The sequence below is a fragment of the Trichechus manatus genome, unplaced genomic scaffold, assembly GCF_000243295.1.
Source record: "Trichechus manatus latirostris isolate Lorelei unplaced genomic scaffold, TriManLat1.0 scaffold00091, whole genome shotgun sequence".
Classification (NCBI taxonomy): Eukaryota; Metazoa; Chordata; class Mammalia; order Sirenia; family Trichechidae; genus Trichechus; species Trichechus manatus.
In genome coordinates this window covers 4,328,834-4,400,922 of record NW_004444027.1, presented here as the reverse complement: position 1 = coordinate 4,400,922, position 72,089 = coordinate 4,328,834, and the positions used below count along the sequence as shown (strand labels likewise).

Genomic DNA, 72,089 nt, shown 5'->3' with positions numbered 1-72,089 from the left:
ATTCCTGTCATATTACCTTCCATCTCCCAGTCTGCATCTATGGCCTCATGGGGAGTTCCTTATGATCGGTTGACTGAGGAAGAGAAAACTTGTGCCTGATTTACAGATGGTTCTGCACGATATGCAGGCATCACTCAAAAGTGGTCAGTGACAGCACTACATTCCCCTTCTGGGACCTCCCTGAACAACAGTGGTGAAGGGAAATTCTCTCAATGGGCAGAACTTTGAGCAGTGTGCCTGGTTGTTCACTTTGCTTAGAAGGAGAATTGGCCAGATGTGTGATTGTATACAGATTCATGGGCTATGGCCAATGGTTTGACTGGATGGTCAGTGACTTGGAAGGAACATGATTGGAAAATTGGAGACAAGGAGGTATGGGGAGGAGGTATGTGGATAGACCTCTCTGAATGGGCCAAAGAAGTGAAGATATTTTTGTCTCATGTGAATGCACACCAAAGGTTGACCTCAGGAGAGGAGAATTTTAACAATCAAGTGGATAGGATGATGCATTTTGTGGAAATCAGTCATTCTCCTTCCCTAGTCACTCCTGTCTTTGCCCAATGGGCTCATGAACAAAGTGGCCATGGTGGCACGGATGGAGGTTATGCATGGGCTCAGCAATATGGACTTCCACTCACCAAGGCCGACTTGGCTACAGCCACTGCTGAGTGCCCAATCTGCCAGCAGCAGAGACCAACACTGAGTCCCTGATATGGAACATCCTTCGAGGTGATCAGCCAGCAACCTGGTGGTAAGTTGATTACATTGGACCACTTCTGTCATGGAAAGTGCAGCATTTTCTTCTTACTGGAATAGACACTTATTCTGGATATGGATTTGTCTTCCCTGCACATAACGCTTTTGCCAAAACTACCATCCATGGACTTACAGAATGCCTTATCCACCATCATGGTATCCCATACACCATTGCCTCAGATCTAGGGACTCACTTCACAGCAAATGAAGTGCCTCAATAGGCCCATGCTCATGGAACTCACTGGTCTTACCATGTTCCCCATTATTCTGAAGCACCTGACTTGATCAAACGATGGAATGGCCTTCTAAAGACACAATTATTAGCCTGCTAGTTGGCAATACCTTGCAGGGTTGGGGCCATGTTCTCCAGGAGATTGTATATGCTCTAAACCAGTGTCTAATATATGGTGCTGTTTCTCCCATAGCCAGGATTCATGGGTGCAGGAATTAAGTGGTGTAAATGGACGTGGCTACTCACTACTGACCCAGTCATAAAATTTTTGCTTCCTGTCTCCACGACCTTATGCTCTGCAGGTCTAGCAGTCTTAATTTCAAAGGAAGGAACACTCTCCTCTGGAGACACATCACTAATTCCATTGAACTAGAAGAATGTCATCTGGCCACTTTGGGCTCTTTATGTCTCTGGATCAACAGGCGAAGAAGGCAGTTACCATATTGGCTGGTGTGATTGATTCTGATTACCAAGAGGAAATCGGAATGATTTTACATAATGGAGGTAAAGAAGAGTATGTCTGGAATGCAAGCGATCCCTTAGGGCATCTCTTACTACTACCATGCACTGTGATTAAAGTCAACAGAAAACTACAGCAACTCAATTCCGACATGACTACTAATGGCCCAGACCCTTCAGGAATGAAGTTTTGGGTCACCCCACCAGGCAAAGAACCACGATCAGCTAAGGTGCTTGATGAGGGCAAAGGGAATATGGAATAGGTGGTGGAAGAAGGTAGTTCTAAATACCACATGACCAGTTGCAGAAATGAGGACTGTAACTATTGTGAGTATTTCTGCCTTGTATGTGTGCCTCAAATATTTTTGTTTTCTTCACTTATAAAATATAGGATGTAAACAAGGCTAGTACATATTCTGTTGTATGTGTGTTAGCTGTATCATGTTAGGCACAAGTATGAGTTTATAATTGTCTTTATTCAGAGATTATGTATGGTTTAAGGAGATGTGTACAGGTGCCAAGTTGACAAGGGACGGACTGTGATCGTTAGGGTTGTGTGTCAACTTGGCTGGGCCATGATTCTCAGTGGTTTGGCAGTTATAATGTAGTTTGGCAGTCGTATGATGATGTGATCACTTTCGTGATGAGGTATAATATAATGTCATTACCTCCATGATGTGATCAGTTGAAAGGGAGTTTCCTTGCGGGTGTGGCCTGCATCCAACATAGGTGAACTTTCTGGCAAGGCTCTTGGGCCTTTGCTTGCTCTGGATTGGGCAGCTGGCTCCTCTTCATCTGACCTCCACTTCTTGGGACTTGAGCTAGCAGCTTACCTGCTGTCTTGCCTGTAATTCTTGGCATTTGTTGATCTTTACAGCCCGTTAGCAAGAGCCCTGATGTCTGACATACCTATCTTGGGTTCACCAGCCTCTGTGGCTACGTGAATCAGGAGAAGCCTCTATCCTGACCCATGAACTTGGGACGTTCCAGCCTCTACAATTGCACGAGCCATTTCCTTGATATAAATTTCTCTCTATATATATTTATACACTTTACTGGTTTTGCTTTTCTAGAGAACCCACCCTAAGACATCCACCTTTCAGCTAAATATTAGACATGCCTTTAAAACAAATGATAACGTATATGAGCAATGTGCTTCTTAGTTCAGTCAAGTATACGAAACCAAATGGGCAACACCTGCCCAAAAGCAAAGTCAAGAAGGCAGGAAGGGACAGGAAAACTGATGAATGGACATGGAGAACCCAGAGTGTAAACAGAAAGGGAAGGAGTGCTGACACATTGCACGGATTGCATCCAATGTTACAAAACAATTTGTATATAAATTTTTGAATGAGAAACTAACTTATGCTATAAACTTTCACCTAAAACACAATAAAATTAAAAAAATAAAATATATTATAAAAGTAAAACAAAAATAATTTAACTGAATCAAAAATGAAAGAAAAGCCCATGATCTGGCCTCTACCTAATTTTCTAGTCTTGTTTTCTGCTGTGTCAAGTAACTTGCATTCTTTCTCATGCCTCCACACATTCTTTCCTCTACCTGGTGAACTCTGCACCTACCCTTTTGCCTACCAATCAGGATCTCCATGAAAATCTCTTTTCATCTTTTAAAGTCAAATGTCAGCTGTTCTATGAAATCTTTCCCAATGTCCGAAGCACAGTCAGGCTCTGTATCTTCCATTATCTGCTTAACACATTGTATTGTAACTTCTTATTAACTAGTCTGTATGCTTCGTGAAGGCAGGGATGTTTGATCTTTTCATTTTTTATCTCCAGCACCTGACTCAGAACCATTTGTTCAATGAATGAATATAAGAATAAGAGAGGGAGGGAGGGAGAGAGTAAACGAATTCACTCACTTCTGGAATGTTGATGAACACTTCTTAAAGTGCAATCCTTCTTCCAATACACAGGGAAGAGCCTCATTAAAGTCAAACTAGTTCAGAGATAGAGATAGAGAAATAGAGAGATAAATAGTTACTCCCAGACACTATACCAGTTGTTGTTAAGTCGATTCCGACTCATGGCAACCTATGTGTGTCAGAGTAGAACTGTGCTCCAAAGACTTTTCAATGGCTAGTTTTTTGGAAGTAGATTGCAAGACTTTCTTCCAAGTCACCTCTGGGTAGACTCACACCTTCAACTTTTCAGTTAGTAGCTGTGCATGTTAACAGATTGCATCACCCTGGGACTCCCCAGTCACTATAAACCAAAACCAAAACCAAACCCATTGACATCGAGTTGATTCTGACTTATAGAGACTCTACAGGACAGAGTAGAACTGCTCCATAGGGTTCCCAAGGAGGAGCTGGTGGATTCGAACTGCTGATCTTTTGTTTAGGAGCTGAACTCTTAACCACTGTGCCACCAGAGCAGTCACTACAGCAGCCCTCTAATTAACCATATATCTAGCTTAGGACTGTTCTCTGATTCAGGTTTACCGAATTTATGCTGAGAATATTAATAGGTATATGAAAGGGCACGGGTATTGGGGCCTTAGGGAAGCCCTTCCTCCCCAATGTCCAGCTGCCCTGCATTGTGCCTGAGGAGCAATTATTAAAAAACGAAACAAAAACTGGAGTATCATGTCGCTGGGAAAGTAATCTCTGGTTAAGTAAGGTCTGACAGTAACAAGCTCTGGGCTTGTGATTATGGCTCTCCTTCATGGATTCTGATGTGTGGTACATTGTATACAGCACCACCAGCTTCTCTATTTAACTATCTTCCTTAAGGAAAGTGTCTCAACCTATGATTTTCATGTCTTGAGAACATCCAGTATGTTTCTCTGTACACAATATGTTCAGTAGGTGTTATTGCCTTAGTGACAGAATAATTTCAAACAACATGCAGTAAGGAGAAGGACTTCCATTCCTTTCAAGTCCCCTGGCCACCCTATACATTCCAGGTCGGTATTGTGTACTTAAATTGTAAACCAACAAACTCTCCTGTTAATCACTGTATTGATTCTACCTAAGAAATTGAGAATCAAGAAAATATTTCCGGCTGAGTTAGAAAGGAGAGAACATTATGGAGGAAAAATGTCAGGGTGCCAAGATTGTGGCCAGATACCAGGTATTACACAATCACAGAGGAGAAAATACTCATCTTGGTTAGGCATTAAGTAGGCGTCTTCCCTTAGGGAGGGTTTGAATTCCCTGTCACGTCTGCTCAGTTCGCTGGATCACAATGGAGGAGGAACTCATGAGTTATAGGCAACTCAGATCCCACCACATTTTCCAACGCACTTCTTGTTTTTCAAGCCTCGTATTCCCAGAACCAGCAAATTTCACTTCTTAATGGGAAGGAGAAAAAGTGACAAAGCAGTAACTGGAAACCTTTAGCCATTAAGGATGAGCAAAGCCTGGTGGATCAAGAAAATATTTCTAGCTGAGTTTGAAAGCAAAGAACGCAGGAGGCTGTGTAGAGGGCTTCCCAGCCACTGCCTCTCTCCAAGGCTGCAGCTGTACCTCTTTCTCCCAGATCCCCAGCATGTAGAAAGCACTTGTTACCAGCAGATTACCTTCTTAGAGTTCACAAATATTCCCATTACTGTTTTTCCTTTCTGTCCTTAAACATTTTCATCTCACGATCACCACTCCCTCTAAACTGATTCAACTCCTTATTATCCAGATTTGGGGGTGGGGGTGGCGGAGGAGGAGGGACGAGGGCAGAGGATGCAGGGCTTCCTTGAAGCCAAAATAAATTAAACTACAATAAGATGTTATATTTGTCCAGTGTTGTATAATTTCCTTACTTCACGTAGGTGCATCTATGAAGCAGATGACAAATGTGAGGTTAAAGGTGATTTCCATTTGACATTAAGTGGAAAGGGCAAGTATGATGGTCAGAAACATTACCTAAAAGGCAGCAGCTGACTGTGGCAGTTGTTTGGATCTATATGGAATGAAGAGTGTGAGTAAGGTGACTATTCAATTATTTCTTGCCTGAGACATCATCATAATCTTGCCGCCACCAACCCTCATAGGGGAGTTGAAGGAAAAACAAACCAGAGTCCCTTTAAAGAACCTGCTTGCCTCTCTCCATCTCCACTTCTCATACCCTAGTCTAAGTCACCATTATCTATCTGTTCATGGGAACGTGGCCCCTGGGGCCAGTCTTCTTGGGTTCAAATTCTAACTGCTGCTTGTTAGCTGTGTGACTTTGGACAAGTGTTCAACCTCCAAGTGCCTCGATTTCCTCTCTGTAAAATAGGAATGATAATAATAATTTACCTACCCCATATCACTGTTGTGTTATCCACATAAAGAACACAGAACACCTGATTATTGTTACAGCCATTGCTTCCTAACTTTGCACTTCAACTCTTGGTCCCAGATGGTTTATTTATTTATTTTTTAAAATTACCTTCTTATTTTGAGATAACTATAGACTCACATAGGAGCCCTGGTGGTGCAGTGGTTAAAGTGATTGACTGCTAACCGAAAGGTCAGTGGTTCGAAACCACCAGGGGCTCTGCAGGAGAAAGATGTGGCAGTCTGCTTCTGTAGAGATTTACAGCCCTGGAAACTCTATGGGGTCCCTGTGAGTTGGAATTGGCTCGACAGCAGTGGGTTGGGTTTGGTAGATTCACATACAATTGTAAGAAATAATACATAAGAAATTTCATATGCTCTTCACTTCATTTCCCCAATGATAACATCTTGTATAACTATAGTACACTATCACAACCAGGAAATTGACAATGATACAATAAACCAACTTATTCTGATTTTACCAGTTTTACATGCACTCGTTTGTGTGTATGTGTGTTTAATTCTATGCAATTTATCACGTGTAGACTTGTGTGACCTCTACCACAGTCACAGAACAGTTCCATCCCAAGGATCTTTCACGCTACCTACCCTTTTATAGCCACAGCCACCTCCCTTCTACCTCTCCTGCCTAACTCTTGGCAACCACTAATCTGTTCTCCATCTCTATAATTTTGTCATTTCAAGAACGTTATATAAAAATCATATAGTAGGTAATTTTTTGGCATTGGCTTTTTTTTCACTCAGCATAATTCCCTTGAGATCCATCCAAGTTATTGTTTTATCAATAGTTCATTCCTTTTTATTGCTGAATAGTATTCCACGGTGTAGATGTGCCATAGTTTGTTTGATGGACATTTGGGTTGTTTCCAGTTTGGGCCGATTACAAATAAAGCTTCAGTGAACATTTGTGTAAACATAGATTTTCATTTCTCTGTGATAAATTCCCAGAGTACAGTTGCTGAGTTCTATGGTAAGTGCATGCTTAGTTTTATAAGAAATTGTCATACTCTTTTCCAGAGTGGCTGTACCATTTCATATTTCCATCAGCAATGTATGAGTGATCCAATTTCTCTTCATCCTTGTCAGCATTTGATGTTGACACTTTTTTTTCATTTTATCCATTCTGATAGGTATGTAATGATATCTCATTGTGGTTTTAATTTGCATTTCCCTATGGCTAATGATGAGAAACATCTTTTCACGCGCTTATTTTCCATCCATATGTCCCTGTCTTAGCTATCTAGTGCTGCTATAACAGAAATACCACAAGTGGATGGCTTTAACAAACAGAAGTTTATTCTCTCACACTCTAGTCGGCTAGAAGTCCTAATTCAGGATGCCAGCTCCAGGGGAAGGCTTTCTCTGTCTATGGGCTCTGGAGGAAGGTCCTTGTCATCAATCTTCCCTTGGTCTAGGAGCTACTCTGTGCAGGAACCCCAGGTGGTATGAGCTCCCAGCACTACTTTCTTGGTGGTATGAGGTCCCCATGTCTCTCTGCTCTCGTCTCTCTTTTATATCTCAAAAGAGATTGACTTAAGACACAACCTAATCCTGTAGATTGAGTCCTGCCTCAGTAACATAACTGCCACTAATACCACTTCATTAAGATCATATAGATAGGATTTACAACACGCAGGAAAATCACATCAGATAACAAAATGGTGGACAATCAAGCAATACTGGGAATCATGGCCTAACCAAGTTGACACACATTTTGGGGGGACACAATTCGATCTGTAATAATACCCTTTGGTGAAATGTCTGTTCTTGACCATTTTCTAATTGGATTGTTTATATTTTTACTGTTAAGTCTTGAGAGTTCTATATACATTCTAAATACAAACCCTTTGTCAGATATGTGGTTTGCCAATATTTTCTCTCAGTCTGCAGTTTGTCTTTTCATTCCCTTCTGTTATGGTTAATGTTATGCATCACCTTGACTAGGCCTTGATTCTCAGTGCTTTTTTGATGTAATCATCCTCCATTTTGTGATCTGATGTGAGCAGCCAATCAGTTGAAAGAGGAGTTTCCTTGGGGGTGTGACCTGCAGCCAATATATATGGATGTTCTGGCAAAGCTTGCTGTCTCTCAATCCTGCATCTGACTCATCATCCTCTGACCTCCAGTTCTTGGGACAAAAGCCAGCAGCCTTTTGCCTGACCTGCTATTTTTGGGTTCGTCAGCCCCTGCAACCGTGTGAGTCAGGACAAGCCTTCAGCCTGACCCATGGATTTGGGACTTGCCAGCCTCCACAACTGTGTAAGCCATTCCCTTGAAATAGATTTCTCTCTATATATTCATACATAAGCTTGGCTAGTTTTGTTCCTCTACAGAACCTAGCCTAAGACACCTTCCCAGGATCTTTCACAGAACAAAAGTTTTACATTTTGATGAAGTCCAATTTATTGATTTTTCTTTTTATGGATCATGCTTTTAGTGTCAAGTCCAAGAATTCCTCACCTAGCCCTAGTTCCTGAATATTTTTTCCTTTTTTTACCCTAAAGTTTTATAGTTTTACGTTTTACATTTGAGTCTATGACACATTTTGTTTCTTATTTTTGCCATGAAGAATTTTATTATATACATATGAGGGATTTCTAGGACACTTTGGTAGAATAGTTGCTCACAATTATTCATTTTCTCCTTCTCTCTAAGAGGATTAAACAACTCTGCCCATTGCCCAGGCAGGAGAATGAAAGAGGAACTCTCAGGTTCAGAGACATTCCACCACAGCTATGACCCAGGGATCAGGAAACCACAGGTGTCTTTCAACACCCATGAAGGTAGTGACTAGATACTGGAATGTTGCTCCTGAAACCCCCATACCAAACACATTTCTACCTTCTACCACAAATTTCCTCTCCTTCCCTTATTATTATTATTATTTTGTCAGAAGCTTATTGTTTATATAGTATAAAGATAATATTTTCAAACTGGAAGCCAACAGATTTCAGAGTAGGAAAAGAGTTTTCCAAAAACAAATCTACAAGGTCAAGCACCAGTACCACAGAAGGGGTAATTTGGGTAAACTTAGCCAACCACAATAGAAGATGGCATATTCCCCCCCCCCTTTTTTTTTAAACTTCTTTTATTGTGAAACATGAAGTTCCTGGGTGGTACAAATGGTTAAGCACTTAGCTACTAACCAAAAGGTTAGCAGTTCAAATCCACCCAGAAGCACCTCAGAAGGAAGGTCTGGAGATCTACTTCCCAAGATCACAGCCATGAAAACACTATAGAGTGCAGTTCTACTCTGAAACACATGGGGTCACTGTGAGTTGGAATTGACCCAGCAGTGACTGGTTTGGTTTTGGTACTTTGAAATACAACAAAAATACACAGAAGTACACAAAACAAAATGTACACTCAATGATTTATCAAAGCAAACCTTCATGTAGCATCACTCAGACCAAGAACTAGAATGTCAGCACTTCAGAAGCCTCTCTCATTCTCCTCCAGTCACTTTCCTCTTTATTCCACCAAGATAATGATGAAACTAATTTCTATGGTAGTCATTTTGGTGGGTTTTTTAAAGAAATAGTCAGTGGGTCAGGATGGAGGCTTCTCCTGATTTGCTTACCCACAGGGGCTGGCAAACCCAAGATCAGCAAGTCAGACAGTAGGGCTCTGGCTTACGGGCTGCAAGGACCGACGAATCCCAAGATTGGCAAGTAAGACAGCAGGTAAGCTGCTAGCTCAAGTCCCAAGAATCAGAGGTCAGACAAACAGGAGCCAGCTGCAGGATCCAGGGCCAGCAAAAGCCCATGAGCCTTGCCAGAAAGTCCACCTATGTTGAATGCAGGCCACACCCCCAAGGAAACTCCTTTTCAACTGATTGGCTACTCACAGCAGATCCCATCACGGAGGTGATCACCTTCTATGAAATCTCATCATGTAGGCGATCACATCATTATAGAACTCCTTGCCGGAGAGTTAATTCCAACTCATAGCGACCCTATGACTGCCAAACTACAATATAACTGCCAAACCACTGAGAATCCTGGCCCAAGCAAGTTGACACACAACCTTAACAATCAAGCCCCCCCCCACCCGCCATATTAACTGCTTCTCAGCCCCCTAAACACTCCAATGCCTTTGCACTTTACTTACTGTGCTTGGAAGGCTCCTCACATAACTGGTTCCTTCTCATCCTTGAAGTCTCAGTTTTAACGACATCTACTCAGATAGACCTTCTCTGACCATCCTGGGAAAGTAGGACACTGCACACAAACCAAACCAAACCAAACTCATTGCCACTGAGTTGATCCCGACTCACAGCAACCCTATAGAACTGCCCCATAGTGTTTCCAAGGAGCAACTGGTGGATTCGATTGCCGACCTTTTGGTTAGCAGCCGAGATTCTTAACCGCTGTGCCACCAAGGCTCCCCCTGCACTCATCCACCCATTATTCTTTATCCTAAAAACCCGTTGCCGTCGAGTCAATTCAGACTAATAGCAACCCTATAGGACAGAGTAGAATTGCCCCACAGAGTTCCAAGGAGTGGCTGGTGGATTCAAACTGCTGACCTTTTGGTTAGCAGCCCAGCTCTTAATCACTGTGCCATAGCAGCCTGCGTATGTCTTTCACAGGTTTTATTACCATTTGTAATTATCTTAATTACTTATTTATTGTCTCCTTCTGAGTTGAAATCAACTTAATGGTAACACATTTTCTTCCAGTAGATGATAAACGCTGTGAAATGGGGCCTGTTTGGTCTTGTTCTGGAGTCCCTGGGTGGTGCAAATGGCTAAGCACTCAGCTACTACCTGAAAGGTTGGAGATTTGATTCCACCCAGAAGTGCCTCAGAAGAAAGTCCTGGCAATCTACTTTCAAAAGACCATAGCCAATAGCCATTGAAAATCCTATGGAGTGCAGTTTTATTCCATAACACAGGAGGTCACCATGAGTTGGAATTGGCTCGATGGCAACTTTTTTTGTTTGTTTTGCTTTTGTTCACTGGTAATTCTCCAGGGTTTAGCGCAGTGTCTGGCATACAGTAGAAGTGTCAAAAACTTTAGTTAAATGTTGTTGGTAGGGTAGAGTTAGTGATGATATATGTTATGGATTGAATTATGTCCCCCAAAATATATGTTTTAAATCCTAACCCCTATACTTGTGGGTGAATAGGGTTTTTTGTTATGTCATGGAGGCCATATCATATCAGTGTAGGGTGTGTCTTAGCCAACCACTCTTGAGATATAGAAAGAGCAGATTAGGCACAGAAGCAAGGAAGCACGAATGGAAGAAAAACAGATGCCATGTGGAGAACTCCAAGGAACACCAAGAAGAAGCTGAGACTAGGATTTTCCCCAGAACAGATAGAGAGAAACTTCTCCTAGAGCTGGTGCCCTGAATTTGGACTTCTAGCCTCCTAAACTGTGAGAAAATAAACTTCTGTTTGTTAAAGCCACTTGTGGTACTTCTGTTATAGCAGCACTAGGTAACTAAGCCAATATGTTAAATTTTTCTCAATGTTAGGAATAATTTCCTGAAAACTGTTGGTGTTAGGTGCCAACAAGTTGATTCCAACTCATAGCGACCCCATGTGACAGAGCAGAATTGCCCCATAGGGTTTTCTAGGCTGTAATCTTTATGCGAGCAGATCGCCAGGTCTTTCTCCCAAGGAGCTGCTAGGTGGGTTCGAACCACCAACCTTTCAGTTAGCAGCTGAGTGCTTAACCATTGCACCACCAGCACTCCTTTCCTGAAAATTAGAGCTGTGCAAAAAGAAATGGGCTGTTTGGAATGTCTGAAGTCCTTATCCCTGGAGTATGATGATGTAGAGCATTTCAACATCTCAGCAAGCTTGACAAAGTGATGTCTAAGGTTCTTCTCAACTCTGAGATTGTGGTGCTTGAAGTGAGGAGAGAAAAGAAGTGGATGGTTCCATTACAGACAAGTTTGGATTATAGATGAGTCCACTCAATGATGAATGGTTTGAACTCTGTCCTGCCCTCTGATCAACCCCAGCCCGGAACTCTTAAGATGAGGAGCAGAGGAAAGATAAGAATGATATTTTAAGAACTGGAGGATCATATATTTTTAGTAATCAAAAAAGAAGCTATTGGGAAAACAGGTAAATACAAAAATGAGAGGGTGTAAGGGGTAAAAACTCCTCAATTTCCTCCTTCTTCTTTTCCTCCTCCTCTCCTGCGCTGGAGTAAACCACCTCCAGAGTTGGTCAGATTGTTCTCAGACCAACTGCCATATTCTGAGTCCCTGACAGATAAAATTTTATATTCACAATATTTGTCCACCTTGTCATTTGCCATTTATTCACCAAACATTACTGACCACTCATCTAGGCATGTGTGGGAGGGATATAGGGTAGACACTTTAGTAGGGGAAGAAAGAGAAGGAAAGAGGAAATTCCAATGCACTGAGATATGTGCTGGGATAGGAAGAATCAGAATGCACTCTAGGAGGCTAGAGGAAGAGTAACCTGGACTGAGGAACTCTAGAAGGCATCAGGAGCAAGTTGCACCTGAACTGATTTCTGAAGGATGAGGAGATGCTGCTTCTGTGAACAAGGGGGTGAAGAAAGTATGTGCAAAGGTTAGAGATATGAGACAGCATGGTATGCTCTGGAATCACCATTAACTCAGTATAACTGGAAACCAGAGCAGAACTGAAAGGACCCTACTCAGGGTCAGATGGTTGGAGGCCTTTCATACCAGGCTAAGAAGGTTTGTATTTAACCCTGAAGTTAATGAGGAACCCTGAAGGATTTCAAACAGGGGAGTTTCATGATCATGTTTATACTTCCAAAAGATTAAACAGGCAGTAATATGGAAATGGATTGGAAGGGAGGAGTGACTCAAGGCAGGGAGGCAAGTTAGGAGGCTGTTGGAGTAGAATGAGATGTAAATTTATAGGGCAAGGCAGAGGAAGTTGCGACAGAGAGGAGGGAAGGGATTTTAGAAATACAAGTGGAAGAGTTGTCAGAACTTGGAGGGGTAAAGGAAAGGGAAACTCAAGGGACTCGGGCTCTGGGGAAGGATGGAAGTGCCATTCACTAAGACTGGGACCCAGAGGAACAGCACTTTGGGGAGGCTCAGGTGGCCTCTGCTTTGGATCTAATGGCTTTGAAATGCCTGGGCAGCACTCTAGGGACATATCAAGGTGACTAATTAGATATACAGCTGTAACAAGATAAAATCTTAAATTTTAATTTTTTTCTTGTTTCTTGAATGTTCTCACTCTTCTCCTAGTCAATCAGTGGCATCCACATGGCCTCAAAGAGAATTAGAATGTAATAGCAATAAATAAAAAAAATTGTTAATATTCTTTCTCTCTTTTTTAACTTACAAACTAGGCTCTTCAACGTCTAAAGGAGAAGGCCTTAATGGAGCAGAATTTAGAGTTTACGTCCATAAAAAGCAGACGATGCAGATGTTCCTTAGGGCCCAATCAATCACAAGTCCAATATAGAGTTCTGGGCTCTTTTGCTAAGTCAAGGAATTGAGGCTACTTATACATTTAAAGAAATAACAGATCCAGGTTGGAAGTTGTTTCCCATGACAACTGACCAGTATGTAAAATTTTCAGACTGATGGTTACACTTCACAGGCAATAACATTAAACTTGTGAAGTTTGGATGTTTCTACAGATAATCTCTGGAGGTTCTTTTATGATTACAAGACAGAGAACAGGATGGTTACAAGTGTTTACCCAAGGGTCTTTATTCTTGTGAATATTTTCGGCCTCTTACACACCTGTGTCAATAACCTCTTCTCCCTAGGTTTCTTTTTATAAGCAATGGTTAATTAAGAAGATTTCAGGCTCTGGTTTTAGGCAGGGTTTCACAAGCCAGTAAGAATAGAAAATAGAGGGCTTGTAAAAATGTAGGACTTAATAAAAAGCATAGAAAATTATAGAACTTTAAAGAGAAGATGGTGAGGTCTATAGTAGTAGTAAGACTCCACAAAAAAATTAGAATGAGAATAGAAACTGAGATGAAACACTGTGTCGCTATGGTTGGAAGAGGGTGATCAAGCCTAGAAAGGCCCCAGAGGTGTGGGAGTTGTGTGTGTGTGAAAGATGGAAGAGATTTCGAGCACATTTGTTAAAGAGGGAGCCTAAGCTCAACAGGGGTTCAAATCCTGGCTCTGCCATTTATTAGCTCTTTGACTTCAGGCAAGTTACTTTACCTCTCTGTGCTTCAGTTTCCTCATCTGAAAAATGGGATTGACAATAATAGTAACCTACATTATACAGTTGTTGTGAGAATTAAATGAGTTAATACATGTAAAGCACGTGAAACCATACCTAGTACATAATAAATACTAAATGAATGTTAGCAATTATTATTATTGATATTGTTTGATGTTCAAGAAAAGGGACCCTTAGACGGAGATAAAGGTAAAGACTTAGGAGACAAGAAGACTGATTTTGATGGGAGTGTTTGGGAGGAAGGGGTGAGTTCTAGAACATAGTAGACTGATTAAGTTAGGCAGGAGGAAAGACATTTCCCCCTGAGGCAGGGGATGGTTTAAGGATGGTTATTGATACATATGATTCGACTTAGGAGAGGGGAAGTTGAGCAAGACTTTGTCTGATAACCCCTATTTTATTGTGAATAGCTGAGGTGGGTGACAAGAGAGCATGTGCCACCTCTTACTATCTAGGTTAATACTTTAGCCTCCCTGCTGCCTCTTTCTTCCCAGTCCAGAATACAGAACATAGAGCAATCAATAAATTCTCATTGATTGATCTGGTAGAATATAGCTATAAAACCAGAAAAACTTCTTGTTCCGTTTTTTAAAAAATTGCACTTCATCATTGTACTATATGTGCCAGAGTACCCATTTCTGCTAAAGACCTGGAGGCAAAGTGGTGAATATACATATAAACCATGCCCCAAAATGAGCTAGGAAACTTTTTGAAACTTAGAAGTAAAATAGGCAGTAGTGTCAGTAAAGTTAATTTCATCAGAACCAGGTGGCAAGTACATTCACACACACACATTAATAAATATATGTGCCATGTCGCTATATGATAAAAATTCCTAGTAAACAAATTTTCTACCTGTCTTTGTAGGCCCAGATTGAGTGCTGAATTCCCACAAACTGAAGAGGTCACCTCTTCTGAATGTTTGAGCACACTGTTCGTGCTCCCCTTAGGGAAGAACCCCAGTCTACTTTGTATTATGTTGTGTGTGTGCTTTTTTTAGGGGCTTCTCCATCTCCATCCCTGATCCCCCAAAGACTCTAAGAGCCTCCTGTGGAGGCAGAGTTCTGTGTCTAAATCAATTTTGTGTCTGTTGTAGTGACTACTATAGTGTATCATATGCAGTGGGCATTCAATACAGGCCTGACACATAGCAGGTGCTCTGAATATTTGTTGAGTAAATGAATGAATGTTGAACTGATCGTGGTAATTACAAGAGTTAGCGAAATTCCTAAATATCTATTTTTCTTCTCAGCCAAAAAGAATAGTTACTCAAGGCTAATGCATTTGTAGTTAAAGTGTTTCAAAGCCAAATAAATAAGTAATAAAATTTATTTAATAATAATTACACATTTGAGCACAGATCTCGGTGCTTCTAACTGCGGAGGAGTTTCAGCCTTAAATTCAGGCATATATATTCATTTTTTTTTTTTAAAACCAGGATTAGTTGCTCTAAAGTGGCTGACGATAGTTATAAAAATCAGTTTCTCCTTTCCTGCTCTCCTCTTTCTTTCATTTGCCTTCAACGCGTTCTTATTTGGCAGGCAGCAATGAGTCGGAACGGACTCCAAGGCAACGGGGTAATTAGGCGGTAAATAAGAAAACTGGAAGAGCCAAAATAAGCAGGTCCTGCGATTCCACTTTTTCTGTCCTTCGCGCCACCCCGTAGTGTGGGGCCCGCGAAGGGGTGGCGCGCGCTTTTGAATGCGGGGGTTGTTCAAATTCCAACGGCTGTTGCTGAAGTCTTGTGTTGGCCCTTGGTGCGTTGAGGTAACCGTGGGGATCTTATTGGGGACCACTCGGGACCCTGTTTTCAAGGCGGTCTTGGCCTCGTCCTCTCGTTTTCTCTTTTTCTACCCCGGAGTCGACTCCGCCACGACGCGCGGCTCTGGTAAGGGGAGTTTTTCTGGCTCCTGAGACTACTGGCTGCTTTGAGCCGGAACAAGCCGAGAGCACGGTTTTCCGGGGGTAGGAGGGGTCCGAGCGCCCCAAGCTGAGGCCTCTGCGTTTGCTTTCGCGATAGCTCCGAGCCTAGACGAAAGTTTAAGACACTGGGAATATGACGTTAAACTGGAAATTATCTTAGGAATCATCTTTGTTCATTGCGATCTAAACCCGAGTGCACATCTTTTTGAACACTTGATTGTGCTTTATGTGAAAGTTTATATAGCAGATTAGTTTTCCCGTCAATATTTCATACGCAAATTGTTCCGTGACATTGGTTGCAATCCCCGCAGTGTGTCAGCACTCTTCCCATTTCCTCCCAGATTCCCGGTTTCCATTTGTCCGGTTTCCCTGCCCCTCCGTGCTTCTCATCTTTGCTTTTGGGCAAACGCTGCCCTTTTTGGTCTCGTACAGTTGATTATTCTAAGGAGAACATTCCTCACCTCACGGGTGTTATTGTTTATTTTATAGGCCAGACTATTATTTGGCTGAGAGGTGGCCTCCGGGAGTGTCTTCAGTTTCCAGTTAGAAGGCTGTTTTAGGGCAATAGTCTCGGGGATTCCTTCAGTTTCTATCAGACCAGTTAGTCTGGCCTTTTTTTTTTTTTTTTTCATGAATTTAAGTTTTGTTCTACCTTTTTTACCCATTCTAACCAGGACCTTCTATTGTGATCCAGATCAGAGTGATACGTAGTGGTAGCTGGACACCATCTAGTTCTTCTACTCTCAGATTAGAGGAGGTTCAGGTGGGCCATTAGTCCCTTGGACTAATTCTTCCTTAAGTCTTCGGTTTTCTTCATTTTCCTTTGCTTCAGGCAGGAAGAGACTAGTAGTTGCCTCACAGATGGCCACTGGAGAACTTTTAAGACCCCCCAGACGCTACTCACCAGACTAGGAAGCAGAACATTATCTTTATGAACTGTGTTATGTCTGTTGACCTAGATGACCTCCGAGACTATGGTCCTTATCCTTCAAGCTCAACAGCTCGCCTTGTGAGGTGTTTGGTTATGTCTAAGAAGTTTCCATAACTATACCCCCATGTGCTGTATTATGTATATGAATATACATGCTGTACTTACAAATATGTCTGTAGAAATATCCACAACTATACCTATGTAAGCACGCAGGTGTATCCTTGTATGACTTCCCATATCCTATTTAACATACATAGCTCACTGTGTATCTTCTCCTAAGTTATTGTTTGCCATTACTGTTGTTCAGGCTTATATATGTTATAGTATTTTATTTACCGTGGTTGCTCTTTATTCCTGCATACCTCTCAGTGTCTTCCTTTGTTTTTGTCCCGCTGTGCTGGCTTCCCCCATATTGTGTATCCGCTTTCCCTTCGCCAATATTGACATATCTATAGTCGGCTCTCCATATCTGTGAGTTCTGCATCCACGGATTCAACCAACTGTGGATCAAAAATATCTGGAAAAAAAAAGTTCCAAAAAGCAAAACGAATTTGTCAAGCACCGAGCACTATGCTGAATCCACAGGAATGAAATGATGTGTAGGCACATCCAACTGTAGCCTCTTCCATTTCTCGGATCCTTGGTCTCTCTCCAGCACTCTTTGTTTGAGCACTCGTTTCGTTAATTGACGCCTGTGTAGTATGCACCCTTTGTTTCTGTGAAAAAAATGCTCCTAAAAGCAATTAAGTGATCAAAGCAATCCCTCAAAGGCTAAGAGGGAGAGTAAAGTCCTATCTCTGGACAATACAGTATAGCAACTATTTACATATCATTTACATTGTTTTAGGTATTACAAGTAATCTAGAGATAATTTAAAGTAGAGAGGATGTGCGTAGGCTATATGCAAATACTACACCATTTTATGTGGTAGGAACTTGAACATCTTCGGATTTTGGTATCAGAAAGGGTTCTGGGAACAATCCCCCACCAGATAACTAGGGAGGACTGTACTATCTAAGTAGTGATTCTCCCTCCCTCCCCCTCTCATCCCTGGTAGCCATCAAAGAATGTTTCTGTGTGTAAACCTTTTCTTGAGTTTTTATAATAGTGATCTCATACAATATTCGTCCTTTTGTGATTGGCTTATTTCATTCAGCATAATGTCCTCCAGATTCATCCATGTTGTGAGATGTTTTGCCGATTCATCACTGTACTTTATTCTGTTGTATTCCATTGTGTGTATGTACCATAATTTGTTTATCCATTCATCTGTTGATAGGCACTTAAGTTGTTTCCATCTTTTTGCTATTGTGAATAATGCTGCAATGAATATGCATGTGCATATATCTATTCGTGTGACTGCTCTTATTTCTCTAGGATACATACCTAGGAGTGGGATTGCTGGATCATATGGTATTTCTATTTCTAGCACTTTAAGGAAGTGCCATATTGTTTTCCATAGTGGTTGTACCATTTTACATTCCCACCAGCAGTGTATAAGAGTTCCAGTCTCCTCACAGCCTCTCCAGCATTTGTTGTTTTTTATTTTTTTGATCAGTGCCATTGTTGCCAGGGTGAGATGGTATCTCATTATAGTTTTGATTTGTGTCTCTAATGGCTAATGACAGGAGCCCTGGTGGTGCAGTGGTTAAGAGCTTGGATGCTAACCAAAAGGTCAGCAGTTCAAATCCACCAATTGCTCCTTGGAAACCATATGGGGCAGTTCTACTCTGTCCTATAGGGTTGCTATGAGTTGGAATCGACTCGATGTCAATGGGTTAGGTTTTTTTTTTTAAATCAATGCTTATTTGGCTTACAAATGTATTTATTTATTATTATTTTTTACATCAAAATAGAACAATGTTTATTCTGGGTGGTAACGTAAGTGATTTTTTTTCTTTGATTTTTATTCTTTTTTTTAATTGTACTTAAGATGAAGGTTTATAGAACAAATTAGTTTCTTATTAAACAGTACACATATTGTTTTTTGACATTGGTTGCCAACCCATTTCAACCTTGGGTTCCTTGTTACCTGCTTTCCTGTCCCCTCTTGCCTTCTCATCCTTGCCCCTGTACTGTTGTGCCCATTTAGTCGTGTTTTATGGGCCTATCTAATCTTTGGCTAAAGGGTGGATTTTTTTTTTTTTTTAAATGGCTAATGATTGTGAGCATCTGTTCGTGTGTTTGTTAACCACTTGAATGTCCTCTTTGGTGACATGTCCGTGTCCTTTGCCCAGTTTTGTCATGAGGGATATTGGTCTGTAGTTTTCTTTTTTTGTGGCGTCTTTACCTGGCTTTGGTGTCAGGGTTATGCTGGCTTCATAGAATGAATTTGGGAGTATTCCTTCCTTTTCTATGCTCTGAAATAGTTTGAGTACTATTGATGTGAGCTCTTCTCTGAAAGTTTGGTAGAATTCTCTAGTGAAGCCATCTGGGACAGGGTTTTTTTGTTGTTGTTGAGAATTTTTTTATTATCTTGTCAATTTCTTCTTTTGCTATGGGCCTGTTTAGTTTTTCTACTGCAGTTTGTGTTAGTTTAGGTAGGTAGTGTGTTTCTAGAAATTTGTCTATTTCTTCTAGGTTCGAATTTGTTGGAGTACAACTTTTCATAGTATTCTGTTAACTCATTGCTGTCGAGTCAATTCCGACTCACAGCAACCCTAGAGAAGAGAGTAGAACTACCCCATAGGGTTTCCTAGGAGCAGCTGGGGGATTCAAACTGCTGACCTTTCTGTTTAGCAGCCATAGTTAGTGCTTAACTACTGCGCAATCAGGGCTCCAGTATTCTGTTGTGATCCTTTTTATTTCAGTTGGGTCTGCTGGGATATCACCTGTCTCATTTCTTACTCGAGTTATTTGCTTCGTCTTCTGTTTTTCTTTTGTCAGTTCGGCCAGTGGTTTGTAGATTTTGTCGATCTTTTCAAAGAACCAGCTTTTGGTCTTGTTGATTCCTGTGGTTGTTTTCTAGTCTCTATTTCATTTATTTCTGCTCTGACCTTTATTATTTCCTTTCTTCTTGTGGCTTCTTGTGCTGTTTGCTTTCTATTTCTTCAAGTTGTAGGGTTAATGTTTTGATTTTGTCCCTTTCTTTTTTGATGTGTGTGTTTATTGCTATAAATTGACCTCTAAACACTGCTGTTGCTGTGTCCCACACGTTTTGGCAAGATGTGTTTTCATTCTCATTTGATTCTATCAATTTTTTTATTCCATCCTTGATTTTTTCTATTGCCCAGTAGTTTTTAACCAAGATGTTGTTTATTTTTCATGCATTTGATTTCTTTTCTTGCTGTTTCTGTTATTGATTTCTATTTTTATGGCATTATTGTCAGAGAAAATAGTTTGTATTTTGATGTTTTGGATTTTGTTAAGGCTTGCTTTGTGGCCTAAAATGTGGTCTAGTCTGTAGAATGTTCCATGTGCTTTGGAAAAGAATGTATGCTTTGCTGCTGTTGAGTGAAGCATTCTGTATATGTCTGTGAGATTGAGTTGGTTGATTGTGGGGTTGGCAGTTTTTTTCTTTCAGGGTTTTACATATGTCATCCTAATGCCTTCTTGCCTACATGGTTTCTGCCAAGAAATCAGAGCTTAGTCTTACTGGTTTTGCTTTGTAGGTGATATTTCATTTTTCCTGAGCTACTTTCAGGATTCTTTCTTTGTCTTTGGTTTTGGAGAGTTTGATTATGATGTCTTGGTGACTTTCTTTTCAGGTCTATCCTGTATAGGGTTCACTGAGCTTCTCGAATGGATATCTTCTCAACTTTCATGATATTATGGAAATTTTATGCCAGCAAATCTTGCGTTACCCCTTGTATGTCTACACAGTTTCTCTGTCTCCTGTTGGAAATTCTGTGTCATTGTCTTTCTGTACTCCTCACTCAGGATCTCTGCTGGCTTTGTCTCAAGATGGCCATGCTATGACAGGCCGGCTAGGAGCGCATCTTTGCTCTTTATTTCTCCTCGTTCACTGTTTTTGATCAGTTTCTTCTTCCAGTCGGTATTTGATCTATTTCTTTATCCTTTCGTTTGATGCTCAGGGTTCCAGGATTGTCATTTGTGTCTGTTTCACTTGTTTTTTTGGGGCGGTCTTTTCTGTAGAAGGATGGCATGGTATGTCTGACTAAGCTGCCATCTCGGCTCGCTCTCTGAAGGCAATGTCCTTGAGTGCATATCTTAATCTCAGGACAGAGTGTGGATTTCAGGAAAGAAATTCCCTTTTTCTTGAATGAAGCCTGAGAATCTGTACTTTTTATAGAAGTTCCATAGGAGAATAGGATATTTAGACAGACTTGGGAACCACTGATCTTTCAAGCTGCCTTTTTTTTTTTTTTTAAACAGATGGATACAGTTAAGGCCCTGAAAGTGCTCTGCTTGAGGCAAAACCCATTCTTATGCTTTAGGGACATCTTTGTTATGTACCAGATCCCAAAACAGGGCCTTGTGCTTGGTGGAAACTGTTCATTACCTCAGCTGAGTGAATCTCATTTCCAACTCTTAGGACTGAGCTGTTGAAGAATTTGTGAAAGAGGAGTAGGAAGCACATTTCAGCTGTTGCAGTCCCCTCCTTTGACCCCTTCAACTAATGATGCTTCTGATTTTCAGGCAAGATGACTGGTCATTAGTTACAGCTGGGAGGAGTTTAACCAACTCTCTGTAAGCTCTTGGCTCAGGGGATAGACACTTTGTAGCTCTACCCTCCAGAATCCTAATAGGCTACTCAGGGAATAAAGTCTTAAAGACCTTAGAAATAATCAGATCCAATCTTTCCCTTTCTTTCTTGTTCTACTTTCTACCTCTGTGTTGCTTCTCCTTTCCCATTACCTTTACTTTGTCTCTTGTCATTTTTCCATTTTCTGCTGTCCATTTACACCTTAGGTTTACCAGTGGTATCCAGATATTTGTTTAGTCCCAGGGTGGCTTAGGGTCTAAAAAGTTACTGACAGTGGATCCAGTAGGTCTGTTGATTAGCTTGCTGAGCCCTGTTAACTTTTTAGTACTACTCTTTAAAGAGTACTATGTGATTTTTTAAAATATACTAAGGTCCGAAAGGTTAGCAGTTCAAACCCACCTAATGGCTCATGGGAAGAAAAACCTGATAAACTGCTTTCGTAAACATTACAGCCAAGAAAACCCTGTGGAGCTTGGTACTGCTCTGTACCACACAAGTCAGAATCAATGGCAACGAGTTTGGGTTTTATTTTGTTTTGTTTTAAGTACTCTACAAAGTATTTATGAAATTCAGCCCATAGTCATATTAGTGTAAATTTTTAAGATAACTTCATCTAAAATATTCACAATTTTATGCTGTTATATTCATTAAGAGGATCCCTGGTGGTGCAGTAGTTAAGTGCTCGGCTGCTAACCACAAGGTTGGTGATTTGAACCCACCAGCTGCTCCATGGGAGAAAGGTGTGGCAGTCTGCTTCTGTAAAGAGTTACAGCCTTGGAAACTCTATGGGGTAACTCTGTCCTGTAGGGTCACTGTGAGTCAGAATCGACTTGATGGCAATGGGTTTGGTTTGGTTTTATCTTCAGTAACCAAACTAGAATTAGTATGGTTATCTAGCAGTTAATGTGTATAGAATGTATATACAATGTATACATTAAACTCTTAGGCTGTTTCTGAGTATCAAATCTTTATGCTAAAAGGGAAAAGACAATGAGACTTACATGGCAATAAGATTTCTAAGACTCCATACTTGCCGTAATTTTTTTTGTGTGTGTCCTTCACTGGCCCTTCCTGAGATCGCTTTGTTTGTTCTTCATTTCTCATACTGGAATGCCTTATGGCTACCTTGTTGTTGTTAGGTGATATTGAGTCAGTTCTGACTTATAGAGACCCTGTGCACCACAGAACGAAACACTGCCCAGTCCTGCACCATGCTCACAATCATTGTTATGCTTGAGCCCATTGTTGCAGCCACTGTGTCATTCCATCTCGTTGAGAGTCTTCCTCTTTTTCGCTGACCCTGTAATTTACCAAGCATGATGTCCTTCTCCAGGGACTGATCCCTCCTGACAACATGTCCAAAGTATGTAAGGCGTAGTCTTGCCATCCTTACTTCTAAGGAGCATTCTGGTTGTACTTCTTCCAAGACAGATTTGTTTGTTCTTCTGGCAGTCCATGGGTATATTCAATACTCTTTGGCAACACCAGAATTCAAAGGTGTCAATAATTCTTCGGTCTTCCTTATTCATTGTCCAGCTTTCTCACGCATATGATGCGATTGGAAATACTGTGGCTTGGGTTGGGCGCATCTTAGTCTTCAAGGTGACGTCTTTGCTCTTCAGCACTTTAAAGAGGTCTTTTGCAGCAGATTTGCCCAATGCAGTGTGTCTTTTGATTTCTTAACTGCTGCTTCCATGGGTGATGATTGTGGATCCAAGTAAAATGAAATCCTTGACAACTTCAATCTTTTCTCCACTTATGATGTTGCTTATTGGTCCAGTTGTGATAATTTTTGTTTTCTTTATGTTGAGATGTAATCTATACTGAAGGCTGTGGTCTTTGATCTTCACCAGTAAGTGCTTCAAGTCCTCTTCACTTTCAGCAAGCAAGGTTGTGTCATCTGCATATTGCAGGTTGTTAATGAGTCTTCTCCAATCCTGATGCCCTGTTCTTCATATAGTCCAGCTTCTCAGATTATTTGCTTCGCATACAGATTGAATAGATATGGTGAAAGGATGCAACCCTGATACCCACCTTTCCTGACTTTAAACCGCAGTATCCCCTTGTTCTGTTTGAACAACTGCCTCTTGATCTGTGTACAGGTTCCTCATGAGCACAATTGAGCGTTCTGGAATTCCAGTTCTTCGCAATGTTATCCATAATTTCTTATGATCCACACAGTAGAATACCTTTGCATAGTCAATAAAACACAGGTAAACATCTTTCTGATATTCTGTGCTTTCAACCAGGATCCATCTGACATCAGCAGTGATATCCCTGGTTCCACGTCCTCTTCTGAATCCAGCCTGAATTTCTGGCAGTTCCCTGTTTACATACTGCTACAGCCACTTTTGAATGATCTTCAGCAATATTTTACTTGTGTGTAATATTAATGATACTGTTCGATAATTTCCACATTCGGTTGGATCACCTTTCTTGGGAATAGGCATAAATATGGATCTCTTCCAGTTGGTTGGCCAGGTAGCTGTTTTCTAAATTTCTTGGCATAGACGAGTGAGCACTTCCAGCACTGCATCCATTTGTTGAAACATCTCAATTGATATTCCGTCAGTTCCTGGAGTCTTGTTTTTCGTTAATGCCTTCATTGCAGCTTGGACTTCTTCCTTCAGTACAGTCGGTCCCTGATCATATGCTACCTCTTGAAATGGCTGAACGTTGACCAATTCTTTTTGGTAAAATGACTCTGTGTCTATAAGATCACCTAGAGAGTAAGTATAAATTTTCTATAGAAAAAAAAATAATAAATGATCTGGATCAGGCAGCACTTCCTGAGGATTCACAAAAACTCTGGCAAAAGGAATTTTTCACAGTATTTAAGGTACAGAAATTTTCTATAGAAAATTTATGCTTACTCCCTAGGTGATCTTGTCCAGTCTCTTGGCTTTAAATACCATGCATATACTGATATCCCACAAATTTGTATCTTTACTTTGGATTCCAAACCTATATTCAGCTGCTTATTTGACATTTCCCCTTGAATATCTAATAAGGCATAAAAAATTTAGCTCCTAATCTCAATTAATAACACCCCTATTTTTCTTGTTACTCAATTCAAGAAACTTGGCTTTTCTTGACTTATCTCTCATTCCTAGTCAAAATCCAAACATCAGGAAATCCTGTTAGCTCCACATTGAAAATATATCCAGAAGCCAACCATTTCTCACCATCTCCACTGTTACTACCAAGATCCAAGCCACTATCATCTCTCCTGGATTATTGCAATAGCCACCTATTGATATGATTGCTTCCAGCCTTATTTCCCTTCATTTAACAAGCACAAAAGCCAGAGTAATATTGTTAAAATTGTCAAAGAGTGAACTCTGGAGTCTCTGTTAAAATTAGAGCAAAGAAGGTGTGGAGTAGAGGAGACAGAACTGGAATGTTTAAAAAGGGTTATGTGTTTATTTGAATGTACTCTTTTCCTGATGGGCCTGGGATAGAGAGGGTGGGGAAAGATGCTAATAGGATTATATGATTCAGTTGTGAGAGTTGATTATTAACAGGGTTAATTATGATTGTAAAAACTATAATTGTAGAAGCTGTAAGTGTGAAAGAATGGACTAAGGGGGAGGCATTGCTGGACTGGAGTACTGTGGCTGAACCTAAAGTCCCTTAAAGGTTTTGCTGTGCTGGTACCTTAGGCTTGGAACAAGGGACTAATCTTCTCTCAGTTAAATTTTATCTGACACCATGAAGGGTGAAGCCAAGATGATTTTTGGAGAACCTGACCAGAGCAGATGGATGCCTGCAGTGACCTGAATAGCTGGTACCTGAGTAATCTCACCTTTACGACTCTGCTCTATAGAAGGACTAATTGTTAATGACTGTTTTGAACTGGTAGCATGATTGGGAGGGGGAAGTTATCCTCCAAGTATGAAAAAATCATGGCTAGAAAAGCCAGAGGTGGCCTGCAGTGCAATGGATCACTTTTGTGTGGCCTTTCTTGCCATGGTCCTGTAACTCTCATCCAGGTGATTGGGTGGGACTGTGCATATAAGGTAATTGTGGCCAATTAAGGGGATTGGTCAGTTTTGCCATCCTGCTAGGCTTAAAATGAGCCATCCCAGAGGTGGGAAGAGAGGATCTCACCACCACCAAGGAAGAAGAGCCAAGAGTGGAATGTGTCCTTTGGACCCAGGATCCCTATGCTAAGAAGCTCCTGGAACTAGGAGATAGAGAGAGCTGTAACACTGAAGATGACAAGAAGCGGTGACAGAAAAACAGTGGCAGGTGAGACCAGCAGGAGACGGCGCAGTGGGCTTCATGGCCCATAGAGTGAGAAAGCTGAATGCCTTTGGGCAGGAGGCTTGCTGGCAGAGTAGGGTGCCTCTGGGCATTTGGTGGAGCTAGGTTTGCCAACCCATGGAGCTAAAGCTGAGTGCCTTTGGGCTGAGGCTTACTGGCAGAGTGGGGTGCCTCTGGGCACTTATCAGCAGAGCTAAAAGAGCTTTGTAACGCTTGCCTAAGCAAGGATGAGGCTGAGGGGCCAGGCAGGTGTGCCTGTGGGCACAGCTGAAAAGAGACTGTCTGATGGAAGAACTGTATCCTGAGCATTCCTGAACCTGAATTGTAACCTTTTACTTCCCTAATTAGCCCCATAATTGTGAAAAGAAAAAAAAATTAAATGATCTGGATCAGGCAGCACTTCGTGAGGATTCACGAAAACACTCTGGCAAAAGGAGTTTTTCACAGTATTTAAGGTACAGAAAATACAGGGACTTTCAAGGAAAAAATTCTGATTGGTTGACATTTACAAAATCATGCTTTGATAGAAAAAAGACAATTACAGGATCCTTAAACATTGTTTTGCTCATCTTAAAATTTGAGTTAGTTAACATCTTGTTAATCTATGGATATTTTTGGGACCAGCCTGAGTAAATGTTCTTCCTGAGAGCATACTGTGAGACAGAGGGAGAGGAGGGGAGCCCACAGGCTTCCTGAAATGTTCTGGCCAGCTGACTTTTTATTTTTTTGGCAGTAAACTATTGAATAACTTTAATCAGAGAATTGACATGATTAGATTTATATTTTAAAAACATGCTCAATGCAGTGTGGATAGTATATTCAAGGTGGGCAGGAAATAAGGCCATCAGGCCAATAGTATAGTTGTAATTAATCTAAGATAACTAAAACAAAAAAAACCGGAATCTGTTGCCGTCGAGTTGATTCCGACTCATAGTGACCCCATGGGATAAAGTAGAACCGCCCCACAGGATTTCCAAGGAGCGGCTGCTGGACTCGAACTGCTGACTGCCGACCTTTTGTTTAGTGGCCGAGTTCTTAACCATTGCACCACCAGAGCTCTGAAAGATGCCTATAAGACTCATTTTTGGGCATCATGATGGATGACTAGCCAGCTGACTTTTGAGAGTCAGCTTAGACTGAGCAATAAACAGCAAAAATGGAGTTCGACCTACATTTTGGGTAGAAGCATCTCCTTATGGCAGGTACATAGATTTTTGGGGCTCCTTAATAAACTACTCCACCTTTGATCAAGAATTTCTATAGAAATTCACAGATCACCACTGTAAGAGTCTCTTCTACATGGACTTACTTTCCTTGTATTTATTAGATGGCTGCCTATTTAAAATAGGTTTTTAAGACCCTAGATGCTGTCCATAAAGCTGTCTAGGCACCATCTGTTCCATCTTAGCCATGCCACAGCTTGGACCTCTGCTTCTGTGATCTTTTAAGAAGGGGTATGTAAGAGCAGGGCCGAATTAATAGGAATACTTGTCAGAGAGGGGCCTTGGCCAAGGTGAGGAGTCTTCTCTGAGGAATTACTGTTTCTTCAAAATACATGATCTTTTGCACAGTAGGTCAGGTTGCATTGTGAGTACAGGCATTTGAAAAACATTTCATAAGACATTTGATTAATCCTATAATAATTATTATAATGATTCAGAGAATTAGTCCAATTTGTACAATTGAGTATAGCCAAGAACCAATTTCAGTAGGTAGCCAACTAAAAATATCAAGAAAAGAGGAGTTGGGCATAGGGAGAAGTTGAAGCCATGTAGCTTTCTGGCAGACTTGTTTTAACATCTTGTTCTACTTCTCCTGATGTATTTATCTAAGTACAACAAATGGTATTAGCAATCGCACAAACTCCTTGTCGTGCTAGAGTAAAATCAAGGGCAATTTCTATCATCCAACACAACTTTGGTAAAAGAGTTTAAAGATTCTTGTTGAACTTTTATGCTATCGGCTAGTTTGTTTGTTATTTAGAGCATAGTGGCAGACAGATTGTGAATAGATTTTTCAAGTTCGGGTATACCCACAAGTGGAAAAAGTCCCCAGAGAAATGCCCATCTGTTCCCAGATCTGTCCATTATAGAGTTTTCATAATTTCTTTTGTGTTGAGAAAATAGTTTCGTATCATTGGTCCAGTGTACACTTTCATTATGAAGAGTGGAAATTCCACCCCTAAAAAGCCAAACGTACATTAACTTTGTCATTTTTAAACTATCTAGGCATGCTAATGCCCAAGCATAGGGTTAGTTATTTGGATTTGGGTTTTTCCTAGTGGAGTATTTTGATCCCCCACATAAAAATATATATCCATGAGGAGCACAGGTCATATTATTTCCAGTGTTATTTTGTGGAGAAAGAATGTTTTGGTTGACTTTTTCAAGCCATTCTTCAGTCAGGGAGTTATTACAAATAGACAACAGCCCCCAGTATGTAGGGTGGTTAATGCTATGACAAAAGGGTGGCTTTCCTTTGGTACTGCTGCAAGGTCCTTGTATAAAATTTGAAGATACCTGGGATTCCTTGGGCGTATGAGTGAGCAATCAGTATATGGTAAAGCTTCTCTGTATTTTTGGTACAGTTTTTCAAACTTTCTTCTGTACCACTGACTTGAGGGTTTTGAGTTAAATTGAAACCTGGGCACCTGGGGATTGTTAGCAATTCTAGAGGCTGCCACAACCTGACACGTATAGCCCATTTAAAGGAAATACTAGGATTTACAACAGAGTCAAATATAGAGCTATAGTTAAACACAGGCATAGCTAAAGTGTCTGAATAAGCATGTCCAGATTTTGGGATCTGATGACATATCCAACAACAGCCAGTCAGATTACCAGCACTAGCTACTGATTGAGCTAATCTAACAAAGGCATTATCATGCCAGACATCAGTGAATCATGATCTACAAGTAAGAGAATACCTAAGAAAGGCTTCAAAGTGTAAGAATACTAACTGAAAGGTAATACAATAAGGGAAACATCATAGAAATAATAGCTATGATAAAGTTACTTGTATGGAAAAAAGAGGATATTAAAACAAAGGATATAATACCAACAAAGCGTAGTACAGCAATCAATAGAAGGATAGCTATAAGTATGAAGCAAATTGCAGAAATGTCAATAGTCTGCATAAAAAGTTCTTACCAGTCAATAAACTCAAGCATATAAAATAAGGCAATCTCAAAAACAAAGTCCAATAATTTCAAGGACTTGTGTGAGGTCTTGTTCCATGATCTTGGGAGGAGTTGTCTACTTCAGTGTTGTCTGCTTCTGGCCACAAGGGTGTTTGAACTCCAGTTTAAATACTTCTGTAGGTTTAGCAGTCCCGTTAGGGGCGTAGGGGCTTTAGCCTTCTTTAACTGAGACAGATGGATCCAAGTTTTAACTCCCTGTAATTTCAGTGGCACAAGAGTTAGTGAGAAGGATCAAATATGGTCCTTTCCAACCAGGATCCAGGGAACTTTTTAATTGGTGCTTCTTCCAATATACGTAGTCAGCTGGTTCAATAATAGTAATTTTTGTATTTCTAAATTTGATCTGTTAAAAGCTTCTTTGACTCGTGAAATGTGCTCTTTGGAGTATTGACTCAAAGACTTAAAATATTTCAATAATTCAGGTTTAACTAAAAAATTAAGAATCAGTATAGGTTGAGAAATAAGGAAGGACCATAGGTCTTCCAGTAATAATTTCATGTGGGGTTAATTTAAGTGGCCCAAACAAAGTAGACCTCAAATTTTGGACTCAGGGGGAGACCTTAATCCAAATAAGCTCAGAGATTCAGAAAGTTTGGTCAGTTAGGTTTTTATTATGCCGTTAGTTCTTTCTACTAGACTGGAAGATTATGATGGTGAGGGCAATGAAGTCTTTACAAATAGGAAAAATCTTATGTATTTCTTTAATTACTTGTCTAGTAAAATGGGCCCCCCATCACTGCAAAGACTTGTTGGTGCTCCCCAAGAGAGGGTTATATTTTCAAGAAGTTTCTTAGCTACAAATGTTCCAGTGGCATAGCGACTAGGAAAGGCCTCTACCAGTGTTAAAATCTGCAAATCATCACTAATATATATTTATAACCATATGAAAGTGGGAGCTGGATAAAAATCTAACTGCCATTCAAGCATAGGTGCTGAAGGAAATGGGTATTTCCCAGGTGAAACTTTAAAAGGTTTGCCTGGGTTATAGCAGGAACAAATAGAGCGATGAGAGGCAACATGCTTGGCAACCTCAAAACATTGTCCCCACCAGTATTTCTTCGAAATTTCAATCACTTTATCTCATCCTAAATGGGATCTTTCATGGAGAGCTTTCACTGTAGGGACGTGAAATGATTTAGGTAAGACTTAAGATTCTGATCAGGCCCTAACCATAATTTGGTTATGGGATCCTGATAACGATCTGCTTTTTTCCGTTTCCTCAGTTTTAACTAATTGCTGGGTTTTTATTAATCTTTCTAAGGTTATGATTATTTATGAACAAACCAGGGCAATCTCCTTTTTCTCTTTTGATTAGGGCTAAGATAACTTGAGAGGTGGCTTGTTTGGCTGCTTTATCAGCAAGGTTGTTCCCTTTTATCTCTGTAGTCTGAGGGATTCCTTTAGGTTGGTGAGCCTGTATTTTTATTACGGCAATCTCAGAGGGCAGTAATAAAGTGTCTAAAAGGTCTGCTACTAAAGCTCTATTTTTTATGGCAGTTCCAGAAGAGGTTAGAAATCCTCTCTGTTTCCATAAGATGCCAAAATCATGATTCCCTCTGAAGTCATAATTAGCATCCGTGCAAACATTCAAGGACCTTTTAGCAAGTTTGCAGGCTCTAATAAGACCCTGTAGAGTCACTATGATTCAGAATCGACTCGACAGCGAATTTTGTGTGTGTGTGTTTGTGTGTATGGGTTTTTTTTTTTGGTTAATAAGAGCAGTTAATTCAGCTTGTTGGGCTGAAGTAGCTTTGGGACGGGCTTGACTTTCAAGAAGCTCAGTAGAGGTTGTGATGGCATATCCAGCCTGATAGCGAGAGCTAGTAGGATCAGGTTTCAAATAGGAGCCATCAACAAATAGAACTAAATCAGGATTAGCTAAAGGAGTTTCTCTTAAATCTTTTCGGGGAGTTAAAAGCTGTTCAGTTAAATTTAAGCAATCATATCTTGGGTATTTCTTATTGTCAGTTTCTGGAAGGAAGAGTGGTGGGATTTAAAAAAGCCACAGAATGTAGTTTAATATTAGGTGCACTTCATAGGAGGTGAGTCGACTGGCTGAGACATGTTGGGCCAAAGTAGCAGATACTGCATGGGGAACGTAAACATTTAGAAAATTTCCCCACATTGTGTCTACTGTGATCGTTAAGGTTGTGTGTAAACTTGGCAGGGCCAAGATTCTCAGTGATTTGGTAGTTATGATGTAGTTTGGCTGTTGTATAATGATGTGATCACCTCCATAATTAGATTTGATATAGTGTGATCGCCTCCATGATGGGATCTGCTGTGAGTAGCCGATCAGTTGATAGGGAGTTTCCTTGGGGGTATGACCTGAATCCAAGATAGTTGGACTTCCTGGCAAGACTCTTGGACTTTTGCTCACTCTGGATCATGCAGCTGGCTCCTGTTCGATTGACCTCCGGTTCTTGACACTTGAGCTGGCAGCTTACATGCTGATCTTGGGATTTGTCACTCTTTACAGCCCATGAGCCAGAGCACTGCTGTCTGACTTGCAGATCTTGGGTTCGCCAGCCTCTGCAGGTATGTGAATCAGGAGAAGCCTCCAGCCTAACTGTGACTTGGGATGTTCCAGCCTCTACAACCGCGTGAACCATTTCCTTAATATAAATCTCCGCATGCATTTATACACTTTACTGGTTTTGCTTCTCTAGAGAACCCAGCCTAAGATGTCTGCAGTCTAGTTTCAACTAGTTTAGCTGTGGCAGCAACAGCCCTGAGGCAGGAGGGGTACCCTTTAGCTACAGGGTCAAGCTGCAGACTGTAATAGCTTATTGGCCTCTGATGTTCTCCATGTTTCTAGGTTAAAACGCCTAAAGCATTTTCAGAGGCTACATGTAAAAACGGAAAAACCTAGGTGATAGTTAGCAAAGCCTCGTGCAGGTGCATTTGTTAGAGTTTCCTTCAGTTTAGTTGTGACTTCCTGATCCTCTGGTGCAATTTGGAAATAATCTGGATCAGAGGCTTTAAAATATTTATTATTTTAAAGGGTTGAGCTAACAAGGAATCCAAGTTCTACAGTAGCTACAAAGCCCCAGAAACCTATGTAATTGTTTCTTAATTACAGGAATAGGAAAAGCAAAAATAGCTTCTTTCCTCTTAGGATCGATAGAAATTCCTTCTGCAGTAATCACATGACCTAATACCTAACAGAAGACTGGGCTAATTGTAATTTTTCTTTCTTTTTTTATTGTGCTTTAGGTGAAAGTTTGCAGCTCAAGTTAATTGCTCATACAAAAATTTATACATATATTGTTATTTATGTGACATTAGTTGCAATCCCTTTAATGTGATAGCACACTCCCCCTTTCCACCCAGGGTTTCTTGTGTCCATTCAACCAGTTCCCATCCCTTCCTGCCTTCTCATCCTGCCTGTGGACAGGAGGCGCCCATTTGGTCTCATGTATCTGCTTGAACTAAGAAGCACAGTCTTCACGAGTATTATTTTATGTTTTATAGTCCAGTCTAATCTTTGTCCGAAGAGTGGGCTTCAGGAATGGTTTTAGTTCTGGGTTGACAGAGTGTCCAAGAACTGTGGCATTGGGGGTTCCTCTAGTCTCAGACCATTAAGTCTCGTCTTTTTAGTGCTCCACACTTTTCCCCCTCTCTGTCAGGGACTCTCTGTTGTGTTCCCTGTCAGGGTGATCATTGATGGTAGCTGGGCACCATGTAGTTTTTCTGGTCACAGGCTGATTGGAGTCTCCGGTCTGTGTGGCCCTTTTGTATCTTGGGCTAATATTTTCCATATGTCTTTGGTGGTCTTCATTTTGTTTTGCTCCAAGTGGGTTGGGACCAATTGATGCATCTTAGATGGCCGCTTGCAAGCTTTTAAGACCCCAGATGCCACTCACCAAAGTGGGATGCAGAACATTTTCTTAATAAACTTTGTTATGCCAATTGACCTAGATGTCCCCCGAAAACATGCTCCCAAGACTCCAGCCTCAGCTACTTTGTCCCTCAGAGTTTGGTTGTCTTCTGGAAACTTAGAATTTGGTTTAGTCCAGTTTTGCCAGCTTACCCTGTATTGTGTGCTGTCCTTCCCTTCATCTAAGATGATACTTGTTTTCTATCTAGTTAGTGAATTCCCCTTTCACTCCCTCCCCACCCTCGTAACCACCAAAGGATGTTTTCTTCTGTGTTTAAACCTTTTCTTGAGTTCTTATAATAGTGGTCTTGTACAATATTTGTCCTTTTGCAGCTGACTAATTTCACTCAGCATAATGTCCTCCAGATTCATCCATGTTGTGAGGTGTTTCGTGGATTCATCATTGTTCTCTATCGTTGTGTAGTATTCCATTGTGTGTATGTACCATAATTTGTTTATCCATTCATCTATTGATGCACACCTAGGTTGTTTCCATCGTTTTGCTATCGTGAGCAGTGCTGCAATGAACATGGGTATGTATATATCTATTCGTGTGATAGCTCTTATTTCTCTAGGATATATTCCAAGGAGTGAGATTGCTGGATTATATGGAGCTTCCATTTCTAGCTTTTTAACGAAATGCCAGATTGATTTCCAAAGTGGTTGTACCAATTGTCGTTCCAACCAGCAGTGCGTAAGTGTTCCAGTCTCTGAACAACCTCTCCAACCTTTATTATTTTGTGTTTTTTGGATTAGTGCCAGCCTTGTTGCGATGAGATGGTATCTCATTGTAGTTTTGATTTGCATTTTTCTAATGGCTAATGATTACGAGCATTTCTTCATGTATCTATTAGCCGCCCGAATGTCTTCCTCGCACATTTTTTAATTGTTTTATTTGTCTTTTTGTTGTTGTTGTGTTGCAGTCTCTTGTAGATGTTAGAGATTAGACCCTTATCGGATATGTCACAGCCAAAATTTTTTTCCCAGTCTGTAGGTTCTCTTTTTTTTAAATGTTCTGATTTTTTTTTAATTGTATGTCAGGTGAAGGTTTACAGAACAAATAGTTTCTCATTAAACAGTAGTACACATACTGTTTTATGACATGGGTTAACAACCCCATGACATGTCAACCCTCTCCCTTCTTGACTTTTTTTTTCGTTTTTTTTGTTTTTGTTTTTTGGTGAAAATATACATAGCCCAAGATACACCATTTCAAAAGTTTCTGCATGCATAGTTCAGTGACATCGACTACGCTCTTCCAATTGTGCTACTATTCTCACTTTAGATGAAGGTTTACAGATAAATAGTTTCTCATTAAACAGTACACATGTTGCCCTATGACAATGGTTAACAACCTCACAACACATCAACACTGTCCTTACTCAACCTTGGGTTCCCTATCACCAGCTTTCCTGTCCGCTTATACCTTTTAGCCCTTGTCCCTGGACTGCTGTGCCTCATTAGTCCCATTTGGTTTTATGGGGCTGTCCACTCCCTGGCTGAACGGTGAACCTTGGAAGTGACTTCACCACTGAGCTAAAAGGGTGTCTGGGGGCCATACTCTTGGGGTTTCTCCAGTCTCCTTTAGGCCAGTAATTCTGGTCTTTTTTTGTGTGTGTTAGAATTTTGTTCTACATTCTTCTCCAGCTCTGTCCAGAACCCTCTGTTGTGATCCCGGTCAGAGCAGTCAGTGATGGTAGCCAGGCACCATCTAGCTGTATTGGACTGAGTCTGGTGGAGGCCTTGGAAGCTGTGGTCCATTAGTTCTTTGGACTAATCTTTTCCTTGTATCTTGTTCTCTTCATTCTCCCTTGCTCCCGAAGGGATGAGTGTAGGTTCTCTTTTTATTCTTTTGGTGAAGTCTTTTGATGAACATAAGTTTTTAATTTTTAGAAGACCCAGTTATCTAGCTTATCTTCTAGCGTTTGTGCATTGTTAGTTATAGTTTGTATTCTGTTTATGCCATGTGTTAGGGCTCCTAGGATTGTCTCTATTTTTTTCTTCCATGATCTTTATTGTTTTCTATTTTATATTTAGATTTTTGGTCCATTTTGAGTTAGTTTTTGTACATGATGTGAGATATGGGTCTTGTTTCATTTTTTTGCTGATGGATATCCCGTTATGCCAGCACTATTTGTTAAAGAGACTGTCTTTCCCCCATTTAATGGGCTTTGGGCCTTTGTCAGATATCAGCTGCTTATAGGTGGATGAATTTACATTTGGATTCTCAATTCTGTTCCATTGATCTATGTATCTGTTGTTGTACCAGTACCAGGCTGTTTTGACTACTGTAGCAGTATAATAGTAAAATCAGGTAGTGTGAGGCCTCCCACCTTGTTCTTCTTCTTCAGTAATGCTTTACTTATCCAGAGCCTCTTTCATTTCCATATGAAGTTGGTGATTTGTTTCTCCATCTCATTCAAAAATGTCATTGGAATATGGATCAGGACTGCATTTTATCTGTAGATTTCTTTAGGTAAAATTGTATTTTTCACAATGTTCAGTCTTACTATCCATGAGCATGGTATGTTTTTCAACTTATTTAGGCCTCTTTTGGTTTCTTGCAGTAGTGTCTTGTAATGTTCTTTGTATAGGACTTTTATGTCTCTGGTTAGGTTTATTCCTAAGTATTTTATCTTCTTGGGAGCTATTGTAAATGGTACTGATTTTGAAGTTCTCTTTGTTAGTGTAGAGGAATCCAACTGATTTTTGTATGTTTATCTTGTATCCTGAAACTTTGCTGAAATCTTCTGTTAGTTCTGGTAGTTTCTTGTGGATCCTTTTGGGATTTTCTGTGTTTAAGATCATATTATCTGCGAATAGGGATTGTTTTATTTCTTCCTTACCAATTTGGATGCCCTTGATTTCTTTTTCTAGGCTAATTGCTCTGGCTAGGACCTCCAGCACAATGTTGAATAAGAGTGGTGATAAAGGGTTCTCATTCTCACAGGGAATGCTTTCAGACTCTCCATTTAGGATGATGTTGGCTGTTGGCTTTGTATACATGCCCTTTATTATGTTGAGGAATTTCCCTTCTATTCCTATTTTGCTGAGAGTTTTTATCATGAATGGTGTTGGACTTTGCCAAATGCCTTTTCTGCATCGGTTAGTAGGATCATGTTGTTCTTATCTTTTCTTTGTTTATGTGATAGATTACATTGAGTGTTTTTCTAGTGTTGAACTATCCCTGCATACCTAGTATGAATTCACTTGGTTATGATGAATTTTTTTTTGATATGTTGTTGAATTCTATTGGCTAGAATGTTGTTGAGGATTTTTGTGTCTATGTTCATGAGGGATACTGGTCTGTAATTTTCTTTTTTGTGGTGTCTTTACCTGGCTTTGGTATCACAGTTATGCTTTCTTCGTAGAATGAGTTTGGGAATATCCCATATTTTTCTGTGTTCTGAAATATCTTTAGTAGTAGTGCTGTTAACTCATCTCTGAATGTTTGGTAGAATTCTCTGGTGAAGCCATCCGGTCCAGGGCTTTTTTTTTTTGTTGGGAGTTTTTTTATTCCCTCTACAATCTCTTCTTTTGTTATAGGTTTATTTAGTTTTTCTACCTCGGTTTGTGTTAGTTTAGGTAGGTAATGTGTTTCGAGAAATTTGTCCATTTCCTCTAGGTTTTCACATTTTTTAGAGTACAGTTTTTCTCATATTCTTTTATGATCTTTTTAAATTTCAGTTGGGTCTGTTGTGATATTGCCCATTTCATTTCTTATTCAAGTTATTTGCTTCCTCTCCTATTTTTCTTTTGTCAGTTTTGCTAGTGGTTTATCGATTTTGTTGATTTTTTCAAAGGACTAACTTTTGGTGTTTTGACTCTTCTGATTGTTTTTCTATTCTCTATTTCATTTATTTCTGCTCTAATTCTTATTATTTCCTTTCTTCTGGTGCCTGAGGGCTTTTGCCGCTCTCTTTCTATTTGTTCAAGTTGTAGGGTTAATGTTTTGATTTTGTTGCTTTCTTTTTGGATGTGTGCATTTATTGCTATAAATTGACCTCTGAGCATTGGTTTTGCTGTGTATCAAAGGTTCTAATAAGATATGTTTTCATTCTTGTTTGATTCTGTGATTTTCTTTTTCCGTCCTTGATTTCTTCTATAACCCAGTAGTTTTTGAGCAAGGTGTTGTTCAGTTTCCATGTATTTGATTTTTGCTTCCTTGCTTTTTCTAGTATTGATTTCTACTTTTATGGCTTTATCATCAGAAAAGATACTTTGTAATATATCAATGTTTTGGATTCTCTTAAGGGTTGCTTTGTGTCTCAATATGTGGTCTATTCTGGAGAACATTGCCTGTGTGTTGGAAAAGAAAGTATACTTGGCTGCTGTTGAGTGGAGTGTTCTGTATATGTCTATGAGGTCAAGTTGGTTGATTGTGGCATTTAGATCTGCTGTGTCTTTACTGAGCTTCTTTCTAGATGTTCTGTTCTTCGCCGAAAGTAGTGTGTTGAAGTCTCCTACTATTATTGTGGAGCTGTCTATTTCTGTTTTCAATGCTGTTAGAGTTTGCTTTATGTATTTTGGAGCCCTATCATTGGTGCGTATGTATTTATTATGGTTATGACCTCCTGGTGTATTTATCCTTTACTCATTATATAGTGTCCTTTCTTATCCTTTGTGGTGGATTTCGCCTTAAAGTCTGTTTTGTCAGAGATTAATATTGCCATTCCTGCTCTTTTTTGATGGTGGTTTGCTTGATATATTTTTTCCATCCTTTGAGTTTAAGTTTGTGTCTCTGAGTCTAAGGTGTGTCTCTCGTAGGCAGCATATAGACAGATCATGTTTTTTTTATCCATTCTACCACTCTCTGTCTTTTTATTGGTGCATTTAGTCCATTTACATACTGTGTAATTATTGATAAGGTATGAGTTTAATGCTGTGATTTTGATTTTGTGTGTGTGCTGTTGACAGTTTCTTTGTGGCATGTAATTTTCTTTGCTGAGTCATTTTTGTTTAGGTATTTTCTTTTCATCTTTTTCATTTTTGTAGGTTTTATATTTGCTGAGTTTTTATGTTTTTCTTCTTTTTTATTTTGATGGGTAGATTTGTAAGTTTTCTTGTGGTTACCTTTCATTTTATCTCTATTTTTTAAGTTTAAACCAATCTTTTATTTCTTGATACTGCTTTAACTCCCTCTCCATGTGAAAGTTGTTTGACTACACCATTTAGTCCCTCTTTTTTGTTTTAATGTTGTCAGCTTTTACATATTCACATCTCTGTTACTCTGTTTTCAGTGTTTTAGCTTTGACTTATTTTTGTGATTTCTTTACCTGGGTTGATATCTACTTGTTCTGTCCTGTGTTCTAGTCTTGCGTTGTTTTCTGATATTGTTGGTTCTCTAGCTGGAGGACTTCCTTTAATCTTTCTTATAATTTTGGTTTGGTGTTTACAAATTCCTTTAACTTCTGTTTATCTGGGAATGCCCTAATTTCACCTTCATATTTGAGAGACTGTTTTGCTGAATATATGATTCTTGGTTGGCAATTTTTTTCCTTCAAGCCTTTATATATGTCATTCCATTACCTTCTTGCCTGCATGGTTTTTGCTGAGTATTGGAGCTTAGTCTTATTGACTCTCCTTTGTAGGTGACTTTTCGTTTATCCCTAGCCACTCTTAAAATCCTTTATCTTTGGTTTTTGCAAGTTTGATTATAACATGTCTTGGTGACTTTCTTTTGGGATCTACCCTGTGTGGAGTTCGATGAGCTTCTTATATAGATATCTTCTCGTCTTTCACAATATCAGGGAAGTTTTCTGCCAGCAAATCTTCAACAATTCTCTCAGTATTTTCTGTTATCTCCCTCCCTGTCCCCGTTCTGTTACTCCAGTCACTCGAAGTTTATTCCTCTTGATAGTGTCCCACATAATTCTTAGGGTTTCTTCATTTTTCAAAAATTCTTTTATCTGATTTTTTCTCAAATAAATTGGTGTCAAGTGCTTTATTTTCAGTCTTACTAATTCTGACTTCCATTGCCTCAATTCTGCTCTTATGACTTTTCATTGTGTTGTCTAATTTTGAAATTTTATTGTTAATCTTTTGGGTTTCTGTTTGTTGTCTTCCTGTGGATTCTAGTAGTTCGTTACATTTGTCATTCTGATCTTGTGTAGCTTCCCTGAGTTCCTCTATTTCTTTGTGTGTTCCTTGGCTTGGTCTGAGTTTTGTGTGATGTTCGTGATCCCTTGAAGAGCTCTGTATATTAATCTTTTGAATTCTACCTCCAATAATTCGAAGACCTTCGCTTCTTCTGGGAGGTTTCCTGGTTCTTTGTTTTGGTTGCTTGCTGTAGCCATCTTGATCTGCTTCTTTGTGTGATTTGATATTGACTGTTGTCTCTCAGCCATCAATAAGTTATTAATTTTTGTATGTTTACTTACTGTGTCCTAGCTTCTTTTTTTGTTTTGATATGCCCAGATAGGCTAGATGTGTGAGCTACTTTGGTTATTGGTGTCTTTGAAGCTATCAAGTCCTGTCACCAGATGGTTAGAGCTGCTACTAGGTGTTTGAGCCTAGAAGTCCATTTACTTTTCTTGTGTGGATTCAGCTCAGGTGTCCAGGTCATTGGTCACCGAGTGTGTGGTGCAGTTTCTCCCCTACAGACCTAGATGGGTAAGGAAACATAGGGGTGATTGGAGCAGGCACAGGTATCTAGCTGCAGTAGGGGGCTCTGTTCTTTTCAAGGTAGGGGGCTGATGGTTGCCCTTGCATTCCTAGATAGAAGGCATGTCCTTGTCCCCTAAAGCATGTAAGTAGGTGGGTTTTGCATCCAGAATTTGGGCACCCAGTGCTGTTGGGAGGCACCACTTATCCCTGGACCCCTGCTGTAGGTGGATAGGTGGAATGATTGAAGCCGCCAGTCCTCAGGCCCCTGATGTGGGTGAGTGAGGACCCTGCTTAATGGGCAGGGCAGTTTCAGATGTGGTGAATCTGCCACTCCCCCTTGGATGTTGCAGTTGAAAATAGGCTTCAGATATATACCATGTTGTTCTATGCTAATAAGGGCCTACACTGTTGAATTGGACCACACAGGTCTAGGCAGGGATAAAAGGTGTTTGAAGTTCATAAAGCCCTTATGCCTGTGCCTATGCTAAGGGACAGTGCATGTACTGAGTTCCTGGCTTAGGGGGTGTGGGGATTTTTTAAAACGGTGAGACTGGTTTGGGCACAGTTAGCCCTGAGTACCATGCTCAGGGGAATTTGTTTGTTTTTTACCTAAAGCTACAAGACTGGTTTGGGTGTGATAGTTCCTGTTTCCAGCTTTAGGGGCATGGCAATTGTTGAATATTGCCAGATTGGCATAAGAATGTAGCTGGGAGGGTAAAGAGTGAAGGGAAAAGAGGCACTTCTCTGCCATGGAAGTCTCAGAGGGGGAGGAGTTATTTTCATCCCATGTGGTTAGATGCTTGCACTTAACTTTTGCAGATACAGTGCCACTTCCCCTGGCTCTGGAGGCTTGTGCAGACTCTCCGCCCCCCGGTCTCTCCCAATGTGGTATAACGTGTCCCAAGTGCTACTGCTTGCCTCAGCCTGCGTGTGCCAGCTGATCCAGCCTGCTGAGTGCTGGCTAGCTCAAGTCTGGCACATCTTCACTGCTTCTGAACTGTCTCTCCCTTCCCCTGCCGCTCAGTCCGACTCCTCAACTTTGTCTTTGATATTCAGGGATCCTAGATTGTCATATGTGATCGATTCACTTGTTTTGTTGGGTCTTTGTTGTAAGAGGGACCACAGGATTTCCCAGTCTTCCACCATCGTGGCCCTGCCTCTAATTTTAGTTTTTCTGTAGAAACTATATTCTCCAGCAGCTAAGATTATACTACCTTCAGTACAAATTTGGTGGGAGGTGAAACATACCAATAAATTATCAACATACTGTAGTAATGTAGATTCATTTTTAAATTGCAGAGGCTGCAAATCAGCATGAAGTATTTGAGAAAAGTAAGTGGGGGATTCAATGAAACCCTGGGGCATTACAGTCCAGATAAATTGTTGGTTGTCCCAAGTAAAAGGAAACAAATATTGGCTCTCAGGGTGGACAGGAATACTAAAGAAAGCACTACAAAGATCAATTACAGTGAAATGTGTAGCATCTGAAGGAACATCAGAAAGCAATAAGTGAGGATTTGGAACTACTGGAAATCTAGATATAATGATGCAGTTAATAGCCCTGTACAAACCTCCAGCCGCTGTTATTTGGTTTCTTAACAGGGAGTACAGGGGTGTTACAAAGGCTGGTGCAGGGAACAATTAATCCTTTAGAAAGAAAGCCCTGAATAATAGGAGTTAATCCCTCTTTAGCTTCCATTTAAGGGGATATTGAGGGAGTCTTCATAAAGGCTTAGAGGTGTCTTTCTGAATTTTAATGGGTTCTGTTAAAAGTCATCCCACACTGGTAGATGTGGTGCCCCATACGGTTTCAGGAATTAATGAAAAAAGTTCAGAGGGAAATGGTTAGAGAGTGGTAAATTGTCTTTGTACCTGACTAATGCTTGCAAACAGCAAGCAGTTTCTTCATTTTGAATTAGTTCTGATTCAGATCCATCATTAAGGGTTTTGGAGGATCTGACAAGCTCAATAATATTTTTCCTTTTTCTGAAAATTGTAAATGGCAAGCCCATTTAGACAGAAGGTCTCGGCCCAACAAATCGACAAGAATGTTAGGGGTAAGCAGAAAGGAATGTAAATCTTCACTAGGGCCAAGGGAAATCAGAACAGGTTTTGAATAAATTAGTCTGTTCTTGGATTGTAACCCACACAATTTTTGTGGTTTTAGTATTCTGGGGCAGGGACTTTTGTAAACAAGTGTGGTTAATTGCAGAGAGGATAGCCCCAGCATCAATTGAAAATTTGCAAGTCTCTTCATTAATGTACATGGTAGTTTATTCTTGCAGATTAAGTGCCACCATGGGAAAAGCTCCTGTTGTGTCCCTGGAGCCCCTTCATTCCATATCTGGTGGAAGATTCTCTGGCTTAAGCTGTTTCTTTTGATTGTTCTTTAACTTATAGTAGTCCTTTTTCCAACGCCCGTGTTTCTTCCAATAATCGCAGGTACCAGGTTTAGTGCCTCCAAAGGGCATGGATTTACTTTGCTTGTTAAGACATTGCAATTGTTGTAATCGTAAGGCCATTAACTTGTTTACCTAGGAGGTTAGCTTAATTCACAAGGTCTAAGAGAGTTTGTGAGCCGGATTAGATAGTTTGGCAGTGGGGGCTGCTTTCCAATCTAGTCAATGCCTTTTTACTACGGCTGAAAGTTCAGGTTTGAGGCCAGATACAAATACTGCATTGAAAGCTCCTGTAGCCCCTGGGGATGATGGGATCAGTCTTAGACTGTCCAGAAAACCTTTGAAATAATCTGATCTGGTAATCATACACAGTCTCGTCTTTTTTTGTGTGTGTGTGTGTGTAAGAGTGAATTTTTGTCCAGTCTATTACTGGGGGAAAAGCCTTTGGAATGGCCTTTCGCAATCTTTTACTAATAGCCCAAAAATCTTCTAACAGTTGGGCAGCTGTTCTATTTAAGTCCAGTGTTGCCAGGTGGAAAACCCAGGTTCTGCTTGGTACAACTCGTCTCAGCCAATAAATGAGAAACCGAGGTGGGAGAGTAGAAAATTGCCTTTATTTTGTTGCACAAGGAAAGGTAACAGTTGGGTTTGCTACCACCAAGTCTGCTCAGCAAGGACGATGGGGAAGGTTACTTTTAAGGAGTTTACAAGTAGGAAGTTCATACAAGCTGTATTAGCAACATTCTTAATCATACTATGCAGGCGCAATGAGGTTTACATACAACTTCCCGCATTTTTTGTTCAGAAAATGGCAGTTAAACTCCACCCAGAGGTGGGGAAGTTACTATGTATGAAGTCTGAAAGGTTATTGTGAATGTCAACATGGCACCTAAACTGGTTTCTGCCAATTTCCTCTATTTTGGGCAGCAGTTAAAGAGAGGAGACCAGGATTTTAATTTAAAACTATGGGGCATGTCAAGCAAAGGAACCAGGATTTTAATGTAAATCTATGGGGTGTGCAATGTAAAAGAACTAGGATTTTAATGTAAAGCCACGGGGCATGCCAAGCAAGCTGCTTGAGGCATTGGAATTTTCCACAGCCTGGGCACCTCTGTCTTATAGAGCTAAACTGTCTTTGGGATTTCTCCATTCAGCTTGATCTAACCACAACTGGGCCTCCCCTGGCCTGGTTGTCATGTGGACTAGTTGATACAAATCAGGGAGTCCAGGCTGGTAAGCCTCAACAAGGATTCTAAATTCCTCAGCAAACTTGTAAAGGTCCTTCCGCAGTTTTGGGAAACCTTTAGCAATTTTATGTAATTCTGAGCATGTCCAAGGAGTAAAAGTAATTTGGGGAGGATCCTCAAAATCTGCACTGGAATGGATTTTAAAAGGCATTTCAGGAATAGGCTTTATGCTCCCAGTAGTTTCTTTAGGGAAAAAGGGAAGTTCAGACAAAGAGTTAACAGAGAAATCTTTAATAGAATCAGAAGACTACAAGACAGAGGAGGGTACAAAGGAGAGGTAGCCGACAAAGGAGCAGATGGTCCCAGGACAACTTGTATAGTTGTCGTAGAAATCTAACATTGCAATTCTCCATTTTATTTAGTTAATTTAGAATATTATCTTACAGGGAAGTGGTTTTACTCTCAGCAGGTTTTCTACAGGCTTCAAAATACCAATTAGAATAGGCATCCCATTGTTTCTGCTTAATTTGGGAGCCTTTCCTTTCTAATTTACTACACAGAAAACTCAATTTAGATAATTCAAAAGTACCCAAAAGTGGCCACATATTTCCCAGACTATCCTTAGTGAGATTATGACAAATGGATAAATACAAGCAGGTAGCAGAGCCACAGTGCTTGTCCATATATCATGCAGGAGTCCCAGTAGGGAACTCTGTATTGCCCCTAGATATGGCATTTTCCATTTTCAAAGAAGGTTTGAGTTTGTTCAAAGTTTAGAATTCTCAACAAAATCTTGATGGGGGGCACCAGAGGGGTTTGGACAATGTATTGCTTAAACCGATGTGTTCCTTTTCGTTATGTGAGTTTTTGTTTGTGGCTGGCAGGCAGCCTAATGCTCTGGCCTGTCTCAACCTGGCTTATCCTGCCATGGGAGACTGACTGCCTCTGTGGCAGGTGACCACTGTATCAGCTTTTACTGGCCAGCTTGTGCCCTTTGTTTTCTTTACTTATGGAGCTTCAGATTCCACAAACTCAAAAACCTCTAGGACAGTAAATTGCCCACAACTTCACACTACTGCTGCTAGTGGAGGCAAAATTTGGCAAAAAATTCTTGTAAGACCAGAATGAAAACAGACAAGACAAAACAACACAAAAACAAAGCAAAACCATATCCTTTGATAAGTCTCAATGCACTTCTTAGGCAAGAAGGTGCAGCTTGAGGTTTGAGACATTGTTTACCAGCTGGCCGTATCAAGGAGACTGTGGAGACTGAGCGGCTCAAGGGGCCTGTGCTAGTACCGAAAGCCCTGGGCCTTCCTTTGGCTCTTCCAGGTTGCTGAATATACTGCACCTTCAAATTCCACAATTCTGACACCAAGAAACGTCAAAGAGCTAACTGGAGTCTCCGTTAAAGTTAAAGCAGTTTTACTGAAGGAATAAGGCAATCTGGATTGGGAAGCACTTCGTGAGGATTCACAAAAGCACTCCGGTGAAAGAAATTTTTGACAGAGTTTAAGTACAGAAAATACAGGAATTTTTTCCCTGACTATATGTCGTCTTATTATATATCTATTCTAATTGTTTGTTTGGAACTTGTTCACTACTGTATGTCCAGTGCCTAGAACAATAAATATATATTGACTGAATGAATGAAGACTAGCTTCACATTGGTAGATAGCAGTTTTGGAAAATCTCTGAGATATTCCTTCACAACTTTCTGTGGGGAAAGATGAATGAAGGTGAAAGCAGGGGAATCAATCACATGGGGAAATTTTTTCCAAATTAGAAGTGCCTCCTCCAACCCAGTCAACTAAATAATATATCTTTCCCTAAAGCCTGAAACTGGTTCCATAAATACTACTGTGATTCTTTCATATAAGTTAAATGTTACTTGATAAAATTAGTATATTCTTGGCAAGTTCATGAAAAGGGGATCTTCAGTTTTTTCTAAATACAGGCAAACCTGACATTTGGACATTTTTATAGTGATTGTAACTATATAAAAATATATATGAACAAATTTCTCATTAATAGACAACTGGACCTTTGAGGGTTTTTTTTCTTTCCTCTTGGTGCACAGTTTTTAAAGATGCTATTAAGAATTCTATAAAAAAGTTTTAGCAAATGTGCTGTCTACCTCCCAATTTTGTGTTAACAGAAGACATGAGCTTCTAGACATGTAGGAAGAGTTTTGCCTTACAAGAAAAGAACCCAGTGTGAAACTTAACTTTTTTTAAAAAAAGAAATTAATTTTTAAAAATTTTATAAAAAGATTATTTTAAGAAGTATATTTCAGAAGAAAGAAAAAGTTGAGTTGCTTTTGTATGCAGTATTTACATTTTGTTTGCACAGATTATATTTTAACAGCTTTATTGAAATATATTTCATGTGTAAAATTCACCCTTTGAAAATGTACAACTCAGTGGCTTTTAGTACATTCATATGCTGTATAATGTCCATTTGAGCAATGTCTAACCATATAGACATCTGTGGTCCCATAAGGGTTTTTTTTTTTTTTAAGGGAAAGCAGTGCTCCTTTTGTTTATTATTTTCCTCTAATTGTTTTAAAGACCTGTCCCCCCACAAGCCCCAGAGTGAATGAGCAGCAGGGCTCCAGGGTGCATCTCAATTCTCACAGTTCCTCCTCCTCCTCCTTCCCGTTCTCCTGGCTTCATTCACCTGCGCAGTAGCTGTGCAGCCATTCATTTCCAGTGCAGGGCAGCACCTGATGTGGCTCCTCTGCTCCTGCCACAGGCGCCAGTTGGGGCGCCGGCCAGGCCTGGGGCCCTCACGAACTCCTGGCTTCAGGTGGCAGCAATGGCAGCTGCATAGGATCAGGAAGTGGCTGCACCAACAGGGCGGCAGCAGCTAGGGCCACCACTGCCAACCACACACCCAGCATCTGCACACCCACTCCCTGCCTGGTCCCTGTGGCCACATTCCGCAACCCCTGTGCACCCTTCCACCCCCTGTGCCTTCTGTGCAAAGTCCTGATCCGGCTGCCAGCTCAGCCCCCATATGGCCCTTAGTCACAAACCTGGCAAGGCCGGCCTGCTATATCCAGTGGATACGACTCTTGGGCTTTGTCTGGTGGGCTCCCGTAAGATTTTAATATAATAGGCTTTACGGGGGTTGGTTTGTAACTATGGATTTTACGAGGACTATTTATATATAATCTGGTGCTTGCACAACGTCCAAATCTCATAACGTCCTATTTCACAGAACATATCTTAGATTTTAAACAACTCTTGACTGTATATTCACAGAGTTGAATATATTAAACCACTATCTAATTTTAGAACATTTTCATCACCCCAAAGAGAAACCCTGTACCCATTAGCAGTCAGTCACTTTACACTATCCTCTCCCCCAGCTCTCGGCAGCCAATAATTTATTTTCTGTCTCTATAAAAACCAAACCAAACCAGCTGCCCTTGAGTTGATTTTGACTCATGGCAACCCCGTGTATGTCAGAATAGAACTGAGTTCCATACAGTTTTCAGTGGCTAATTTTTCTACTGAGGTGCCTCTGGATAGACTCAAACTTCCAACTTTTTGTTAGCAGCCAAGCACGTTAACTGTACCACTGAGGGACTCCTCTATCGCTATGGATTTGCCTATTCTGGACATTTTCTAATTGTCAGATCATACAATACGTGGCCTTTTCACTCAGCATGTTTTCAAGGTTTATCCATGTTGTAGCATGTATACTTTATTATTTGTTATGGCTGAATACTCTTCCTTTGTGTGGGTATAGCACATTTTGTTTGTCCATTCATTAGTTGATGGACATTTGTATTGTTTCCACTTCTTGGCTCTTAAGAATAATACTGCTTGCATAGACAATTTTTTTTTTTTTTATTGTACTTCAGGTGAAGGTTTACAGAATAGTTTCTCATGAAACAGTAGTGCACGTATTGTTTTATGACATTGGTTAACAACCCGATGACATGTCAATCCTCTCCCTTCTCAACTTTTTTTTTTGGTGAAAATATACATAGCCAAAGATAGACCATTTCAAAAATTTCTACATGCACAGTTCAGTGACATCAACTATGCTCTTCCAATTGTGCTGCTTTTCTCACTTTAGATGAAGGTTTACAGAACAAAATAGTTTCTCATTAACAGTTAGTACACATGTTGCCCTACGACAATGGTTAACAACCTCACAACACATCAACACTATCCTTACTCAACCTTGGGTTCCCTATCACCAGCTTTCCTGTCCCCTTCTGCCTTCTAGTCCTTGTCCCTGGACTGCTGTGCCTCATTAGTCCCATTTGGTTTTATGGGGCTGTCCACTCCCCGGCTGAATGGTGAACCTCGGAAGTGACTTCACCACTGAGCTAAAAGGGTGTCTGGGGGTCATACTCTCGGGGTTTCTCCAGTCTCCTTTAGGCCAGTAAATCTGGTCTTTGTGAGTTAGAATTTTGTTCTACATCCTTCTCCAGCTCTGTCCAGAACCCTCTGTTGTGATCCTGGTCAGAGCAGTCAGTGGTGGTAGCTGGGCACCATCCAGCTGTACTGGACTCAGTCTGGTGGAGGCCTTGCTAGCTGTGGTCCATTAGTCCTTTGGACTAATCTTTCCCTTGTATCCTGTTCTCTTCACACTCCCTTGCTCCCGGAGGGATGAGACTAGTGGAGTATCTTAGATGGCTGCTCACAGGCTTTTAAGACCCCGGACATTACTCACCAAGGTAGAACGTAGAACATTGCCTTTATAAACCATGTTATGCCAACTGAGCTAGATGTTCCCTGAGACCACGGTCCCCACAGCCCTCCGCCCAGCAATTCAGTCCCTCAGGGAGTTTGGATGTATCCATGGAGCTTCCATGACCTTTCCTTGTACCAAGTTATGCTGGTTTCCCCAGTATTGTGTACTGTCTCACCCTTCACCCAAGATACCACTTATCTATTGCCTATTTAGTATTTTCCCCTGCCCCCCCTCCAATCCCTAGTAACCAACAAAAATTGTTACTATTTGTATGTGAAGTTTTTCATGGGTTTTTACAATAGAGGTCTCATACAATATTTGTCCTTTTGTGATTGACTTATTTCACTCAGCATAATGTCCTCCAGTTTCATCCATGTTATGAGATGATTCACAGATTCATCATTGTTCTTTATCGTTGCATAGTACTCCATTGTATGTATTACATAGACAATTTTTTAAAAGGAGATGAGACTTGCTAGTAACTACCACTGGGAAGTGGGAATGGAAATGCAGTGTGAGAAGGAGACATTTTTTACCTTTTTGCTCTAGGTGATTTTTTTTTTTTTAACCAGGTAAATATATTACTTTCTAATTAACACAAATAAAAAAAAACCAATCGCTAGTAAGTAATTTTAGGTAAGTAAGTAATTTTACCTCTCTGGTATTCAGTTTTCTCATTGTAAATACAATTGGACTAAATATTTTTTATGTCTTTCAGTTTTGAAATTATATATACATATGTTTACATAAGATTAAATGAGTGATAATATAGGAATTTTTTCTTTATAAATGCAATGTAACTTTCAGTTTATTTTCATCATAGGACTTAGAGTGGTTATTACAATGGAAGGAACAAATAATTTCAAGACGCCAAGCAAATTATCTGAAAAAAAGAAATCTGGTAAGATTGTTATTAGAAATATCTTAGTATGACTGTTACTTGATCCTTTAATTATTATGTATCATTCACAATCAATTTCAGCATAAGTTCCCTTTATAATGTCGGTCTTGACAAATAAGACTTATTTTATTGGCTGGGGTTTGGTCATCTGAAGACTAATTTTATTAACATTCTAGTAGATTCAGGAGTTCTCTGTAGTGAAGACTCAACTTAGCCTAAATCATTGAGAAACTACTTTTCTACGTTTTCCTTCCCATACATGAATTGCTCTTGTGAGGGAAAGATATTTTCTTAATGGAGAAAGAATAATCCTTTCAACAAATAGTACTGAAACAATTGGATAACCCATTGCTGTCCAGTAGATTCTGACTCATAGTGACCCGTAGGACAGTAGAACTGCCCCATAGGGTTTCCAAGGAGTGGCTGGTGGATTCCAACTGCCGACCTTTTGGTTAGCTCTTAACCATACCCTTATGCAAAAAGTGAACCTTGACCCTCAGCTCACACCTTAGACAAAAGGGTTGAAACTATGAAATGTCAAGAAGATAACATAGCAGAAAATCTTATTTATTCATTTCTAGTGCATACAGTTTTGTATATTGCCCTTGTATCCTCTGACTGTGCTAAACCCACTTTTTAGTTCTATCAGCTTTTTTATAGTTTGTTGGAGATTTCCTACATAGTTGGTCACATTGTATATAAATCTTCTTTCCCCAAGCCATATTACTTTTCTTTTTCTTGCCTTACTGGGCTACCTCCAGTATAATGTTGAATAAAAGAGGTGTAAGTGGACATGCTTGGCTTGTTTCTGATGAAGTATTATGCTAGAGGTACATTTTTTACGGATGCCCATTATCAGGTCGAAGGATTTTCTTTCTATTTCTGGTTTACTGAGAGGTTTTATCATGAGTGGGTATTGACTTTTGTCAAGTGCTTTTTCTGAATATATTGAGACACAGTTTCCTTTTTTAGCCTGTTAGTGTGACAAATTACATTAATTTTTGGTTGGTAAACCAACTTTTTATTAGTGAGATAAACTCCATTTTGTCATGATGTATCATCCTTTTTTATTACTTGATTTGATATGCTAATATTTTCTGTGTTCATGAGAGAGATTGGGCTGTAGTTGTGTTTTGGAATATCTATCTAGTTTGGGTATCCGGATATTCTTACTCATAAAGTAATCTGGGAAGTGTTTCCTTCTTTTTACTTGAAGAGTTTGTGTAGAATTAGTAATATTTCTTCCTTAAGCGTTTGATAGAGTTCACTAGTAAACAAACCCCCTGGGCCTGGAGTTTTCTTAGTGGGAAAATTTTAACTATAACTTCAATTTTTTAAATCCGTATTATTAGTCAAGTTACCTATTTCTTCTTGCCTGAGCTTTGTGTTTTTAAAGGAATTTGTCCATTACTTATAAGTTGTCAAATTTATTGGCATTTATTGGCATAAAGTTATTCATGATATGCCCTTTTAATGTCAGTAGGATCTGGGGTGATGTCTCCTTTTATTTCTGAAACTGGTATTTTATATTTTCTCTCTTTGTTTTCCTTAATCAGTGACTTGAGGTTTATGTTTTATAGATCTTTTAAAGATTTTTCTTGATTTTTTTCTATTATTTTACTATTTTCTATTTCATTGATTTTTCCTTTTATCTTTATTATTTCTTTCTTTCTGTTTACATTGGGTTTAATCGTTCTTTTGCTAGAAAATAAATGAAAGGTCAATTATTGTTTTAGACCTCTTTTTCTAATATAACCATCGAAAGCAATTAATTTTCCTCCAATTTACAAAATATCAAAATTTGTGAAATTGGAGGAAAATTTATTGCTAGGAGGTTTAAAACAATGATTGATGCTTCATTTGTTTTCTAGCAAAAGAACAATTAAATTTTTCAGTCATTTCAAAATAATTTCTAATTTTCTTTGAGATTTTTATTTTGACCCATGGGTTCCTTAAGAGTATGTTGTTTAATTTTCAAATATTTAGAGGAATTTCCAGATTTTTTTAGCTATCGATTTCCAGTTTAATTCTATTATGGTGAGAGAACATTCTCTGTATGTTCTCTACGATTTATTAAGACTTACTTCCATTTTCCCCTTACTGTCTTTTGTGCTATTGTTGTCATATGTTTTACTTTTATATATGTTATAAATCTCACAATACATTGTTGTTATTAAAAAGTCAATTACCTTTTAAGAAGATTAAAAAGTAAAGAAAAATGACTTAGGTTTTGTGACATATTTACTGTTTCTGTTGCTCTTTATTCCTTTGTGCCAATCCACATTTACATCTGGTATCACATTCCTTTTGCCTAAAGAACTTCCACATTTCTTATAGTTGATGAATTTTCCTGCTGGTGATGAGTTTTTCTCAGCTTTTGTTTGTCTGAAAGAGTCTATATTCTCTTGTAGCATTCTATATCCTAAATAAAAGTAGAATTCTCATACTTTTTGAAGGACATTTTCAATGGATATTGAATATTAGGTTGTTAATTTTTTTTTTCTTCCAGTACTTTAACGATGTCATTCTTTTGATTTTTGTTTGTTTGTATAGTTCTAACAAGATAGCTGCTATTTTCTTATTTTTGTCCCTGTAGGGTCACTATGAGTCAGGATTGACTCAATGGCAACAGGTTTTTTTTTTTTTAAATCCTTGGGAGACAGGCCTGATGGTCTGCTTTTGAAAAGTCACAGCCTTGAAAATCCTATGGAGCAGTTCTATTCTGCATACATGGGGTCTGCATGAGTCGGAATCAACTCAGCATTAACTAACGACATGTAATGTGTCATTTTTCTGGCAGCTCTTGGTATTTTCTTTGTTCATAGTTTTCGTCAATTTGATTGTGATGTGCCTTAGTATAATTTACTTTGTGTTTCTTTTGTTTGGGCTTCATTTTGCTTCTTGGATTTGTCGATTTATCATTTTCATCAAATTTGGAAATTTTTTGGCCTTTATTTTCTCAAATAATTTTTTTCTACTTCTCTCTCCGTTTCTGGGATGCCAGTTACAGGTATGTTAGACTGTTAGACCCCTTCATCTTTATCTCTATTTCTTTTTTCTAATTTTTTTTTTACTGTGCTTCATTTTTGGTACTTACTATTGCTATGTCTGAAAATTTATGTATCTTTTCTCTTGCTCTAAGATGCTGTTATTCCTATGCATAGTATTTTTCGTTCCTTGAAATTTAATTTCATGTAACTTTTTAATATCTTTTTCTTTCCTTGTGCTCATATGTTCTTTTACATCATTAAGCATATTTTTAAGATTTATATTAGCTTTTTAAGGTTCTTAATTGCTAATTCCACCATCACTACCATTTTATGTTATGTTTCTATTGGTTTATTTTTCTCTTGGTTATGATTCATATTTTCTTGCTTCTGTCATGCCTGGTAATTTTTTTGTTGGATGTTGGATATTTTATGTTGTTGAGTGCTGGCTTTTGTTACTTTAAAAATTTTAAAGAGTTTGGTTTTTGTTATCCACAATTAAGTTACCTGAAGATTAACTTGACCCTTTTGAAGCTTGCCTTTAAGCTTTGCTATGGTGGGTTCAGATAAACTTTTTTTGGGCTGAAATGTAGCTGTACTACTAAGTTGTGAGCCTATAAAGGATTTTCCCCAATACCTTGTGTCTTAAAAGGTTACAGCACGCTGGCTGATGGTAATGTGAACCATTCCTAGACCTATGTGATCTTCACTAATTGTTTAACCTACTCTTCTCCTCTGGTGCCTTCCTCAGCTTTGGGGAATTCTACCCATTGTATGTGCAGATAAGCACTTGACCAAATATTCAAAGGGGGACCCTTTTCAGATCTCTGGAGCTTCCTCTTTCTGTGCAGCTCCCTCCTCTTTCATTTTTTTGCCCCACAAATTCTAACCACCTCTCTCTTCTCAGTCTCCTCAGTTTGACAAGACCACCAGGCTCTGTGAGGCAACCTAGAAACTTCCTTCAAGCAGTAAGTTAGGGCAATGATAGGGCTCACTTCATTCGTTTCCCTTCATTCATGAATCACAGGCCTGCTCTCCTGTTGTGTTGTCAGTTGTCTAAAAGCTGTTATATTTTGTTAAGTTTTCTAGTTTACAATGGGATGGCACTTCCGGGAGCAGTTAATTCTTCATGAGCAGAAACAGGAATCCTCTCTCATCTCGTTTAATGGCTGTATAATGCTGTGTTATGTAAATGTACTGTAATTTATTTAATTATGCTTCTAATGACATAATTTTGATTTTTTGTTTTTTTATCCACAAAAGCAAATTGCAATATTTAAGTATGTATGTGCCTGTGCATGTGTGTAATCTCTTTGGATGTGTGTTTCAGTGCAAGTGTTGGCAAACTTTTGTAAAGGGACAGATTGTAAATATTTTTGGCTTTGCAGGCCATGTAGGGTCTCTGTTGCATATTATTTTTAGTGTTTTGTTTTGTTCTTTTGCAACCTTTAAAAATGTCAAAATAATTCTTAGCTCATGGGCTATACAAAAACAGGCCATTTGCTGAGTCCTGCTTTAGTGATACCTAGCATAGAGCTCCAAAAGTAGATTTGGTCAAAGGATATCCATTTAAAATTATGATGGATAGTCAGTCTGCTTTCCAAAAAGATTACACCTATTAATACACTTAACATTCGTATGTTGAGAATGTGAGGATGCATTTGTAGAGGCCTTTTCAAATACTAATTTTATTTTTATTTTTATTTCTGTTTCTGACATTTAGTTCCATGTTCAACTCCATGTATAAATATTCCTGCCTCTCCGTTTATGCAGAAGCTTGGCTTTGGTACTGGGGTAAACGTTTACCTTATGAAAAGGTGAGTATAAGATTTCAGATTAACCTTTTTACATGGAACCCATAGTTCCACTGCACTTGGAGACAAAAAGGAATATGAAAATTCATGTATTTAGATTTGAATCCTACCTGATCCTGTCTGACTACTATATCACAGAACCTTTTCCAGAGCACTAGCTGGCATACTTTTCTCCAGCTGGATTACTAAAAAGGAGTAGTTTACCTTATACAGTAGTCCCCCCTTATCCACAGGGAATACGTTCCAAGACCCCCAGTGGCTGCTTGAAACCTCAGATAGTACCAAACTATATATATGCACCTACTCCTCACTTATCCACTATCTCATTATCTGACATTTCACATTTACGACAATAGTAAAAACTCTATTATCTGACTATTTTGCACGTTAACAAGGTGACAGGCATGGCGGCAATGGCTGTGGAGCATTCCTTCCCTTGAGGAGGGTCTCCGGGAGGATCCGTGAAGTTGGGCTGCACTGCCCTGTGCCCTCTATTCCTTCCTGCCAGAGGGATCGCTGTGTCCAGCTGGGGTGCTGGGCCGGCCTTGGAGTGAATGCAGGCAGCACTGAGTCAGCTAGTTGCCTATTCTGGGTTCCCAGCTCCTATGCAGCCTGAGGCCCTGCAGCTGAAAATTGCTGTGGGATAGGAAAGGAAGAAAGAAAAAGGCATCAGAGAGTGTGTTTGGAAGAAATACATACCAGTTTAATGACATCCTAAAGTGTGCCGAACTGGGCCTGAAGCCGCACGGTGGGACTGGTGTCCTGAGCCTTGGTGACTCACCAGGCCCAGAGGGCAGAGTGGGCTCTGGGATCGTGAATGCAGGGCTTGCAGGGGTGGGAGTGGAGCCGTACAGGTGGCTCAGCAAGGGAAGCTCTGACCTAGCACAGGAGGAAGGTGAAGTGGTTAAGCTGTGGGCCCTCCAGTATATCTTAGCTGTTACTGTTTCTGTGATCATATTTTCCAAATAAAAAAATCGGACAAATGGATGGTCAGCAAACGAAAAAGAGAATCCTCCATTTTTGCATAACACTGATTTTTGCGTAACAACCTGGTCTTGGGAATCTAACCATGTGGATAAGTGAGGAGTGGGTGTACTATGTTTTTTCCTGTACAGGCATACCTTGGAGATATTGCAGGTTCAGTTCCAGACCACCGCAATAAAGCAAGTCCCACGAATTTTTTTGTTTCCTAGTGTATATAAAAGTTATGTTTACACTATACTGTAGCAAGTGTGCAATAACATTATGTCTAAAACATATACATACATAACTTAATTAAAAAGTACTTTATTGAAGGCTCATCTGAGTCTTCAACGAGTTGTAATCTTTTTGCTAGTAGAGGGTCTTGCCTTGATGTTGATGGCTGCTGAAGGTTAGGGTGGTTGTGGCAATTTCTCAAAATAAGACAACAATGAAGTTTGATGCATCAGTTGGTTCTTTCTTTCAAGAAAGATTTCTCTGTAGCATGCAGTGCTGTTTGATAGCATTTTACCCAGTAGAATTTCTTTCAAAATTGGAGTCAGTCCTCTCAAACCCTGCTGCTGCTTTGTCAACTGAGTTTATGTAATATTCTTTGTTGTCATTTCAACAATGTTCACAGCATCTTCACCAGGAGTAGATTCCATCTCAAGAAACCACTTTCTTTGCTCATTCATAAGGGGTAACTCCTCGTCCATTAAAGTTTTATCATGAGATTGCAGCAATTCAGTTACATCTTCAGGCTTCACTTCTAATTCTAGTTTTATTATTTCCACCACATCTGCAGTTACTTCCTTCACTGAAGTCTTGAACCCCTCAAAGTCATTCATGGGGGTTAGAATCAACTTCCTCCAAACTCATGTTAATGTTGTTATTTTGACATCCTCCCATGAATCATGAATGTTCTTAATGGCATCTAGAATGGTGAATCATTTCCAGAAGGTTTTCAATTTACTTTGCCCAGATCCATCAAAGGAATCACTATCTATGGCAGCCATAGCCTTATAAAATGTATTCCTTCAATAACAAGACCTGAAAGTCGAAATTACTCCTTGATCCATGAGCTGTAGAATGGATGTCGTGCTAGCAGGCATGAAAACAACATTAATCTCCTTGTACATCTCCATCAGAGCTCTTGGGTGACCAGGTACATTATCAATAAGCAGTAATATTTTGAAAGGAATCTGTTTTTCTGGGTAGTAGGTCTCAACAGTAAACCATGTTGTAAACAGGCTTTGTTGTTCCATTTATAGAACATAGACTAGGTTTACCATAAATCTTATGGGCCCTAGGATTTTCGGAATGGTAAATGAGCATTGGCTTCAACTTAAAGTCACCAACTGCATTAGCCCCTAACAAGAGAGTCAGCCTGTTCTTTGAAGCTTTGAAGCCAGGCACTGACTCTTCTCTAGCTATGAAAAATCCTCACAACTGGACCAATAAACAACATCATGATAAACAGACAAAAGATTGAAGTTGTCAAGGATTTCATTTTACCTGGCTCCACAATCAACACCCATGGAAGCAGCAGTCAGGAAATCAAAAGATGCATTGCAGTGGGCAAATCTGCTGCAAAAGACCTCTTTTTAAAGTGTTGAAAAGCAAAGATGTCACCTTGAAGACTAAGGTGCACCTGACCCAAGCCATGGTGTTTTCATTCACCTCGTATGCATGCGTAAGCTGGATGATGAATAAGGAAGACTGAAGAAGAATTGACACCTTTGAACTATGGTGTTGGGAAAGAATATTGAATGTGCCAAAAGAACAAACAAATCTGTCTTGGAAGAAGTACAACCAGAATGTTCTTGGAAGCAAGGCTGGTGAGACATCCCACATACTTTGGACATATCAGGAGGGACCAGTCCCTGGAGAAGGACATCATACTTGGTAAAGTAGAGGCTCAGTGAAAAAGAGGAAGACCCTCAAGGAGATGGATTGACACTGTGGTTGTAACAATGGGCTCAAGCATAACAACGATTGTGAGGATGGCGCTGGACCGGGCAGTGTTTCGTTCTGTTGTACATAAGGTTGCTATGAGTTGCAACCCACTTGACAGCACCTAACAACAACAGGAAGGTCCTAGATGGTGTCTTCTTCCAATATAAGGCTGTTTTGTCTACATTGAAAATCTGTCGTTTAGTGTAGCCACCTTCATTAATTATCTTCCCTAGATCTCTGGATAACTTGCTGCAGCTTCTATATCAGCACTTGCTTCACTTCTTACTTTCATGTTATAAAGACAGCTTATTTCCTTAAACCTCATGAACCAACCTTTGCTAGCTTCAAACTTTTCTTCTGCAGCTTCCCCCATCTCTTTTAGGCTTCATAGAATTGAAGAGAGTTAGGGCCTTGCTCTGGATTAGGCTTTGGCTTAAGGGAATGTTGTGGCTCGTTTGCTCTTCTATCCAGACCACTAAAATTTTCTCCATATCAGCAATAAGGCTGTTTTGCTTCCTTATCATTCGAGTTTTCACTAGAGTAGCACTATTAATTTCCTTCAAGAACTTTTCCTTTGCATTCACAACTTGGCTAACTGTTTGGCACAAGAGGCCTACCTAACTTTTGGCGTATCTTGGCTTTCGATATGCCTTCCTCACTAAGCTTAATCATTTCTAACTTTTGATTAAAGTGACAGACATGTGACTCTTCCTTCCACTTGAACACTTAGAAGCCATTGTAGGGTTACTAACTGGTGTAGTTTCAATATTGCTGTGTCTCAGAGAATAGGGAGGTTCAAGGAGAGGGAGAGAGACGGGGAAATGCCAGTCAGTGGAGCAGTCAGAACACACAACATTTATCAACTAAGTTCGCCGTCTTATATAGGTGCGGTTTTTGGTGCCCCAACACAATTACAGTAGTGTTATGGATTGAAATGTGCCCCCCAAAAATGTGTGTCAACTTGGCTAGGCCATGATTCCAAGTATTGTGTAATTGTCCATTTTGTCATCTGATGTGATTTTCCTGTGTGTTGTAAATCTTATCTTTATGGTGTTAATGAAGTGGAATTAGTGGCAGATATGTTAATGAGGCAGGACTCAATCCACAATATTAGGTTATATCTTGAGTCACTCTCTTTCGAGATATAAAAGAGACAATCAAGCAGAGAGGGGGACCTCCTACCAAGAAAGCAGAGCCAGAACCCTTTGGAGCTGGGGTTCCTGCTCTAAGAAGCTTCTAGACCAGGGGAAGATTGATGACAGGGACCTTTCCCGAGAGCCGACAGAGATAAAGGTACCTTTCCCTGGAGCTGGCACACTGAATTCACACTTCTCACCTCCTAAACTATGAGAGAATGAATTTCTTTGTTGAGGCCATCCACTTGTGGTATTTCTGTTAGAGCAGCACTAGATAACTAAGACAAATAGTAACCTCAAAGATCACTGATCACAAATCACCATAACAGATACTGTAATAATGAAAAAATTTGAAATATTCCAACAATTACAAAATATGACACAGAGACATGAAGTGAGCACGTGATTTGGAGAAATGATGCCAATAGATTTGCTTTATGCCGGGATGCCATAAACCTTCAGTTTTTCAAAAACACATGTATCTATGAGGTGCAATAAAGCAAAACGCAATAAAATGAGATACGCTTGTATATACATTCCTAGGATAAAGTTTAATTTGTAAATTAGGCACAGTAAGAGTTTAACAACAATAACTTTGGCATATCTGAATTGCCAGCATCACTACTCTTGTACTTTGGGGCATTGTTAAGTAAAATAGGGATTACCTGAACACAAGCACTGCAATACCGCTGCAGTCGATCTGATAACCAAGATGGCTACTAAGTGACTAATGGGTGGGTTGCGTATATAGTGTGGATACGATGGACAAAGGGATGATTCGTGACCCAGGCGAAATGGAGTGGGCAAGTGCGAGGTTTCATCATGCTACTCAGAAGAGCGAACAATTTTAAACTTATAAATTGTTTATTTATCGAATTTTTCATTTAATATTTTCGAATGACGATTGACTACAGTTAACCGGAATTGCGGAAAGCGAAACCGCATGTAAGGGGGACTACTGTTATTTTTTCCTTGGCTTGTGTGAGAAGATGAAGTGTGTAAAGAAGTTTCCTGGGTGGTGGTAACTCAGAACTCTCAATAAAAAAAACCTCAAAGAGGTGGGATTGTTGGAGGATGTCGATGACTGCTGTCTCTTCTATCTGTAGAGTTGCCTTTGCAAGATATTCTCTTTTAAAATGAATAAAAGGTTTTTGTTTCTTATTATGGCATTGAAATTAAGAACGAAGGATTAAAAATGTGATTTTAAAGTAGGAAAATTATGTTAAAACAAAAATGAACAATTGAACAGTTATAGTGCTAAAAGCTAAATAATACTGTAGATGTCAACAGTTTTGCTTTTGTCTTTACTGGTTTCTTTTAATTTTTACTCTGCACCTAGTTTCATGTTTATTAAGTGGCAGACAACTAAGTCAATATGTATTCCATAGTGTATTCTTGGAATCAATCTGGCAGGTCCAACCCTGCATATCATAAGCTTGATCTACGTTTATATTGTTTCCAAATAGAAATACTTTCTTAAATAAAAGGCTAATAAATTGACAAGAGTGTAGAATTTATATGTAAGTGGAAATTCCTCAAGCATTTTTGTAGTTTAAACACCATCTTTGTGTGTTTATATGCTATTAATTTGTTTTGTATACACTTTTTCAGTGCTTGACTTTTGTCTCAGTTATTTTAAAAGAAAAAATTCTCAGATTTTCATGACTAGTCTCATTTTTTTCCTTTAAATTTTTAAAAAAATGTGAATTGTATTGTAAACAAAGTTATACCATATATGATTTAGTCAAAAAAATTTCACCTGACATATTGGAAAATAGCAGTCCCTGCCTGACCCTACTGCACCACACAATCTAGCCTTGTTGACTTGTGATTTTCCTTTGCCAGTAACTCACAGATTCTCTTTGCTTTTCTGCTAAAGTTGATCCTATTTTTCTGTATCTCATGTTTTACTCTTTCTTGGTTTACATCTTGTTCTGCTTGAGGATCTCCAGTTGCTCTCCATGAAAAGATACAAAGGAGATGCATTTTTGAGCATTTGAATTTGAGTTTCTGAACATTTTTTCATTTGAATGGTCATTTTTGGGTTAGAATTTTCATTTGGAAATAATTTTCCTCCTGAATTTTGAGGATATTTTTTTCTATTGTCTTCTCTCTTACAGTGTTACTGTTGAGAATTCTGACGACTTTCTGCTTGCTGATCCTTTTTATCTAGTCTGTTTTCTGCCCCTCCCATCATCCTGAAACCTTGTATATATTCCATTTGTCTCTGGTGTTCTAAAATTTCACAATGACATACTTTGGTGTGGGCCTCTTTGAATCTGAAAATTCCTGTTCTTAGTTTTTGAGAAATTTTCCTTTAAATTACTTTGTTGATGATTTTCATATCTCTGTTTTTTTCTGTTCTTTATTAGGAACTTCTCTTATTTGGATGTTGAACTTACTGGGCTGATTCTCAGATCTATTTTTTTGTTGTTGTTTGGTCTGTATTTCCTATTTTCCACTCTTTGTGCTTTTGGTCTATATTCTGGGAAATTTCCCCAATTTTATCTCCAAACCTTCTATTGAATTTTTCATTTTTGTCTATCATGTTTTTAATTATTTGGGAGTTTTCCTTTTTAAAAATAGCATCCTAAGTCTTTTGAGGTACTAAAAATGTTCTGTATCTTGATATGGCTGTTGATAACACAGATATATACACCGTTCCCTGACTTTATTTTAAATAGTTATTTATTTAGGCCTCAAAACATTCGCACCTTAAATATTCTTAGAATGGCTGAATCTTCCCAGAAAATAGACAATTTACATTTTTCTCATTTATATGTTTATTATTATCTCCTTAAACTTAAATGCATATCTTTGAACATGTGGTGAAAAGATATAAGCTGAATTGGTTAGTGTGGAGGTACAGTATTTGTTGATGAAGACACTATTTTATTCTTTAGATAATTATATGTGAGCCAAACATTTTTTGGTATATCTTCCTTAAGTTTCTTTGAGATTACTGTTTATTACTTCAGGATTCCATAACTCATATCTGGTACATATAGTTAAATGTTTGATAAATAGTTGGTAGTCTGACATACTCGACTGGAAAAATTAGAAAACACTATAGTCAGTTTGTCATACTGCAGGGGCTTGTGTGTCACTGTGATGCTGGAAGCTATGCCACTGGTATTCAAATACCAGCAGGGTCACCCATGGTGGACAGGGTTCAGCTGAGCTTCCAGACTAAGACAGACTAAGAAGAAGGACCCGGTGGTCTACTTCTGAAAAGAATTAGCCAGTGAAAACCTTATAAATAGCAGCAGAACATTTTCTGATATAGTGCTGAAAGATGAGCCCCTCAGGTTGGAAGACACTCAAAATATGACTGGGGAAGAGCTGCCTCCTCAAAGTAGAGTTGACTTTGATGATGTGGATGGAGTCAAGCTTTCAGTACCTTCATTTTTTGATGTGGCATGACTCAAAATGAGAAGAAACAGCTGCAAACATCCATTACTAATCAGAACGTTGAATGTACGTAGTATGAATCTAGGAAAATTGGAAATCATCAGAAATGAAATGGAACACATAAACATCGATATCGTAGGCATTAGTGAGCTGAAATGGATTAGTATTGGCCATTTTGAATTGAACAATCATATGGTCTACTATGCCGGGAATGACAGCTTGAAGAGGACATGGCATTGCATTCATCATCAAAAAGAACGTTTCAGGATCTATCCTGAAGTACAACACTGTCAGTGATGGGATAATATCCATACGCCTACAAGGAGGACGAGTTAATATGACTATTATTCAAATTTATGCACCAACCAGTAAGGCCAAAGATGAAGAAATTGAAGATTTTCTATCAACTTCTGCAGTCTGAAGTTGGTTGAACATACAGTCAGGATGCATTGATAATTACTGGTGATTGGAACGTAAAAGTTAAAAACAAAGAAGAAAGATCAGTAGTTGGAAGATATGGCCTTGGTAATAGAAATGATGCCGGACATCTATGATAGAATTTTGCAAGACCAATGACTTCTTCATTGCAAATACCTTTTTTCAACAACATAAATGTTGACTATACACGTGGACCTTGCCAGATGGAATACACAGGAATCAAGTCGACTATATCTGTGCAAAGACACCATGGAAAAGCTCAATATCATCAGTCAGAACAAGGCCAGGGGCCGACTGTGGAACAGACTGTCTTAGTCATCTATTGCTGCTGTAACAGAAATACCACAAATGGTTGGCTTTAATGAAGAGAAATTTATTTTCTCACAGTCTAGTAGGCTAGAAGTCCAAAGTTAGGGCATCAATTCCAGGGAAAGGCTTTTTCTGCTGGCTCTGGGGAAGGTCCTTGTCATCAACCTTCCCCTGGACTAGAAGCTTCTCAGCACAGGAACCCCGGGTCCAAAGGATGTGCTCTGTTCCTGGCACTGCTTTCTTGGTAGTATGAGGCCCCTGTCTCTCTCTGCTCACTTCCCTCTTTTATATCTCAAAAGAGATTGGCTTAAGACACTACTTAATCTTGAAGACCTCATCAATATAACTGCTGCCAATACATCTCAGTACATCATAGTAATAGAGTTTACAACATGTAGGGAAATCACATCAGATGATAAAATGGTAGACAGTCATACAATACTGGAAATCATGACCTAGCCAAGTTGACAGATGTTTTTGGGGGACACAATTCAATCCATGACACCATCATTTGCTCATATACAAGTTCAAGCTGAAACTAAAGAAAACTAGAACAAGTCTGTGAGAGCCAAAGTACAACCTTGAGTATATCCCACCTGAATTTAGAGACCATCTCAAGAATAGATTTGACATGTTGAACACTAATGACTGAAGACTAGATGAGTTGTGGAATGATATCAAGGACATCATACATGAAGAAGACAAGAGGTCATTAAAAAGATAGGAAATAAAGAAAAGACCAAAATGGACATCAGAAGAGACTCTGAAACTTGCTCTTGAAAATTGAGTAGCTAAAGTGAAAGGAAGAAATGAAGTAAAAAAGCTGCAGGACGACTTGAGATGACAAAATAAAGTATTATAATGATATGTGCAACCTATTGATAGAGAACCAAAAGGGAAGAATGCGCTCGGCATTTCTCGAGCTGAAAGAACCGAAGAAAAAAATTCAAGTCTCGAGTTGCAGTATTGAAGGATTCTGTGGAGAAAATATTAAACGATGCAGGAAGCATCAAAAGAGGATAGAAGAAATTCACAGAATCACTGTACCAAAAAGAATTGGTCAATGTTCAGCCATTTCAGGAGGTAGCATATGATCAGGAACCGATGGTTCTCAAGGAAGATGTCCAAGCTGCACTGAAAGTATTGGGGAAAAATAAGGCTTCAGGAACTGACAGAATACCAATTTAGATGTTTCAACAAACAGATGCAGCGCTAGAAGTGCTCATTTGTCTATGCCAAGAAATTTGGAAGACAGCTACCTGGCCAACTGACTGGAAGAGATCCATTCCCAAGAAAGATGATCAAACAGAATGCGGAAATTATCGAGTAATATCATTAATATCACATGCAAATAAAATATTGCTGAAGATCATTCAAAAGCAGTTGTAGCAGTACATCAATAGGGAACTGCCAGTAATTCAAGCCAGATTGAGAGGGGAACGTTGAGCCGGGAATATCATTGCTGATGTCAGATGGATCCTAGCTGAAATCAGAGAATACCAGAGATTTGTTTACCTGTGTTTTATTGACTATGCAAAGGCATTCAGCTGTCTGGATCATAACAAATTACAGATAACAGAGAATTCCAGAACACTTAATTGTGCTCATGCGAAACCTGTACATGAATCAAGAGGCAGTCGTTCAAACAGAACAAAGGGATATACTGCGTGGTTTAAAATCAGGAACAGTGTATGTCAGGGTTGTATCCTTTCACCATACTTATTCAACCTGTATGCAGAGCAAATAATCCGAGATGCTGGACTATATGAAGAAGAACACGGCTTCAGGATTGGAGGAAGACTCATTAACAACCTGTGATATGCAGATGATACAACCTTGCTTGCTGAAAGTGAAGAGGACTTGAAGCACTTACTGATGAAGGTCAAAGACCGCAACCTTCAGTATGGTTTACACCTCAACATAAAGAAAAAATCCTCACAACTGGACCAATGATCAACATCATGATAAACGGAGAAAAGATTGAAGTTGTCAAGGATTTCATTTTACTTGGATCCACAATCAACACCCATGGAAGTAGCAGTCAAGAAATCAAAAGACGCATTGCATCAGGCAAATGTGCTGCAAAAGACCTCTTTAAAGTGTTAAAGAGCAAAAAGTTCACCTTGAAGACTAAGGTGCGTCTGACCAAAGCCATGGTGTTTTCAATCACTTCGTAAGTATGCAAAAGCTGGATGGTTGAATAAGGAAGACTGAAGAAGACCGAAGAAAAATGGATGCCTTTGAACTGTGGTGTTGGTGAAGAATATTGAATATACCACGGACTGCCAGGAGAACAAACAAATCTGTCTTGGAAGAAGTGCAGCCAAAATACACATTAGAAGCAAGGATGGCGGGACATCATTTCATGTACTTTGGCCAGGATATCAGGAGGGATCAATCCCTGGAGAAGGACTTCATGCTTGGTAAAGTAGAGGGTCAGTGAAAACGAGGACGACCCTCAACATGGTGGACTGACAGTGGCTGTAACAATGGGCTCAAGCATAACAATTGTGAGGATAGTGCAGGACTGGGCAGCGTTTTGTTCTGTTGTACATAGGGTCGCTATGAGTAGGAACTGACTTGACGGCACCTAACAAAAACATAGTAATTTTCAAATTTAAAATTTCAAGTTTAAAATTCCATGCTTATCCTTTTAGTTCTCTCTTTATCCTCTCCCTTTCAGTATATTAACCAGTGCCATCAACTTGATTCCAACTCACAGTGATCCCACAGGCTATAAATCTCTATGGGAGCTGACTGCCGACATCCTTCTCCCACAGAACCGTTGACCTTTGGGTTAGCAGGCAATCAGTTTAACCACTGTGCCACCAGGGCTACTAACAAATTTCTCCCAGTCTAACAGAAATATATCTTCCAATTGAAAAGGAAACGTAGCAGAGGTGATGATAGTAAAAAATATTTTAAATATTGTTTTAAAACAAATGACTATCAGTAGCTTTTCAAAATTTAGAAATTCTTATTAATCATTTGGAAATGTATTATGTTTATTGTTTTCTATATACTTTTTGATTTTTTTTTTTTTTTTTTTTTAGGTCTCCAAGAGGTTTGTCTCATTCTCCTTGGGCTGTGAAAAAAATTAATTCTAAATGTAATGATCATTATCAAAATATGTATCAAAAGAGACTAACTGATGAAGCTAAGATTTTGAAAAACCTTCATCATCCAAACATTGTAGGTAAGTTTAAATTTTATTTGGTAGCAGTATCTGGTATAATAATATACTGTTTATCCAGAAACAGTTTATATAATCTCTCAACTGGTTTCACTAATAAAAATGAAGAAGATGGGTGTGGGATGGTATAGAAGTTGGCAGGAATTAAATTACTGAGAAAATTTTAAAATACAAATTAGTACACAATATTTTTAGATGTATAATTATATATTTGGAGCCCTGGTGGCACAGTAGTTAAGTGTTCGGCTGCTAACCAAAAGGTCAGCTGTTCGAATCCACCAGCTGCTCCTTGAAAGCTATGGGTCACTTCTACTCTTGATGGAAATAGACATAATCATTATGGTGCTGGTACTATGGAGACTTCAGGAATATAAAATGATCTTCATTTAGCTAATTTCCTGGTTTTCATTTTACCTTTTTTATACAATAGAGCTGGTAAAACTATTAGGGAAGCATAGAGTTTTAAAAAATATTTTAATTTGTGGTACTATTGACAAACTTTGAAGACATTTTAAATTTGATCTAATGACTTAATATTTTAAGTAACAGCTGTTCATTCTCAGTGTTAGTTCAGATATGTCTTCAAATCACTTTACTGTAAAAAACTTAAATACTCTTGTTCTTAACTATTCTAGTAGAAAATTTTTTTTTCTTTTCCATTTTCTTTAAGGTTATCGTGCTTTTACTGAAGCCAGTGATGGTAGTCTATGTCTTGCTATGGAATATGGAGGTGAAAAGTCTCTAAATGACTTAATAGAAGAACGAAGTAAAGACAGCAATAACCCTTTTCCTGCAGCCATAATTTTAAAAGTTGCTCTGAACATGGCAAGAGGGTTAAAGGTAACTATGCCATTATATTTTAAATGACTTTTGTGGAATATGAAGAAACTAAATACCTTATATACCTAATTACAACATGGGATTTTTTTTTTTCCCCCAGAAGAGGGAGTTAGTTGCCTTATGTTAAAGTCTTTATAGTCTCTTATAATGCAGGTGTACTATTCTTTATTTTGGTCAGTAGAGTATTGTTTAGGGACCCAACATAAGCCTGAAATAACCTCAGACAGGTACTTACTTACAGAGATTGCCTGTTAGATTTCATTTAAAATGTTAATAAATTTAACTCAAATTTAATAATTATTACTGGCCCCTAATCCCATGCTGATGTAAAAAAGTCTCTTAAAGATCTATGGAATGTTAAGTTTTGGGCAGCATGAATATACATCTGTAAATCGAGTGAAAAAAAGCTCTTTGTTATGCAAATGAATTATTACACCTTTACATAAAAATTCCCCCCCAAAATTTTTTTGAAACAATATATAGAATAAAAATATACAGTATCCTAACCAACTTAACCAAAAGTGATGATAGGTCTGGAAAACTGTTGGATGACTCAAAAGTGGATCAGATAATGATGATATTGATGATAAAGTTGCATGTCAAGAATTCAGATAAAATTAATTTATAAAACATGAGATTGGAAAAAGGCAATATTTCTAAATATGTTTTTAATACTTTTATAGAGAAACCATGATTTTAGCTAGATGGGCTAAACTAAATTAATAATTCTAATTATTTAATAAATAATAATTTAAAATGTGTATGTATAATAGAATTAATAAATCACATTGTAAATATATTTGGGGATATTCAATTTATGTTTGGCAAAATTTAAATTAAGCACATTAAGTGTTCTTATATAAAGAGCAGGTGTATACCAAGAATTGCCTCTGTATCATTTCCAAGCTCAGCTCATAGAGTAGATGCTGAAATGCTGATGAACAAATAACAGTTTTTAGAACTTTTTTGCTTGTGGGTAGGTAGTATTATTTGTCAGTTCCAAGAAGGTGTTAATGTGTGGAACAAGAGATAGATTACATTTCTGTTTCCTCTTCTGCTTATGAACTTAATGTTGTGGCCCTATTTCATCTGTTGTCCCAATTTATCCCTACAATTTGTGGGAAGTATGCCTCATTGTGAAGATTCCAAAATTATTTCTTAAAAATTACTAGCCTCAAGTAAAATTGCAGTATATTTTGAAATCTTCAATAGCATCTTTTGATATAAAAATAAAAAATGTATGTGATAGGTTTGAAAATAAAAGTTAACTTATCTATAAATAGACATCTATCTCTAGAGAATCTTTTAGATTTCTGGTCAGTATAGCAGACTGAGATAACATGAAACATTTCCTTCTCTGGCTTCAGATAATTTGAAATGATGGGCATATATAAACCTGTAGTTTAGAAAGGAAGTTCAAGTTGTCATTTTTGTTTTAACATAATCATATTTATTAGTTGGTATTTCCGCTCATACGTGTTAAATTTTTCACTGTTTTAGTATCTGCATCAAGAAAAGAAACTGCTTCATGGGGACATAAAGTCTTCAAATGTTGTAATTAAAGGTGATTTTGAAACTATTAAAATCTGTGATGTTGGAGTCTCCCTACCATTGGATGAAAATATGACTGGTTAGTAGTAGTCTGATTTTTAAAATTTTGTTTTTATAAAATTTTTAAATTTGTAATTCTTATTTTATTTTATTTTTGGATAGGTAATAAATTCACATGATTTAAAAATCAGAAACTTTTTTAAAGCATATAATGAAATCTCCATTTCCTGTCTGTCTTCCACTCAGCCTCCAGTCCCCTCCCCTGCTATACACACAATAGAAATTATTGATTTCTTATTAATGTACATTTTAATTGAAGATAACTTTGGGAAATAATTCTAAACTAGGTTAATGGACTTAAAAAGAAAACTACACAGTCATTTCAATAGATACAGAAAAAGCATTTGACAAAATCCAACACCCATTCATGATGAAAACTCACAGTTAACTAGAAATAGAAGGGAACTTAGCCTGAGAAAGGGTATCTACAAAAAACTGACAGCTAATTACCATACTTACAGAGGGAATAAGGTAAGGATGCCTGCTCTCGCTACTGCTATTTAACAGTCTTATAGTCCTAGGCATTAAAATAAAGCAAGAAGAACAAATAAAAGGCATTAAGATTGGAAAGGAAATGAAACTGTCCCTATTTGCAGTTGATAGGATGTTTAGGTAGAAATTCCAAGGAATCTAGAAAACAAGTACTACAACTAATAAGTGAAATTAGCTATTGTATTTCTATAGACCGTATTTTTTGGGCAAATAATGCACGCCTTCTACATTTGTTTGCCAACCACTCGTCCCCCTTTCCCCCCAGCTATTTTCAGAAGTGCTGCTGTGCTAATTTTTTAATGTTGTAAAAAAAAATAACATAGCGAACTTATGAAAATACTTCACAGTGGGGTAGATGGCAAACAAATGTAGAAGGTGTTACATTATTGGCGTAAAAATATGATAATAGCAGCAAATAATTGGGAAGTGTCATTTTTAAAAATTCCATTTACAAGTGCCAAAAACACATAAAATACTTAAGGATCAATATAACAAAAGAAGTCTAAGACCTCTACAATGAAAAATATAACACATCACTGAGAGAATTACATAAAATCTAAGTAAATGGAGAGATAAATCATGATTGTGAATTGGAGGACTCGTTACTGTTAAGATGTTAATTCTTTCCAAATTGATCTAGGGGTTCAGTGCCTTCCCAGTCAGAATTCCAGCTGGCTTCTTCATTGAATTTGACAAGTTGACTCTAAAATTTAAATGGAAATAGGAGTGGACCTATGTCATTCCTGGGCTGAAGCTTTAAATACCAATATGTGATTTGACCCTTCCCTTGACTCAGAAATTATGGAAGCATAGAGATGGTGCCTCTCAGTCTAATGACATGACATAGTTCAAAAAAATGAAGAAACTGGGTCACAGAAATTAAGTGCTCTGTTCAAGGTCACACAGCTTGCAAATAAATGTCTTTGAGTCCAGGCAATCTCGCTCCAGAGTCTGTACTGTTAACATCCACACTCTATTTATATTCCTACTACTTTTCTAAGAGAATTCCTGTTTCCCTACATCCTTGCTAACTAACCACCTTTTTGAATATTTACCAGCCTGATAGGAAGAAAGTAATCCTTATCAGTGAGGTTGAGTGCATTTTCACGTTTATTGCCTACATTTATTAGTCTGTTCAAATTGTTTGCCCATTTTTCTTTGAGTTGCTTGACTTTCTTCTTTATAGTGCCTCCCTTACGACTGTTTTACCTATTTTAACTGTTTCAGTGACTGACCCTGAGGCCTGTTATATTGGCACTGAGCCATGGAAACCCAAGGAAGCTTTGGAGGAGAATGGTATTATTACTGACAAAGCAGACATATTTGCCTTTGGGCTTACTCTGTGGGAAATGATGACTTTATCTATTCCACACACTAATCTTTCAGATGATGGTGATGATGAAGGTATGAATATATATTTTTAAAATCCAATGTCTTTACTTTAAAGATTAGCTTATAAAATCATATATTATTTTTCTATTAAGTTAAAATGTAAACAGCAAGTTGTTTGATTTAGTGACATAGTTCCTAAGATATAGATTATATTAACACTGATGACTATTAGGTACTGTCTAGGTTTAATCTCATACAAATGAGATGTGGATTGATTGAGAATAGGGAGCTATGAGAAAATCCGTAAGAGCAAAAATTTGTAAAAACTCCTTTTGCCTGAGGAAAAGATTGGAAAACTATGAAGAAAGGGGTAGGGGCTAATGACCCATAAATCAAAGACAATAGCTAATCTACGCTGATGGCAGGACAATTTAAGAGACTGCTTAGAATATAATGGAAAGCATACTGGATGATGAATTCTAGTTGCAGGAGTGTGAGCTTGAGCAGACACTAAGCTTTTCCATGACTTAAACTGATTTTGTTTATTGTTTCAATCTCCAACTCCTTCATGAACAGATAAAACTTTTGATGAAAGTGACTTTGATGATGAAGCATACTATGCAGCTTTGGGAACTAGGCCCCCTGTTAATACGGAAGAGCTGGGTGAATCATACCAGAAAGTAATTGAACTCTTCTCTGTATGCACTAATGAGGATCCCAAAGATCGTCCTTCTGCAGCACACATCGTTGAAGCTTTGGAAATGAATGTACAGTGATCACCTCATTTTCATGATCACCTCAGCATGAAATATGGCTCACGTATATAACTGTTCTGTTTACTGTATTACATTTGTATAGTTACAATGATAATCCATAATTATTAGACTCTTTGGAAGTAGCCTGTTTTAGGACCATAGCACCTTGCTAACATTTGAATAACCATTTCTAGTATTAGGGTATTTCTTATGTGCTTATGATGATAAGCATTTGAGATTATAGTGGGTTTTCTATGAAGTTTAAGAAACTAGCTACTCAAATACTTTTGTGTCTAACATTAATTCGGATTGAGTGACTGTTACTTTTATTAATGATCTTTCTCAAATATTCTCTATTTTAATGGATCTAAGGAAATTAGTACACTGTAAAATACAAAATAAGTCTATATTTGCTTATATTTTAAAACATTAAACCTTTTGCTGGCCTTTCTTGGCTGGTGTGCTTATTAAATATGGTCCCTGGAATCTGAAGGAATATGGCTCAAGAGAGTAGCTCCCTTGGGTATTTCTAGATCTTTTGTTGTTGAGGAAGAGCTATTTATAGCTTTTCCTACCCTCTTGGATCTCCCCTGATCTTTGGTTTTCACATTATTAAATATATTTTCTGTACTGTCATTCCTTTATTTACTAATTTGTTACCTGAGCATTTCACGCTTTTAGTATGAAAATAGTAAAACCCAGTTGGGACAATATTGTAGAATAAAGGACACTTTAGGTACCAGAAAGCATCTCTGCATAATCTTTTTTTATACGTTAATGATTTTTTAGTGTTGTCATTAAACTTGTTAAATGAGTATGAGATTTCTTTTCCTCTCTGGCCTCAGTTTGTTCATCTGTAAGATGGGGTTGATTTGGATTAATAGTTTCTGCGAGCCAGAGCCTCTTGAGAATTTTCAGAGTTACTGAATTGTGCCTGTGAATCTAGGTGGTATGCCCAGACTTGGCTGTAGACAGACTTTTAAAAATTATTGTTATGTAGATGTTCTTAGAAAGATTAGGAACGACTGCACTCTTAGCTTTAAAAAAATTTCCAGAATTCACTGGAAGATTCCTTTTAGTACAGGATTGTTTTTAGTATAGGATACATTGGTCATTCATGTTAGGTTTGCGAAGCTAAAAGTGGTTTCTCCTAGCCCATTCTCTTCCTAGCAGAAATAGCAAGTCCTTTTTGTCAGTAAAAGCATGAATTGGAACTTTTTTTTTTTTTTTTAAATACATGAACTGGTACTTTTTATTAAGAAATTTTGTTTTTATTTCCTATAATTGGAATATCTAAATGAAAACAAACTAATCCCCTAGGACAGGGCCAGCACTTGTGCATAGTAGTCATTATAAAATGATCCCAGCATGCCTTGCCCCTTGAGTCTGGATAGATCTTCAAAATCCTCAACGTAGGGTCCCAGGCAATCATTAGTGTTTAGTCAACCTCAAGAATACTTCTTATTCTTGGTCTAGAACTTGCTCCTTACCTTCCATTTGCCTCATTCTCAGAATAAAAGAATAACAACATGTGATTGGTTGAAGACATAAAAGGACTAATCTTTTTTCTGAATTAATTAGTAAATAGGAACAATTTTCTCACCTTCTAGAAAATCTTTTTCTTTACTATCAGTGTACAACCTCTGAATCCATGGGTAGCTCAGATAGTTAAGCACTCAACTGCTAACCAAAATGTTGCCAGTTCTAATCCACCCAGAGATACCTCAGAAAAAAGGAATTCTACTTCGAAAGGTCACAGGCATTGAAAAGAACCTATGGAGCACAGTTATACTCTGACATACATGAGGTTGTCATTAATTGGAATCGACAGCAACTGGTTTTTGTTTTTTTATATGGCCTCTTTGAGCCTGTTTGTACCTCTATAAGATAGAGATCATCAGCAGCTGCTTAAGAAATGTTAAGGATTATTCCTTGATGCCTCCTGGTACTTCCTTAATCTTTCTTCTACAATTTGTTGATCAAATGTGAAAAATACACCCTGCCCCACTTCAAGTATTTGTCAAGTATTTTCCAAGGTTATTTAACAAAGGGCTTACTTCAAAACCCACATTTTATCATTCCATTCGTGTTTAACTGATAGCAGGACACAGTTTTTTTAGCTTCTCTCATAGTATGCACCAAAATGTCAAGCTCATGAATCTCTATTGAAATAAAATGTAATCTTAACACTGGTCCATAGGTTGAATCAGTAGTCCTAGAACCAGTTTTTTGTTTAAAGAAAAAATGCCTGACATCAACCCTGC

At 38.9% G+C, this 72,089-nt stretch overlaps 1 protein-coding gene across 2 annotated transcripts; it reads left to right on the top strand.

Moving 5' to 3' along the window:
• The first annotated feature begins 31,428 nt into the window (after nt 1-31,428).
• PBK (PDZ binding kinase) lies at nt 31,429-70,915 on the top strand. Of its 2 annotated transcripts, none has more exons than XM_004382183.3 (8): nt 31,429-31,443; nt 48,514-48,591; nt 53,302-53,395; nt 64,656-64,798; nt 65,466-65,635; nt 67,136-67,265; nt 68,966-69,142; nt 69,647-70,915. In XM_004382183.3, the coding sequence occupies exons 2-8, from the start codon at nt 48,534-48,536 to the stop codon at nt 69,844-69,846; spliced, it is 972 nt and encodes a 323-aa protein (XP_004382240.1). In that variant the 5' UTR covers nt 31,429-31,443; nt 48,514-48,533; the 3' UTR covers nt 69,847-70,915. The 2 variants fall into 2 exon arrangements, with proteins under 2 accessions (XP_004382240.1, XP_023592495.1); XM_023736727.1 differs by lacking the exon at nt 31,429-31,443 and adding an exon at nt 52,486-52,546 and having other exon boundaries at nt 48,542-48,591.
• Nucleotides 70,916-72,089: the final 1,174 nt, after the last annotated feature.

Excerpts from the sequence above, each read along its gene's own strand:
- PBK (XM_004382183.3), top strand. The coding sequence starts at position 48,534 with ATGGAAGGAACAAATAATTTCAAGACGCCAAGCAAATTATCTGAAAAA. Across the intron at positions 53,396-64,655 it reads AACGTTTACCTTATGAAAAG|GTCTCCAAGAGGTTTGTCTC; the intron begins GTGAGTATAAGA and ends TTTTTTTTTTAG. Across the intron at positions 64,799-65,465 it reads TCATCATCCAAACATTGTAG|GTTATCGTGCTTTTACTGAA; the intron begins GTAAGTTTAAAT and ends ATTTTCTTTAAG.